Here is a 60,948-nt window from a genome sequence, read left to right as displayed (position 1 = left end):
TATATTCAAGCAATGGTTGGCTCTTGTTGAGAACCAATCAGGTTGTAAGTTGAAGTGCTTACGTACGGACAATGGGGGTGAATTTATGTCTCATGCTTTCACAACATTATGTGTTGAGAAGGGTATACGGCGCGAGCTTAGTGCTCCCTATACACCTCCTCAAAATGGTGTGGCAGAGCGCATGAACAGGACTATACAGGAAAAAGTCCGTAGTATGCTTTCTATGGCTGGTCTGTCAAATGGATTTTGGGCTGAAGCTGTTGCCACTTCTGTGCATTTGATAAATCGTTCACCTAGTGTTCCTTTGGGCTTCAAAGTGCCTGAAGAGGTATGGACAGGTTTGCCACCTTCATATGGTCACCTTCGTGTTTTTGGCTGTGAAGCTTATGTACATGTACCTAAGGCAAAACGCAGCAAATTGGATCCAAAGAGCAAGAGATGTATCTTCTTGGGTTATGGTAGCTCTGGTGAGATGGGTTATCGATTGTGGGATCCTATTGACAGGAAGATTGTGCGTAGCCATGATGTTGTTTTTCATGAGGACTCTATGTATAGAGCATCACCGCGAACGGTTGAGGTTCGGCGTGTGATATTTGAGGAGGATGGTCATCGGTATGATGGTCCCATGGCTGCTCGTGGGCAGCCCATTGACCCTCAAGTGGGAGATCAGCCCTTGTTGGGAGATCATGTAGATGTGGGACAGCCAGATGCACCTCCTGCACAGTCTTTGAGGCGTTCAGAGTGGCGTGCAAGACAGCCTCAACGTTATGTGCCTTCTATGGATTATGTATTGTTGACTGATTGCGGGGAGCCATCATGTTGTGATGAGGCCATGTCTAGTGTTGACAAGCTCAAGTGGGAGCAGGCTATGCAGTCAGAGATGGATTCGTTGATCCAAAATGAAACGTGGGAGCTTACTCCTTTGCCAAAGGGTAAGAAGGCACTACCATGCAAGTGGGTTTACAAGATAAAATTGTGTTCAATGGATGCAAAGCCTAGGTACAAAGCAAGGCTTGTGGCTAAAGGATTCAAGCAACAGAAGGGCATTGATTTTGATGAGATCTTCTCCCCAGTGGTGAAGATGTCTACTTTGCGTATGTTGTTTGCCTTGGTAGCTACAGAAGACATGGAGTTGAAGCAAATGGATGTAAAGACAGCTTTCTTACATCCGGACTTGCACGAGGATTTGTACATGGAGCAACCAAGTGGGTTTGTTATTCATGGTTCAAAGAAGATGGTATGCCGGCTTCTTAAGACCTTGTATGGGCTGAAGCAATCATCTCGTGAATGGTATCGTAAGTTTGATGCATTCATGAGTTCATTGGGTTATGTACGCAGTTATGAGGACCCATGCCTCTATACTCGCAAGGCTGCAGATGGTAGTCTTATTGTTTTGGTTTTGTATGTGGATGACATGCTGATCGCAGGGAAGTGTATTTCTGATGTGGATGCCTTGAAACATAGGCTACATGAGACCTTTTCCATGAAGGATCTTGGGGATGCTAGTCATATTTTGGGTATGCGGATCACTCGTGATCGTTCTCGCAAGATGCTCTTTCTTAGTCAGAAAGAGTACATTGACAGGGTGCTTGAGCGTTTTCATATGGAAGGGGGGAAGGCCATTAGTACCCCGTTGCCTCCATATGTAAAACTCAGCCATGATGATTGCCCTCAGACAGATTTGGAGACTACAGAGATGTCTCATATTCCCTATGCGTCAGTTGTTGGTTCCTTGATGTATGCCATGGTGGCTACGCGTCCAGATCTTGCTCATGCAGTTGGTGTGGTTAGCAGGTACATGTCTAACCCGGGCAAGCGTCATTGGGATGCAGTGAGAGGTATTCTCAGATACTTGAGAGGGACTTCAGAGTTGTCCCTATGTTATGGTGAGAAGGATATGTCTGTTTGCGGATATACAGATTCAGACTATGTAGGGTCAGTGGACTCGAGGAAGTCTACTAGCGGCTATGTGTTCACAGTTGCAGGTGGACCGGTTTCGTGGGCATCACGTTTGCAGCCATGCGTTGCTTTGAGCACTACAGAGGCTGAATATATGGCTGCCACTGAGGCTGCCAAGGAGGCCGTATGGCTCTCACGACTAGTGGGAGATCTTGGTATGGCTGGTGATGCTCCGATTCTACATTGTGATAGCCAGAGTGCCATAGCGTTGGCACGGAATCCTGTCTTCCATGCGAAGACAAAGCACATTGAGGTGAGGTATCACTTCATACGAGAGGTGCTAGAGGACAAGCGCATAGAGCTTGTCAAGGTACACACTGACGATAACCCTGCTGATCTACTCACGAAGTCGTTAGCCTCACAGCGGTTTGCACACTGCAGATCGCTGATGGGTATGGCTTGACTTCTTTTGCTGTACTTTGGCCACTTTAAAGGCACACTGCCTTTAAGTGGGAGATTGTTGGGTTAAAGGCCCGTGTGCCCGGCTGCTCGTTGTTCAGCCGCCCATGTACAGCCATTCATTTACTCATTCATAATAACTATACTCATAACTACACATTGTAGTGTGAGTACCGCCCTGCCACACACTGCATCTATCTCCTTCTTCATGCTGGCTCTCTGTGTGTGTGCTCTCCGATCCCAACACATAAATCATGTAAAGTCCTCCAGACTTTACTCCATGTGCTACTGTCATAGAACCCTTGGATATCTTCCACATGTTCTGTCCAAAAGTAGTGATGTAGCCAGCATCATCAAGTAAACCTGTGCTGATCAAGCTCTTTGTAATTGTGGGAACATGTCTCACATTCTTCAGCGTGAAAGAAGAGCCATTCTGAAACTTCAATTGAACATCTCCAACACCTAAGATCTCACATGTCTGCCCATTGCCTAGCCGAACATGATCTTTAGTGGTCACATAAGAAGTAAACCACTCCTTGTTTGGAGACACATGAAGTGATGCCCCTGAGTCTATAATCCAGTCACTCAGTGCATTTCCATCAGATGCTGTAAGAAGAGCTGAGTCCATTGTATTCTTCAAGAAGTAGATGTCTCCTGACACTAGACTGTCATCCTCTGCAACAGTGTTTGTCACATTTATTTCTTGAATCTTCACTGAGGACTTGTTCTTCTCACCATAGTCTTCAGCTTTCTCTTTGCCTTTTTCTGCTTTCCATTCTCTGCAGTCTCTTTTCATGTGACCCTTCTTGCCACAATGGTAGCATTCTATGTCACTCTTGCCTTTAGCACTGCGGGACTTGCTACGAGACTGATTCCTCTTTCCACCTTTGTACTTTTCTTTGGTCCTTCCCCTGACAATTAAGGTTGTTCCTTTGCCTTTGTCCATTGTCTTTCTATTGGTTTCTTCAGTAAGCAGACTTCCTTCTACACCTGCTATGTTCAAACCATCTGGAGGTGCAGAATTACTCAAAGCTGTGCGAAAAGTGTCTCAACTTTCCGGCAATGTGATCAACAGGAACATAGCTCTAACAGGTTCATCAAACTTGACACCTTGAGCTGACAACTAACTATAGATTGTGTTGAACTCATTCAGATGATTGGACATAGGTGTCCCTTCTTTCACCTTCAAGTCAACAAGCATCTTAAGCCAGTATACCTGTGAAGCTGCACTTTGCTTCTCATAAAGATCACTCAGCTTTAACCATGCTTGATAAGCCGACATCTCGTCTACTACATTGAAGTAAACGCTTTCTGCCAAAGTCAGCATAATGGTAGAAAGTGCCAATTCATCCATTTCGCTCCATTCATCTTCGTCCATATCTTCTGGTTTTATCCCCTTGAGCTTTATAGGTTTTATGCTTCTTTTGTACCAATACGTGCCAAATCTGCTGCTTCCACAATGGGAAATTGGTTCCATCCAGCTTCTTGATATTGTAAAGAGCAGTGTCCTGTGATCCAGCCATAGCTACGCTTCACAGTAGTTTACTTTCCTGGGAAAAATTCGGCAGAGTTTCCCCTGTAAACTGACCTGTGAACCAATATCAACCTGTCAAATGAACCAAGAAAGCTTCAGATTCTGCATAAATTTTGGCAGAGTATCCTTTGTAAAATGGCTCTGGTGTACTCAAAAAACAGACCAAAAAACAGCTTAAAAAACACTGTCTCTCTGACACTGTAAGCTGTGGGTAAACCTGTCCTGCACCTGTACTGTCTCTGACTGTCCTGTCACTATCCTGCAAGCATAGACTGCGACAATGCCTCAACGGCAGTAAAGCAAAGATGCAATCCCAACTGTCTAACTCACAGTCAATACATCCTAGCTACCTATCTAAGGGTGCTCGAGGGATCGCTCCAAGACCTGTATCACCGAAAGGATCTCAACATTTGAGAATCCCCCAGCTCAATAAAACCTCACTCGACCCTCAACAAAGGTTGCAGTAAATCTGACAATACATAGACTTCCCACAAAGTCATACATCCACAAATTTCCCACTGTATGCTGTAACCGCTGTGGCGGTTGTTTGCTGCGTGACTCACAGCCAGCAAACCCTCAACAGACATACATCATCTCTGACAATACATCCCATGAGGAAGTACCTGCAATGTCAGGATGAAATCTGGAATATCAAGCAGCAAACACAAGCTACCTGATGAACTAGTGGATGTCGCCTACAGTCTGTGTGTAGATGCGCCCGTGTCGTATGTGACACGCCTCCAAGAACTGTGAGCCGTCCTTCGATGTGTAGACAGCCACAAATCAACACCTCAGCACCTGCAGTCGTAGGCCGAAAACCCCAAATTTGTAGAGTCGGATCTGCACCCGTCGAGACCACGTAGTCGAAAATGGCCTGCGTAGACCTTTGTCGAAGCCGAACGGTGGCCGAGATGACCTCAGAATGAAATTCTGACTACACCTAGCCCTCCGGGCTACCCCACGAGATTTGGGGCCGTGTCTTCGCGTGTCGAATTTCACTCCAATCTGAGTTGGTGACTCTAGCCTCCTGCAGTGCTGCCCCGAGCCTCGATCTGAGCGCTGATACCAGTTGAAGGAGTACGAGCGGAAGTGCGACGCGAGAGAGAGTGCGAGAAGAAGAGCACGAAGATATGGTGAACTCGCTCTACTGTAATGTGTAGAGCATAGTGAGTTCTTATTAGGTTTTTACAAAAGAATATGTATACATACCTGGTGACCCGCCCACTTACCTGGGCGACCACATTGGGCTTTATTCCCCAACATAGAGCATGGTCTTCAGGTGGATTAGTATTTATGTATATGAATTCTCCAAAGGAGCTATGCAATCGAAGTGAGAGACATATGTAAGCATCTTGTTGTGAACAAATTTATTGTGTGTTAAGTATTTCGCTACCAACTTTTCGTAGTCTCTCCAACATTGTTGCATTGTTTGCGACACAGTGATCGACCTATGTCTTGATTGCTTCTATTAATGTATTGTCCATTTTCGTCATGTATGAGGTGCAATAGCTTGCTGCTTCATGTGCGTTTAGCATGAATTGTATATTTGTGTTTGCATCCCAAAGTGAAGCTATTGATTGTTGAGTTGTTTGTGAATATATCGTTTGGTTTGTGTTTGAGGAAAATAGTGGGTCCTAAGATAGTCACTTGCAATGCAAGTAAGTATTGTTCCATGGAGAGTTGTATTTGTTCTAGCCATTCTTTGAATGTAGGGGCATTTTGTAAATCAATTTGGTTGAGTTGTTTTTTGATTTGTTGCAAGTAAAGCTTACCTTGTCTAACTATGTTTGCCTCAAGTATTCCTTGCCGGATAATAGTTGTGAATGGCATGGGAAAATGTGGAAAACCAAAACCTCTCTATGCTTGTGTCTTCTACAACTTGTCTTGCAGTTAACGTTGCACCATCTAGCTTTCCCTTGCGCATTCACCCCCCCAAAAAAGGAAGCAACTTGTCGTGACATAATTTTGACGGACCTGAAAAATAAATTCTTGATGTTCAAGGCAAATCTTTTGTCGACATTCATGAGCTCCCACTTTGCAATCGTTTGGTAATCTTTGGTTGCGACTTCTCTATATCTTCTAGGGGACTCGAAGAAAAGAGTTGGGAAGCTCAACTCCATGCAATACTTGTTTGTGAAGATGCTCAACGATGAATTGCTCTCGCAAGGTGCAACATGAAGAATCTTGCCACTATAATCAACAACCTTTGTCGCACTTGTGACCCCATGAAGCATGACATCGGTCTATTCATCCACAAGTTCAACATTATGTGCAGTGTCGTTATTAAGGGTATTTGCGTGAGCCATACTTAGACTAGAAAGGTGTGCAAGGCACTTGTTGTTGACGATGACACCTTCTCGCGTGTAGAGCAGTGTGGGTAGCAGCGTAGTGGTTGCACGCATTTTGAGCAGGAGTCGCACAACGCCACTTAAGTAACATCTATCGTATTCAAGTTTCGTTTGATTCCCACAAGAATAGAAGCCTCATCCTCAATGAAGCGAGGTAGCACACCCTGAAGTTGGCAAGCACATTGACAACACTATCTCTAAGCCCATACTGAACATCATATGTCAGTTCACGTATCTTGGCGAAGGAGATGCGAATGGAGACCAAGCGTGCCTCTATGGGGTTTAGATCCGACACATATGGAAGTGCTGGATTGAACCCCATCTCTTGCAAGGTCCGTAGGCGATTGCTATCGCTTGCCAAGTGTTTCTTGCACTAGCTGTAGGAAAATGCATCCCCACATCGTCTTCGCTTCCTCGAAGTGGATTCTACAGCTGAAGGCAAAAGCTGACATGTTAGTTGGCACCAAAATAGTAAGCGACCACATTTTTCGCAAGGTGTAATGGGCGTGTCCTTGACATTTTTGATGTTTCTCTTAATCGGCTTGCTGAACCTGGCACTGGTGCGTCGTGTCTGAGCACCAGTGAGTAAACCCTGCTCTTTCTTTAGGTGTGAAAGCTTGCATTTCATGGCCTATGTTGTGTGCAATGTGTGTGTGTGCTTATCATGGAACATGTTGACTATCTCGACATCAGGCAAAGCCTCATTCAACAAGCATAGCTGATGCAAAGTGGCCACCTCATCTTCTTTCCAAGAAGCGCGTGTACGACTTGAGCACGCTGCAAAGACGAGAAGGTGTACGATGCAGTTTCTTGTTTTGGAGAGCAAAATGCCCTTTGCAAGAAATAGTTTTGATGGCATCCCCAAGATCATTGTCCTCATGCTTCCATTTCTTTTCAAATACATTTTTAACCTACAACTCACAAAGTAAGCAAAGGCCGTTAATACGTCGAGAACAAGGGCAAGTGAATTGGTGCATGTTGAATACAAAGACGAGAATTTTGTGGCCGTCATTGCGTTAGTGGCCTTGTCGTTAGGGAAGAAGAGGCATGCACCCGGGACAGCATGTCTTTCAAGCAAGAAGCTCTCAAACAAGTTGTTGAGCAAATTTGATCTAAGGTCATGCGGTGCACCTGTTGAATTTTGGAGATGGTGTAGCGCGAGGAAGATGTCTGAATTGTTCGGAAACTGCGACGCAAAAACGGTGTCAACATCGCAGTCGACTAAGTGGGTCATTGCAAAGCCAAGCAAAGATTGTAAATATTCACCCGTCTTGTGTGTTTGTGTGTGTGTGTGTGTGTGTGTGTGTGTGAGAGAGAGAGAGAGAGAGAGAGAGAGAGAGAGAGAGAGAGAGAGAGAGAGAGAGAGAGAGAGAGAGAGAGCAGGGCTTGGGAAAATATATGAGCACTTTATCCAAAGCCTGTTCAAAATGAAAAATGGCCGTCCAAATTTGGGCAAGAAGGTTCTCAAACCAGTTCAAATTATGGAATTTTTAATTATAATATGAGATTTTTAGTGTGATTATCCCTCTGAAACTTAGAGTTACTGTGCTCATATGCGTGTGAAAAGTTGCAAAGCCGGGTCCACAAAAAATGTTTCTCGAGCCCTGAGAGAGAGAGAGAGAGAGAGAGAGAGAGAGAGAGAGAGAGAGAGAGAGAGAGAGAGAGAGAGAGAGAGAGAGAGAGAGAGAGAGAGAGAGAGAGAGAGAGAGAGAGAGAGTTTGTGCTTTGGAAGGTTGAAAAGATGGAGCAGAAGGAAGAGTAGAAAGTGAGTTATGGAGAGACACTACGGCAACAAGGCTCGAAAGAAGGAAAGGATTTTCTTATGAAACTGGATATGCAATGGACAAGCCAAAATTTAATTCACCGATTGTAGAGGAGTCTAGGTAAGAAAGCATAGTTATTCACGGTGAAAGGCCAAAAGCTATGGAAATTCATGCTCTCAAAGCATCTAGGTTTTCAACGAAGGAGTGAAAGATATCATAGACCCATTTGTGCCAATTTTGAACACACCCTCGATAGCAAATGTTGATAAAATATCCCTCACCTCTGGAATGCTCTCCATGTAGATCTCCTTGAAGCTTCTTGGCAAGATTAGAAGACGATCCACCATAGACCTTAACACTTGAACCATCACAACACGCCTATCAATGCTGCTTCGGATCTGTGCCTCCAGTTTGAGAGTCGTGTTGATGATGTGCTCTTTATTGCAAAGAGAACAGTACAGCCGGCCTTCAACCTTCTTCACCTTTGGCGAGTCACAAACTGAGCACTGGGAATGCAAGAGAGCTCTATTGAAGTTCACAAAGCGCAAAGTCCCCACCACTTACAAAAGGCAAAAGTGTAAAGACCACTAAAGATGTCTTTATCTAGTTGAGTACAAATCATGCAAAGTCACCTTTCTATTGTAGCCGAGAATCTCACACTGTCTATGAAACGCTGTTGTTAATTCTCTCTTTAAGCGTGGTCCTTGCACGGGGACCAAAGTTGTGACGTCCAAAACAGACAATGTGTGCAGCTTGCCAACAAAGAGACCAAGATTCCTAGCCACAATGTTCTCCCTAGCCATCTGGTCCATGACTCGGTCGTAGTCATGCTTTCGAGAGTTGACAAAGCTCACCTACATATGACAAAAGGTTTGTCAACTTCAAAAGAAAGGAACACTGAAGCTAATGTTTCTGATATGCACAACTGCTTTCTCTTCTTGGGTCAGGCCATCAGCAACAACCAAATCTCCGAATGTAGTGCCAATTCTCTCATGGAAATTACGACTTTGCAAAACGACAAACGCTAGTGTTGTGAAAGGCAGACGTGGGCTAGTAGTCTCAAAAATTGCAGCGTCAGCAAAAAATGTGCTTATCTTGGTCTCAGGATAGAAAGCTAAAGACATAGGGAATGGATTACAAGTTCGAATGGTTGTCGTTGCATTGACATGCAAGGAAAATAAAGCTGACCAACATCATTATGGTTTTTAGCCCTCACAAGAGGACGATCAATCCTGACGAACAAGCCGATCTTGAGTTCCTCGGTGTAGGTCTCAATGAAGGGATCTGCAATGACGACTGTGATCGTGTCGGTGCAAACGGCATCGACGATGTTGAATTTGAAGTAACGTGCATTTTTCTTTTGCCCAAGGGAGATAGAACGGAATGTGCCATACGAATTCAAGATTTCCCCTCTATGGAGAAATATTTACTACCCTCATCTATATCACTAATCACGAATAGCGGTAAGGCTTACTTGACTATCAGGCTTTTCCCTTTGTCTAGTAGCTTGCCACCATCAACGACAGTGAAGATTGGCCAACTTCAGGAAATGAGACTGCAGCTTTGCTTAATTCATAAGTTTGACAAGTAAGTTGATGTTGAGACAAAGACAGTGCTTGTGCACACTCCTCTCCTAGTGGAGAATTTTCTTTGCCCAAAAAAAAATCATAGCACCATCTTAATGTAGTTCAACACTCAAGAGTGCATTGCAGCAGAGAATATCCTAGACAAGTCAAGCCTGCTCCACAAAGAGTGAATCTGCATGCTGGCCATACATGTGCTACTAGCGGGATGGTTAGTAGGGCTTCCTTGAAGCAAGGCATGCCTACAGCTCTTTCCAGTTGCACTTTCCTCGAAGTCCGGATTTGGGGGCAACTCAGCAGAGTTTGATAGCACCAGGTGTGATGAACGCTTGCTTGCAGGGCATGGAGGAGACTCAACGAATTTGTGTAGCTCTACAGGAGGACAAGAAAACAAAGCAACAAATCAAGCATAACATTGACTAGTTGGGCAGAGCAAAGAGAACGTAAACATGACCAACATGCAACACACTCGTCAAAGTCAAGAAAAACTGAGCCACAAAAACAAAGCCCTTGAAAGTATGGAGCAAGGCTTGTGTTGCCACGTCGGAATGTCAAGCGGAGTATCCCAAGGGGACTGTGGCTGATTGTCTGCTGCGAAGCACAAGGTAGTCAAAGCACAACCAGAACCTGGCAGCGAGCATGGGCAAGCCCTTATAACAGACCTTGTGCACTTCAACCCCAAGCAGAAACCAGAATAAAAAATGCAAACTAGTGCTCCCGATCTGGCTAATGAATAATATTTCCTTGAAAGGACCTGCTGGCACGTAATGTAGATGATGGTCAATTAGCTAAAACAGCTTGCGTCAACCATGTTACTTGGTGGACTTGGGATTAGAGTATTGGATGTCATGCAGGCTTGGAACAATGATATTTGACACCGAAAACAGGTTGAGCTGATCGAAAGATGCTGCTCTAAGTGCAAGCAAAGCAAGTTGGCTCTTACACCCATCACCATAATGCAGAAGACCAGCAAAAAACTTTCTCATCATGCACGATAAGCGGTGGCTACACCCATCAATCGGAGATCACAACCTACATGCTTCAGCTCAAGAACAAAACTTGCAAAACATTATTGTGCAGAAGTAGGTTTGCGAACCAGAACAAGCATTCATCGAATGCGCATTTCAACTCAAATACAGTGTCAATACATGCCAAAGTTGGTCGCCAACGGAAAAAACATGCAGCTCAGTCAATGGTGCTCCTAATGTGACATAAGCAAATGGAACGACACTCAACCACGTCATGCAGGACTACCTCACAAAAAAAAGGAACGATGTCACTACGACCGTCTCGAGTGCATCACCTGCAAACAAGAAAAAAACCAGCACCAAAAGTGAAGAAAACAACACTAGCATAGGGCAATATTCTCGAGTGTGTCACTCGCTGGAAAAAAGAAACCAAGACCAGGAATTAAAACCCAACCCCAGCGTAGGGCAAGTAAATCGATCAACACCATAGATAAGCATTACAAGAAATCGTCGATGAGCCAGTGATGATCGAATGCGCATTTCAACTCAAAAATACTATCAATCCATTCCAAAGTTGGTCGCCAAGGGGAAAAACAACCAGCTTAGTCAATGGTGCTCCTAATGTAACAGAAGAAAATGGAGTGACACTCGACCATGATAGGCAGGACCACCTCACAAGAATAGAGAATGATGTCATTGCGATCGCCTCGAGTGCATCACCTGCAGCAGAAAAAAGACCAGCACCAGGAGAGGGAAAAACAACACCATCATAGGGCAATGTTCTCAAGTGCGTCGCTCGCAGGCAAAAGAAACCAGGACCAGCAATTAAAACCCAACACCAGCATAGGGAAAGTAGATCAATTATCACCATACTTAAGCATACAAGAAACCGTCGACGAGCCAGTGCAACAAACCTCGAAGAAGTCCATACTCTCACCATCGCTGGGCGAGGCATTGCTTGCACTTCCTTCACCACCAGCAATGCTACCATCAGATGCCATGATAATAGAGGAGCTCCAAGAAATTGTTGATGCAGCTACTTCTAGGCACAACACACAAGTTCTCAAACCAATCCACACAAGACACTCAAAAAGCTTCAACTCCTCACAAGTGACAACAAAATCTTCAACAACATTTGGCAGAAGAACCCACAGGTTTGCATATGGTAACTCGACTCACTTTAAATTTGAACATTGCAGCATATCGGGACCCACAATCCTTCTCAAGAGAAATTGAATAGCAGAGAGACAATCTTCCACCACATAATGATAGCTCAAAGCTCAAAAAAGATCTCATGAGACTTGCTGGCACATCTACAAAAGCAGGACATAGCAGAATCACAACCAATTGAGACAAGGGCTTGCACAAGACAAGTTTTTAGGGAGAGGTTACACTGCATTTTTCTTGCCTTCTATATAAGCTACAATAAGCACATGGAGTGCTCTATATGAGATCTTAGGGAGAGAACATCGTGCAGGAATTGATTTTGACTGAGTAGCATTACATTTTGGGTTTCCTTTCAACACGTGTCTCTCAACCATAAAGAACGAACATGAACAACGCTCACCACCTGAGGCTACACAACGACGCCATTGAATGCAGTCGCTTGTAAAAGCATGCGATCCAACAATCTTGAAAATGATCCAGACGGCGCCCGCCTTCAGCTTTAAACAGCGCAGGACTGCAATATCACGGACAACACCTGCTTACGCCACGTCCTCTGCCAGGACCAGGGCGAAAAGATTGATACCTGCATGTGCCACCACCTCTGCTAGGAAAAGGGAAAAAAGGACGAGACCTACCAGGAGCAGGGCGAAAAGGGCTCGCAAAACGTTGGAGCGTTCCTTTAGTAAACCTAAACACATGTCAATCATCACCGAAGAAGATTGAACGGCCTCAACATTGCAACAATCTTCCACCTAAAACCCTATGGCCTTCCGCAGGCCAATAAGAAGAAAAAGAGAAGTTTTAACGTTTTTGGAACAATCCTAAGAGACCTCAAAGGTCTATTGAACAACTTGAACTCACGACTATTTATGGGTGTGTGTGTGTGCTAGAGAGAGAGAGAGAGAGAGAGAGAGAGAGAGAGAGAGAGAGAGAGAGAGAGAGAGAGAAGAAGAAGAAGAAGAAGAAGAAAATAGTTTTTTTTGGGTGAATATATGCGAGAATATATTATAAAGAGAAACTTGTTACATACATGTACGATCTCTTAGTGTCGCGACACGATATAGTAGCTACATTGGGAGCGTCTTCAATAAGGGTTGTTAGTCGAGCGATGACTGACATAACAATGCATCATGGACCAGTGTAGGTCATTATAGGATACTGCAGGATATGCATGTTGATTCTAGCAGGGATATACACTTTCGCACATTGCTAGAGCCTATACAACGACATGCATCGACTTCGAGAGAACTAGTGGGCATAAGTTGAGAGATGAGATTCCTTCCTATACCTCATGTACATACTACTAGGTCCTATAGTAGTGCCACTTATTGACACATTCACCTTTAATTGGGGGATTGTTGGGGTAAAGGTGGTGTGCCTCTTACCCCGATCGTAAGAACTTTTTCTAATCAAAAGGGGTTTTCACATGTGTACCTATACTATCTATTAAACGGGGTGGATTTTTGATAGCCCTGTGGCTGCAATTGCAACTTCGAGTTGTTGGAACCGCTTCCACCTCACGCTCCGGGTGGCTATGTTGGGCATGTCTACTTGATAGCAATAGAGGCAAGGGAACGGAGAGTGGGACCCCAACAAGTAGCCATAAACTGAAGGGAAGCCGAAGGGGTGACTGATCATAGAGGGGAAGCCCAAGACACATTTGCAAGCTCAAGCAACATTATGAAGAGGTGAGGACACCACCTATGACGTTGAGAATGAGAGAGAGAGAGAGAGAGAGAGAGAGAGAGAGAGAGAGAGAGAGAGAGAGACTTGCAAGGTATGCTATCTCTCACTAAGCACATGCACCCCAGGGTTAGAAAAAACCAATGAAAATAAGGGCAAACTTGAATTTCTCTCGATTTTTAGGTCAAAATTTGAAGCTTTTGCCGGTATGTACACTAAAACTTGTGTAAATTTCTCGGTTTTCTTCAAGGCAAGCGCAAAATCTAACTAGGATTTTACGATTTCAACCGATGAAAATACGTTGGACCCTGGTTTTTTTCTAACATTGATGCACCCCTTTAATGAAATCTCTCTTCAACCTTAATTGCTGGTCTCTCTCTCTCTCTCTTTCCCTCTCTCTCTCTCGCACGCACGTGCGCAATGCCTCCTAGAGGACAGCCCCCTCGTCTTGGCTTAACATATTTGAGGTGAAGAGAACATCTACTAACATAATATGGCGGAAGGGGGAGCCCTTTACACGTGTCACAATCTGCGACCTGAAGGCTAAAGTCCAAAACAAAATCCTACTAACATAATATGGAGGAAGGGGGAGCTCTTTACACGTGTCGCAATCTGTGACCTGAAGGCTTAAGTCCAAAACAAAAACAAGCCCCTTTGCACGCGATAAAGAAGAGTTCGACGGCCGACCGTACTAGTAAGTTTTAATATCATAAGAACAACCCAATGAAACCTCAAAGATGGATCGCGACCCGTATTGATCTCAAGACCTCCTGTTCTTATAGAGGAGGGAGAGCATATGTTAATTTTAAAATTTAGACCGACCAGAGAGAGATATTCCCACAAGGTGGCCCAGGCCTATTGCACATGTGCACTTTGTTCAATCAGCCAACAGCCAATTGGAAGGCTGGGCTGTAGCTTGGCCCCACTCTCTCCCTCAAATAAGCCTCCTCGTGTTCTCCTTCCTCCAGCGCCACACTTGCTTCCCTTGCACTGCCCACTCCCCAGTGCGCGCTCCAGCATTTCTCACTGACCTCCAGCATTTCTCTGCTATCGCCATGGCCACCGTTCATCCTCTGCGGTCGGTCTTTTGCAGCGTTGAAGATGGCTCCCTTAGCTCACGCCATGAGCTACCCAAATCAAAACCGAGACCAGGTCTGCCAACCATCTTTTGTGTGTGTGAGAGAGAGAGAGAGAGAGAGAGAGAGAGAGAGAGAGATCGGAAATGTGGTGTATCCAGTGTATGTGATCTGCCAGGCTCATCAGTCTTCTCGTGATGGGAGTCTGACACTTGACAAGAATGCGTTCCCCTTATTCAGCGTGATTGACATACAAGAGAAGAGCGACTTCCTTCGAAAGGCACACTTCTTCGTTACAACTGACAGGGCAAGACTGCCTCAGTGGGTGGAAAGGCCCACACTGCTCAAAGCGGAAGAGGACTGTTATGATGGTGTAATTGTTGATCCCACATGTCTGCCAAAATCTGCAGATGAATTCGTGTGCAATCTTAGGGCTTCTCTCTCTCATTGGAAAGGCGAGGTACTTTTGATTGCATTGCCTTTTCCATGAAGATGGATGAGTTATGCTAATTGTTTGTTCTGGTTTGATTCCTCGCTTTCAGAAGAAAAGAGGAGTTTGGTTGCTGCTGCCGTCACATCTTGCAGAATTTGTGCCTCTGGCCATCAAGGTAGATGCTTGAATGTGTGAATGCTAATTCTATTGTCAGTCCACATCTCATTGTTGAATCTGTCCGTGTAGGAAGGCTTTCAATATCACCACGCGGAACCAAGTCATGTCATGATGACATTTTGGATACCCGATACTCCTTGTACCCTCCCACCGAATGCATCCCATCAAGTTGGTATTGGAGCATTTGTGATGAATGATAGAAGAGAGGTAAAGAGGGGCTGTTATTTTACATATTTTGTTACTTCTCATCATAATCGAACCGTTAATATACCCCCGACTTCATATAATTGTGGTATAGGTTTTGGCTGTTCAAGAGAAAGATGGTCCTTTACGAGGCTCGGGTGTTTGGAAGATGCCCACGGGTTTGATCAATCAGGTAGGAATTTCACAAAGCTAGCGAGGCTAGGGAGACTTGTACAAGCAGTTTAGCTTTACAGCCAATGTTCCTAAGCACCCAGAAGTGGTTAATGCCGAAAACAAAGTGATGATATAGATATCGGTGAACGTGTTTTAATCAGGAGAAGTCCTGTTTTGTTCTTGTCTGTAGGGCGAAGACCTTTGTGCCGGAGCTGTAAGAGAAGTGAAGGAGGAGACAGGGGTACAAAAACTGTGTTTTTATTTCTCGATCATAGAAGTTTGACTTGTAGCAAGTGCCAATGCTAGATGTTTGAATGCAGGTGGATACCGCGTTCCAACAAGTAGTTGGATTCAGGTATAGAAGTGCCATTCATTCAATTTGACACAGTTGCAATGCAATTAAGAATAACCTGTATAAACCGCTTCTTACATATAGGACTTTGCTTTGTTCAAATAATTCCAATGTTCAAACATGCTTCTATATGCAGGCATGGCCATTTTGTTTCGTTCTGCAAATCAGATCTTTACTTTGTATGTACTCTGCGGCCTTTGTCGTCACATGTGGTTGAGCAAAAGGGAGAAATTGAAGCAGCAAGGGTATGTGTTTGCTAACGATGGTTTTCTATAGATATGATGCACCCGTATCAAATTTGGGACTTTCCTCTAGGGAAGCAAACTAGGTAAAACCAGGATGAGTGACGATCCTGCTCACAGTTGCATTGCAAGTATTAGGACTGCATGGATTATGTGGTCTTTCATGAAGTATGGTGTCACACTGTCAATATGTTGTGGTCGTACAAGGACCCATCTGCAAGCAACTCGATTGCTAACTGAAGGGAATGCCTCTGTTTGTAAAGTGACACACGGACCCAAAGCGGAGTAGGCGTCACCCCACAGGTCGGACAGTTTCACTCGTTTGACGTCTTCTGCCCGTCTCCTGTAAACCAATCAATGTCTTTTAGATGCTTGAGCAACATGCGTATCAATGCTGATTAGCACCACCTCAAGACGAACTCTGGCTTTAGGAGTGCTCCTGTGGTTATACCGTAGTTGATTGCTTTCACAAATGTTGTGTTATGGTTTTCAATGCATTGCCTAGGAGGATTGGACTATCATGTGAAGCACTATGCATGCGTTAGCTTTTGTTGAAGTTCCTCGTGTCTTAACATGCGTGATGTATTTCATTTTTGTCAGTGGATGCCTTTGGAGGAGTTCAGGGATCAAGCCTTCTACACTGAGCACAAGGCCAGAAGAAACATGCTTGATTTGTGTCTGGCTAGTTGGGATGGATTATACACGGGCTTCACTGCACAACAGTTGCAGAGTAGCTCGCTAGCTCGCCCCACTCAATATTTCTTCCATGAAACTGTGTCTTAAAATTGCTTCCCGTCCTTGTAAAAGTATCTAACTGTCTATACTTTCAACAAAACCTTCATGGTGCTATCCTTAACATATTCATTCGGTCCAAAACATCGCTCTAGATAGGAAATTCCCTTCAATACATCTACATGGACATTTTTGATTTGCACATTTAACTCCTGTATCAAGCATTTATATATGGCTATCAACTCATATCTGTAAGCATTTCAGCAAAAATCTTTGCTGGATCCTATGTATGTGGCTTTGTAACTCAGAATGATTGTCTCTGATTTTCTAATTTAGTGTCCTGTCTCTTTAGACACTTATGATGAAGGGTGGGCATTCCCTTACTTGGTAGGCTGATGATGACGTGTCATAAGCATTTCAGCAAAAATCTTTGCTGGATCCTATGTATGTGGCTTTGTAACTCAGAATGATTGTCATCTGATTTTCTAATTTAGTGTCCTGTCTCTTTAGACACTTATGATGAAGGGTGGGCATTCCCTTACTTGGTAGGCTGATGATGACGTGTCATTAAATGCCATGCCTCCTTGAATTGATCATGTGTAAGAAATAGTTACTTTCTTGCTGAAACATGAGAAGAGGAGGACGTGCTCTCTAAATTGTCCAGAGCACCCAAAAACAACCCAAGTAAAAAAATATGCATATGGCTAATGCACTCCAAAATGCCAGAAATACAGAGGAAAAGTTTTTCCAGGGAAATGAGTGCGACGGCAAGCAGAAATGTAATCAATAAACTGATATGCTACCACAATAAATGCAGGAGAAGATCCATGATAATGCCAATCACAAAGTCGATCTCAACGAAAAGTGGAGGAATGTGAGATTGAGATATAACTAGTCTCTGATAGTCTGCCATGCTGAAATGAAAAGTGTACTCCCATTAGTGTCATTGACAATGTCTGATATCGAAGTTGTGCCTTCCTGGCTAAGGAAATACGCTTGCTTGGTGATCGTTGGACCAAGGTCTATTAAATTACCGTACTCCAATGTATGCTTTTGAGTATGAGAGAATTGCAACTATCGACATCCTGACCATATGCTTGGTGACTTGTTTCCAATCAGTTATGGCTACCCCTGCATATCCGACGACTCCTAATCTGCATGTGCCATGAGTGCCAAGTTCCTAAAGAATATGAAAACAAGGAGATAGCCCTTGTTTGCATAGTGTGTTTTAACAGCTGATACAATGGGATTTATACGTTGGTAGTTTAATCCTAAGTCCACAATCTTTTTGATCATTGAATTACACTTAGAATTGAAGATCACCATATAATCTTTACAAGTGCACTACATAACACCGTCCCAACAATCACTAATTGTTAGTGTTACAATCAGCCAATCACACTTGGTGTAAATTCGTGGATGCATTGTATACTCGGATGGGTTAGATATGTTGAGTTTGAGCGAGGGTGTATAAGCCTTACTAGTTAGTACTAAGAATAAAGTGCTAGAGCCAAAGCTTGAAAAATACCTAGGTTTAGTGTAATCCCACCTACAATTTTTGAGATTTACCTCTGTTTTTGAAAGATGAAGATCAGAAGTGAAGCCAACAAATGATATTAATTAGTGAAGAGTATGAGCTTGCAATCCATAGACTATTTTAATCAACACATTTGATAACCTAAAGTATACAATTTGATCATACACGCTCCTATCGGTGTAAGCTTTGATTGAATAACCCAAAACCAGAAACCTTGAAGCCTCTCATTTTTCTTCCCCTCTTCATCGTTGAGAGAGTAAGAACCCTTGTGAAAAGCCTTCTCCTCCTTTTTTCCCTCTTCTCCTTCGTTTAGAGAGCATGAACCCTAGAGAAAGCCTCCCACCTTCTTCTTCTCTTCCCTTTGTTGAGATAGGGTACGTCAAAGAATCCCCCCTCCCCCCTGCCTTCCTCCTTTCCCTTCTCCCTTCAGCTCTCCCCAAAAAACAACAGAGCCCTTTAGTAGGCTACAATGTCACTTTCACAGGGGACACAATTAGTTCAGTTAGTCTAAATTCGTTCACATTGGACGGACTCTCTGGTCTGGGCAGTGGTACGTGGCAGCAGAGATACAGACTGGTCAATTAGACATTGTGGCCAGGTCATCATATAGCTGACATTTATGAGCCGTTGGTGGCTCTTTATGGTGGTACATGTGAGTAGTAGCTGTTGGGTCAGGATCATCATCTTCTTTTATATCTGGTCCAATGTCGTCGTCTAGGATATAGAGTCTAGACACACAGCATGTCTTCACCATCCCTGCACATTTGAGCCTTGACACCCCATTGTACCTGAGAGTCCTGGGCTGGAGCTGAGTGTGCTGCAACACCAGAATCTGTATGAGTTCTTTGAGATAGTCGAGTCATTTGTTGTGGTGTCACTGTGAGCTCAGTTGTTGACTATTGTTTCTTGTTTCAGTCAGTTTTGAGTGAGATTGTCACGCACATTGCACAGAGGAACACCCACTGTTGAGAGCACGACACACTATCTGCGCTATAGGTGCTCTCATTTGGCGATCATGGTGGGACCTCAATTGAAGTTTCACTCTCTGTGAGGTACAAATCTTGAAGCTAGTTGGGTTTATCTAGCTTCGTTTACTTTGCGTGGCACTGTGTAGCCTGTTGGTCTGGTCCTCTCTCGCCCTTGTCCATTTGGTCTGGTTCTCTCTCGCCTTGGTCCAATTGGTATGGTCCTCTCTCACCCTGGTCCAATTGGTCTCGTCTCTCTAGCCTGGTTCAATCAGTCCTTGTCCCTGGTTTAGTCCCTCCTCGTCCCTGGTCCAGCTTGGGTCTAGTAGAGTCTAGAACCGTCTTCAACCAGTTTACAGGTTTTCTTGCCCAAAGCTTGGTTGGATTGGTGGTCACTGCATGACTCTTACAAGGCGGTCAGTCGAGCGTCAAAGCGCACTACTGAGCCCTCTGAAGTACTACAATAGAAGATGACCCTTGGCACCTAGTAGAAGTCTATCAACCTCATCACCCATACCTCCACATACGACATCACCCATTCCTCCATCCGGTTCCACATCTTCCAGATCACCTTCTCCAGTAAAGATCTCTCCTATTCTGCTACAGCAGGCTACTGAGCAACAGGCTAAGCAAGGGGCCATGGAGTCGTTGGTTAGCGTTTTGGCCAAGGTAAACATCAAGTTTCCTACATTCAAAGGACTCTCTTCATAAGATGCTGACGACCATGCAAGGAGGTTTGTATCTCTGTGTAGGGGTCGTGGTCTTAACAGGGAAGATGCTTATTTGGTACTCTTTCCATCCACCTTGGATGGCTTAGGAGACATGGTACAACCAGTTTGCAGAGAACCATTTTGGAACTAGGGCAGCCTTAAGACAACAATTCTGTGCAACTTTCAAGCCAGGTGACTACCAGGAGAAGGTGTTGGATGAGTTGGCTGGCCAACATGGTGCTCCAGCCAGAGGAGACTTTTGCAGAACTTATGACTAAAACCAAGTCTCTGGTTGCCAAGCTTCCCGAGCAACCCGATGAATTTATGGTTAAGAAGTGGGTAGAGAAGGCGCTTCCCAAAACTTCTCAGCAAAAACTCCGAGAGAGTCTCCGACCCGATGCCACTCTGGAGGAGTTCATTGCAACTGCTACTAGGATAGAGGGAGCTAGGAAGCTGTTCAACAACTCCCCTCACATAGAGACCCCCTCTGTGTTTTTGGAAAGTCCTGCTGCTCCATTAACTTCTTTATGCAAGGAACTGGAAGCCCTAAAGTTACAGCGAGCTCTTAAAGAGGAGAGGTCCTTCTCTCTTAGACATGAGAAGCCTCCACATCTGTAAGTATGGACCAGATCATTTTTCTCTCACTATGGTTAGGGACGATAAAGATGTGCTGGATCCAAACTGAGAATATCTCTTTGTAGTGGAGCCTCATTCTGTTTTGCTAATTGGGATTCTTCGACTATGCAATCATACTGGGTTCCTGCCTATTCAAAGGCTTAAGGCGTTTGCAAGCAGTGCAGTGTTTTTAACTCCACTTTTTGAGGCATGTAAGGTCCTGGTTGGGCCTAGCACCTACTTCACAAAAGATATATGGATGCAGTACCTAGTGGTTTTTTTTCACAGTTTTTTCAGTATTCCTCTCACCAGGACGGTGAGCGGTCTTGTGGCCGGAAACCTGTAGTAGCAGGCTACAGTGTCACTTTCATAGGACACACAATTAGTACAATTGGTCTAGGCTGGTTCACATTGGACGGACTGTTTCGGCTGGGCAGTGACATGTGGCAACAAAGATACAGACTGGTCAATTGGACATCGTGGCTAGGTCACCACATGGGTGACATTTATGAGCCGTTGGTGGCTCTTGATGGTGGTACATGTGAGTAGTAGCTGTTGGGTCAGAATCATCATCTTCATTTACATCTGGTCCAACGTCGTCGTCTAGGATATAGAGTCTAGACACAGAGCACGTCTTCACCATCCCTGCACATTTGAGCCTCGACACCCCATTGTACTTGAGAGTCTTGGGCTAGAGCTAAGTGTGCTGCCACGCCAGAGTCTGTATCAGTTCTTTGAGATAGTCGAATCATTTGTTGTGGTCTGCTGCTGTGGTGTTACTGTGAGCTCAGTTGTTGTCTATTGTTTCCTGTTTCAGTCTGTTTTGATTGAGATTGTCACGCACATTGCACAGAGGAGCACCCACTGTAGAGAGCAAGACACACTATCTGCGCTACAAGCCCAAAAACTTGAATATCTCTCAACTAGTACGAAATAAACCTATGTGCGTGAGATGCAAAACTGTTCGAAACGGTTGTTTTCTTCTCCAACGCAACCCTTTTTGTTTTTCTCCAAAAAACGACTTTCGTAATTTTTTTTCAGAATAGCACCTTTCTATCTCCCTCATGCACTACAATCAGTCTCTCCCTCACTTTCCTTTCCATCACTGACCATATGGCCTCCAACTATTCAACTTGCCTTGCATGTTTTAAGAGGCTTTTCTCATACATTCTTTTTCTTTTTGTAAGCATCATTTCTCTACACTTGGGCTTGCACACTTGCTCTGACATTTTGCCATAATCATCAAAAACCCATAATACACTCAAATACCGGTCTTTCACCTCGTGCCCACAAAATGGCATGACAACGCCTTGCTTCCTTCCGCTCGCCAATCTCTATCCCCATCTCCTAATTGCTCCGCATGACCTAACTGCTATACCCTCATCCTTGTCTCCACCTGAGAGAGAGAGAGAGAGAGAGAGAGAGAGAGAGAGAGAGAGAGAGAGAGAGAGAGAGAGAGAGAGAGATTCTATTATCATCCTCAAAGGTCAAATATGACATATGGGACCAAAGTTATAAGCAATGTGGTATGTACTTGGCTCATAAATGATTCTTGATGCTCCAAAATTATGGTGATGAGAGTTCACTGTGGCTAAGAGAGAAAAGTGTGTAGGTCTAAGTCTTGGCAAAAAATGTGAGGGAAGCAAGTTCAAATGTGAGCAAAAGTCAAGCACTAGTAGTGTGTGGTACTTAGACTCTCGAACTTGTAGTGAGCATAATGTGCACAATTGATTTGACTCTTCTCCATTGCCCCAATATCCTGTCTCGCATCAAAGAGAGTGGGAGCTAAGCCAATTGGTTGCGATAGTACGTATCGATTACAAGGGGATAGACTCAAGCATATAAGGGTGAGTACAATTTTCTCTTTCAAGGAAGAACATGGTTTTGTAATTGTTTGGGGGCAATATGGATGGTGTAATGTATGAAGCGTGACCCATCGGATCCTTCCCAAATCGTAATACATTGGCATTGTAGAAAAGCTTCATTCACTTGGGAGTCTATTGAGACATCATGTAGCAAGTGTAATGCATCCCATCTCTCAAACTTCATCTTTATGTTTTGCATCCATCTCGTGCTCAAGATCTTACTTTTTTATGCGTCTTTTGAACTTTTTTGCGTGCTTCCCATTCAGTTGTAGGAAGTCAATGTGAGGGGTTTTGCCACATCTTTATCATGTACTCCACAACCCTTTCCATGTCGCCCATAACCACAAATGGAAGAGATCCCTACTCAAAAAGTAGGAGCATATATATGGTGTTTGTGCCTTAACCTAGAGAAAGTATGAAAACGCTTTTCGACAGTCTCAAACTCTTTCCAAGTAGACGTTGAGATGCTCCCGTCCCACACTTAAGCTCCATACAGTAGCATCAGTGTCACCAATGTGTCAAAAAGGTACTTCTTGAGAACCCAACATTTGACATTTCTCGCATTACGTATGTTGTCAAATGCATGGTACGCTCTCTTCCTAGCTTCCAAATGATGCATAGCACATGTGATTGATCGGAACCTTAGGTATAAGGTACTTAAAAGATCTCAACAACTTCAAATGTCTCATTTTTGTACACAATGCATGGCTTCTCCTTATGGTTAGTTTTCACAACATAACCTTTATTTTGGATTCATTCACATCATGCAAGCAAAATTTCTCAAGGACATCCATAAGCTTTTATGCATAGCAATGCCTTCTTCTTGCATAAAGTTAAGTACCATTTGTTCCAATTGATTGATGTATAGACCAAAGAGAGTTGGTGACAATAACATCCTTGTTTAACCCCCACAGTGCTTGCAGATTTTTTAAAAATTCCTCTTTACATGCACAATTGACTTATCACCTCTCATAGATTTGAGAAACCACAAGCATAAACTCACATAGTGCTTGGAGTTCTTCCATCCTTCTCCACAAATTATTATGTGGAATCGTATCAAAGGCTTTCTTAAAGTCCACAAAGCAACCATACAATCGCTTGCCTTTCAATCGACCTTCCTCCATGAAAACAAGAAGAGTGACAAGATGGTCAATGGTGTTATGGCGTTGATGGAAGCCCGCTTGTCCTTTTGCACGCTTGCCATTCTTTTTAGCCCAATCACTTAATTTTCAACCCAATTGTTCAATTTTATCTCCATTATACACCCAAACAACTTTTCCATAGGAGACCGAATCAACATAGTATGGGTAGTTATTTACTTTACATCCCCTCCTTTATGCAACGGCTTGACCCAATTAGTGCTCCAATCACAAGGCATACCATGTTGTAGTGCGAAGTTGAACATATCACACATCCAATCATGTGAAGCATAAAATAACATCTTTAGCATTTGGTTACTCATATAGTTGCCTACAATGTGTGTACATATTCATAACTCAAGTTACCAAAACTCTCAACCCCTTTGCTCTTCAAGTTTCTCCAACACATGTGTATGCCCTTTTTTGAACTTGAAAAAAATTGAAAAAATTGATGCTTGACTTTTCCATATTCTTTTCTTCTTTTGAATCAATGCCTTGCACATGTGTATGCCCTTTTTTGAACTTGAAAAAATTGATGCTTGACTTTTCCATATTCTTTTCTTCTTTTGAATCAATGCCTTGCATGTATGCAAATGACTTTGATAGATGCCTTTGTCTATAGTTGCATCCATCTTTATTAAGGACATTTGAGCATCTTGATATTCTTTATCAAACCACCTTTTGCGTGATCTACCTTTACTTGATCCACCTTTTATCAAACCACCTTTTGCGTGATCCATCTTTATTAAGGACATTTGAGCATCTTGATATTCTTTATCAAACCACCTTTTGCGTTGATACCATGGAAATGCTATGTGGCAAATTATTTTTCAGCACAAGAACAAACAACTTTCTTAAAAGCTTCCCACTTACTTTCCAAATTCATCAATTCCACTCCATAAAGCTACACCACTGGCAATGTGCATACCCATGGTATTGCATATGTGTAAAGCAACTGCACATTGTTTACCCCTGTTCAACTGCACGTTGCTTAGCCCTGTTTTTTTTTGGAAAGTGACTCTTGCAACACAAATGTGCGTAATGCATCAAATTTGACAACTTCAGGATTTCCTTGGGTCATAAGTCTCGAAGTACTAGCAAAAGTTTGGTAAGAATCTGGCAAAGCATCAAGAATAGTCTGCACAAAGGAACTCTTAGAAATGACTTTGCTTGTAGAAATAAGTTGCTCATTTATGTCCTTGACACCAGCAAGGAAAGTGTCCATTTCATCTTCCTCATGCATAATCTTTGACTTTAGCTCTTTATGCAACAATGGCAATTTTTGCCTCATTGCGACTTGCATAAAAACAAGCAAGAATATCCAAAGCCTATTTTGCGGATTTTGCTGAACAAATGTGAGGAGTAATAGTGCACTTCACAGACAACGTGATCAATGCATGAGCTTGCGCATCTCTTATATCCCAACGAGCTTGCTCAGTCATATGCAAAACAATTCTAACAACAGCAAAACCTGCAGCATCCTCAACATCTCTTGTATCCACAAAACTAGAACGTACATCAATGCCTTACACAATGTTCCAAACGTCCTTCGACACAAGGACAAATCTATCCTTAGTAGCAAACATCTTGAACAAATCTGTGTTGTTGTCAGCTTTGGTGAATGCCTGCACTTGATGTGAAAACCTTCCGAAAAGGGGAGAAATTAAGCGGGAACAACACCTGCTATATAACACAAACCGTAAAAGACTGTTAAGGACCTGTTATGCAAAAAATAGCACTGACAAAATTATGCACAAAATAACAAATTAGCTTGTGTAGTTAGTAGTTACTGCCTGTAGTGAAAGCGGAGGCCAAAATAAGCCCAAATGAAAATTTTGAGCAGACCTAGCTTTATGCGCTTCCTCGAAGTATTTGTTGACCTACCGATGCTCGCTAAAGCTCACAGAAATTGAAGAAAGTGAGCAAGCGTGTGTTGGAGCTGTTGACGACTAATCTTGGGAGGACGCAACCTACTTTGATACCAACTGTTGGAATTAGGATTGCAAGAAAACACACACAACTTGGAGAAGACAAAGAAAGCTCAAGGAACACAAAAGAAAGTGTTTTACTTAGTGTGCAATGGAAAGATAAGATAGCCTCACACAAGGACATGTTGCCTCATGTAAGCCCACATAGGGTAATTGTCTCCATCCAATCTGTTCTCAATAGCAAACATGTTGAACACATCTGTGTTGTTGTCAACCATGGTGAATGCCTACACTTGATGTGAAAACTTCCCAAAAAGAGGAGAAATGAAGCAGGAACAACATGTGCTATATAACACAAACCATGGAAGATTGTAAGGGACCTGTTATGCAAAAAATGGCACTAACAAAATTTTGCACAAAATAACAAATTAGTCTGTGTAGTAAGCCCACATAGGGTAATTGTCCCCATCCAATCTGTTCTCAATAGCAAACATGTTGAACACATCTGTGTTGTTGTCAACCATGGTGAATGCCTACACTTGATGTGAAAACTTCCCGAAAAGAGGCGAAATGAAGCAGGAACAACACGTGCTATATAACACAAACCATGGAAGATTGTAAGGGACCTGTTATGCAAAAAACGGCACTAACAAAATTTTGCACGAAATAACAAATTAGTCTGTGTAGTTAGTAGTTACTGCCTGTAGTGGAAACGGAGGCCAAAATAAGCCCAAATGAAAATTTTGAGTAGACCCAGCTTTACGAGCTTCCTTGAAGTATTTCTTGACCTAGCAATGCTCGCCAAAGCTCACAAAAATCGAAGAAAGTGAGCAAGCGTGTGCTGGAGCTAGACGACTAATCCTGGGAGGACACAACCTACTCTGATACCAATCGTTGGAATTAGGGTTGCAAGAAAACACACACAACTTGGAGAAGACGAAGGAAGCTCAAGAAACACAAAAGAGAGTGTTTTACTTAGTGCACGATGGAAAGATAAGATAGCCCTAGAGTGATGGGCGTATATACAATGCATGGGGGAAATTTCCTCCTAGTGAGGAAAAAAATGCCTCGGCGGTCCTAAGTGTGTTCACACACATCACTACCACATGTATATGGTAACAACTAGAATCACATATTAGCTCAAGTTTGGAAATGAAACTTTCGGAGCCTAGTATAACATCCTATAACAATTTATCCAAGAACAGTGAAGAGGACACGAATGATGACAAATCTAGTCAATTTGCATTAGAAGCAACCCAACATAAAAAACTAGACAAGAAAAGTAAGAGATATAAAAGTTGACGATATCAAGAAAATGTATGTGCTAGGATAAAAATAAAGAGATCCAACACAGAATGGCTCAGTTATGTGGGAGCATGTGATGCTGATCAAAAGTTTATACCAATTGGGGTGAATACATTCAGAGTGTTGTGTGGTGTAGTCCGTGATTCTTTGACATTACAAAACTATAGATTGTAGAGAAGCCAAAGTCGTATCGTATTGTAAGGAGACACCAAAATAGAGAGTTAGCTCAACAACAAAAGGAAGCAAAATATTAAAGCAAAGACCCCAACACAACAAGAGCCCATAGACTTACATCTTGCACCTCGATATTTTAAATCTTATACCATGGGAGAGTGAAAATTTTTGTACACCAAAGCCCAAAAGACGCCTTCTATTGATGGAAGTAGTAGAGTCTACGATGGTCCAATGATGGTAGTTAATGAGTCAGAATTGGCAGACTGAGGCAAGGAGTCTAAACCAATTTTATTGCTCAAGGCATTACTAAGATTAAAGAGGTTGTGTACTTAAGAAATTTCTCGAATAATTTAAGGACATACTTGCTTGGAGATATCATGATTTGAAGGGCGTTCCACCTTTCATGGTAAAACATACAGTTCCCATGAGTAGCATTGCTAAACCAATCCAACAACAATCCTACCCAATGAATCCTAAGTATGCAAAGATTGTTCAAGAAGAACTTGATTTTGACTTTCAATAAGTTTGTCGATCAATTTGTTGATTAATTTCCGATTAAGCTTTGGTTTGCAAATTCGATGCTACATATTTGAAAATTCCTCCTTAGAAATTGAAAATCAAGTTGTTGATTACCTTCACTCTGATATCATTGTTGGGAGACCAAGAGAATCGATGCTTAATCCATTCAATTTTTTTTTGCATGTACACCCATCAATCTCTCACCATCTCTCCCAAATCCAAGTATACATAATCTGACAAAGACACACACACACACACACACACACACACACACACACACACACACACACACACATAGAATAGACTTGATAGTAGTGAAAGTCTGTAAGATCTCTTGCACAAGAATGGCCTAAAATTGTAGTCCCAAAACTCCAGGGCACCACTTGTGGAGTTGAGATTTAATTTTATTATGAAACCTATTTTAGGTTACAAGTATTGTTTGACATGACCTCTTTTAGGTCCCTCTTTACACTTCAATCCATGAGTGGTGGCTATCACTTATTACATGACCTTTTATAGGTTGAGTTCTCACTAAATATATACAATAAAATCATATTGTCTTATCGACAAAAAAAAATAAATACCATGAAAATATAAATAGCCGAGAGAGATTATTTTTCGTTTTCTCTTCAGTTCCCATATTTTCAATCTACACAGCATCAATGAGAGAGAGAGAGAGAGAGAGAGAGAGAGAGAGAGAGAGAGAGAGAGAGAGAAGCATGCCTGCTTCCAAGGAGCATCCTAGAAATTCCTTCTAATTTCCAATTTTTTAGAATGGAGGCAGTCACACTATCTACACTTTGAACACAAATCTTTAAGAGATATGAGAGCCAAGTCTCAATAAATGCTTGCTAGCACACTTTCATAAGATGGGCTCCTTGAAAGGTTACTGTCCTCTATGAAAGGGAAGGGCTTTCCATCAACCCTTCAAAGTGCAACTATGAAAGCAAAGCAGCTCTTACTGTTATTTATGGAATCCATATTTGGTATTATGTCGGTAGAGACAACATGTCACTTGGCCGATTGTGCAAGGCTTCAAGTAACATGCACAAGTGCATTTCTATTCCAACTTTAGAGTTGCATGTAGAAACTACTCACAAACTTGAAGTTTGGCCCCAGAGTATTCCTAACTACAATAGAAAAGTGAGCTTTATGCAAAACAAAACAACCCATTTTCCACACAAAATCTCCATTGTTGTTGAAAGCGAACTACTACAAATTTTGAAATTTAACTCTTAAGTTTTAAAGCTTAAGATGAGAAAGTTTTCAAAGTTTAGGGACACTTACAATAAAAATCTTCAAATATATTAAAAAGTTCTCTCTAACATTTTCCAAGTTTTAGAACACTGTGAAGGATGATGTTGGCATTCTAAAACAAATTTTTTTTGAAGAGGAAGTCATATGAGGCTCTTAAATGAAGGGACCCATTTGCAAACTAAAAATCAAAGAAGATATCAATTTAATGCTTTACATGCAAAGGTAAGACCCATAAGTATAAAAAATAATGATATTTTCAAAAGCACATCTATCTCCTTTCTTTATGGTTTTAGAAAGCCAAAGAAGTTTTCCCAATACTTGTGCTAAAAGAAGCATAATCACGATCAAATTGGTTATTTGCTTTAGGAAGTGATAGTTCCAGTGCTCAAAAGGGCTCTCTCATTGGTATCAGTTCTGCAGAGGACTTTTTTGAAGGAAAACAACACCCAGAAGCATATAAGGGAAAAAGTACAAAATGAAAGGATGATGATCATAGCTAGAGGTCCCAGCAAGAGTTGGCATCTTCAATAAAATGCTACATACAGAGCAAATATGCATAAGCATGCTTGAAAAAATGCCTGCTGAGATTTCAAGAATTAGCAGAGACCAGAAAAATACGGATTGATGTCGAAAGCTCGGTCTTATCGTATTTTGATGCATTATCTGCAGGTCTTTGTTCGGGTTATATTGTATTTGGAATGGGAAAATTTTTCCTACCAAAGGAAGGTGGTCATTGAGATGGTGGGCCTTGTCACTAAATTTGCAATGGAGCTTTCACTTACAAAGTTAAAATGGTGTAACCACAGCCTAATTCTTGTTGATGTCCACGACCCATTTGCAGCATAATTCCTTTGCGTTAGTTTCTGCATCAGATGACTATGTTATGTTCATGAGGCATTGAACATCTCCATCACCACTTTGTATAAACAGAGGCTTTGCATGTGTAGCTCAGACTCTTTAGAGCCCTACCCAAATCAGTGGTTTTCTTACATTCCTCTCTAGCACTTCTTTCATGCTTCTTCCATTCAGGGGTTGCTTATGGGAAGACCTCAAGTCAAGCACGATCTCTTCAATCAAATCATTAATGAGCATATGCCCCACCTTCTCTGCTATTCCTGAAAATTCGTCAGAGAAATCATCCCATTTTCCAGCACCTGTATTCATTGCTTTCTCGACCAGGTCGTCGACATTCATACCACATCTTATGCCTCGCCAGTGGTCTAAATGCTTCATTACTCTCTCGCAGCGTATCCGTGATTGCAAACACTCCAAATCTGGTGTGGTACTCAAGTATGTTGGATGCTGGCTGAAGCCTACATCAAGGTTCAGGGCTTCTTGAACACAATCAAACACCAGCTTTCTGTGACATCTCATTAAATTGCTGTACCATTCCTCACTTAAAGCAGACCAGTTTTCTATCTCAATCTCTGGCATCTCCTGCAATGCCCAATCGTGCGTTGCTGTCGTTTCCAGCTCCTCAAATAATGCAGGATCAACAAGGGATTTCTTTCTTGATGACCTCCATTCATGTTGAGGAGTTAAATTTGAGTTCTGTACAATGCACTTCACATAATCTTCCTCGCTCTGAAACACGTGCTCGGCGAATTCAGGCATGACCTTTTGAACGAGTTCTCCTTTTCTTCTGTTTGGCTCACTGTCTGAGCTCTGGACTTGTCTCTCTGAACAAGAAAATGCAAAAAATTAGCTTAGCATACAACACTTTGACCAATGGAATAAGTGTATCCCGAGCGGAAACAATTGAGTACCTTGTGCACAGTTTAAAGTGTCCAATCTGGTACACTGCTGACTGACTTTGCAGATGCTAAGTGACAAGTCCTCTCTGTTGGAGATAGACCCAGAACCCTGCAGATATAATCTCTCGCGTTCAGGATGGAGCTAGTCAGCTTGATGCACTTCATGATTGTACTTCCCTGAGTATATAGATGTGCACCATAGCGGCTAGAGTCTATATAGAGCCCCCCCCCCCCCCCCCCCCAAACACACACACACACACACACAAATCATATACTTGTATCTATCTTGTATCCTAGCCTCCCATGGAAACACACACATGTTTATTTGATTTGTCTCATAGGGGGTCTTTGGCCTCTAATAGACATAAAAAGATCTCTCTCTCTCTCTCTCTCTCTCTCTCTCTCTCTCTCTCTCTGGGAGAGACATCGTTTTTTACTCAGAGGCACACCAGGCACCGGCACAGCTTATGCCGCATGTGATTGGATATAGGTGGGAGACAGCCTCCCGAGCAAAGACGAGATCAGAGCACAGGGGCATAGCATCCTATTCAGAGAGGAGCTACAGCCGCTTGTGCACATCGTTCAGAGAGATGCTCAGGCCAATACATGTGGGTGAGATTGAGGGCTGACACAAGCAGATTCTTGTACATTGCTATATGTTACTTCTCCCCCGGCCCAGACCCACACCCACACCCACACCCACGGTACTCTCATTGACCGAGCATTGAAGCTAGGGAGATCGAGACGCCCCCGACTGAGGAGAGGAGCTTCACAGCATCGATGGAGACTACATCAGAGGATCAAGCCATACTGTCTCGACATCCAGAGTGCGAATGAGGATGGATTCAGTGATCAATCGTACCCCACACAGTTCCAGCTACTAGTACTTCTAGTCTCATTTTATTTTTTTGTACCCAGACATGGTATCAGATTCACTAGTTGTAACGGTTTGGTCATTGTTTGTACCCAGACATGGTATCAAATTCACCAGTTTGTAACGGTTTGGTCTCATAGGTCATTTTGGCCTCTTGAAAACGTTAGTATACCATTTCATTTCTCTCTCTCTCTCTCTCTCTCTCTCTCTCTCTCTCTCTCTCTCTCTCTCTCTGTGGCTTTCTACACAGAGCATCTTCTCCAGCTTATGGAGGACGGTTTTGTGACGAGGCTCAGATACATGGACACCCACTTGTCTCATGGGATACTGTGTGCTATTCGCCAGATACACACATCTTCACACTAGCTGTGGATCGAGACTCGGAGATACAGCGGAGTACCAGCAGAGACCAGGACATGCTCCTCGTGTGACATGGAGCCTGAGATAGGGTTGCACTACTCATGCCACTGCCCCATCTACTACGAGATACGAGGCCGCTTCCACTGCTTGTTTAGAGAGGGCTTTGGACCACTCTCCAAAGTCATGAGGTACGAGGGTCACAGATGCCTCGGTTTTGTTTCTACTCGAGCTGCGTAGACACAGAGAGAGCCTGATGAGAGGAGAGGCCAGCCAGTCTCAGAGACACATCACAGACTTCTTTAGAGCGGACACTGAACACCCGGAGGAGCTACTACCACAGCAGAGCTTGTCGCCTCACACGAGAGGCACAATGATTGACCAAGCGACTGAGCTGGGGAGATCTAGACGCCCACAACGGCGGAGGACTAGACAGCATCGACGGAGGCTACATTAGAGGATTCGGATCACTTTGGCCCGACATGCACGACGCCTGGTTAGACTGCTGGAGATGGATGAGATCTGCCAGCGACCGATGCTGAATCTCTTGTGACTTATGATTTAGCTATCCCAGCTAGCTGCTTAGTTCACACATACCGGTTTAGGATTCCATAGTATTTTTATTTTGTCATTTTGTCATTTTGTTACTCTTGACTTTGTATCAGATCCACCATATTGTAACGCTTAATATAACATTTCATTTCATTTCATCTCTCTCTCTCTCTCTCTCTCTCTCTCTCTCTCTCTCTCTCTCTCTCTCTCTCTCTCTCTCTCTCTCTCTCTCTCTCTCTCGCATGCAGTGTAACTCCATTGATGTGAGACAAGGCGTTGGGGCAATGGAGAAGAGTCAAAACGAGTCTGCACATAATGCTCACTCGTGCTCAGCTTTTGCTCACATCCGGACTTGCTTCTGTTACATTTTCAGCCATGACTTAGACCTATATACACACTTTCCTCTCCCAAACACAGTGTGGGCTCTCCATTGCGATTCTCATCACCACAACCCTGGAGCATCGAGAATCACTTATCAGCCCGTACATAGTACATCACATGTATCTTTGGTCCCATGGGTCATATTTGACCTTTAAGGACAATAATCAGTAATCCATCCATCTATCTATCTATCTCACTAACAATGGACAATAGATTCAAAGCCCTTCACACACTGTCAGAAGAGATACTTATGTGCACACATTGTCAATACTTCTGGTCTTCAAAAACTGGATGGATAATCCATTTCTGGAGTGGGTTACTAGGGAAAGGATGTCACCATGATCCGTCATTTCAACACCACAAGAATCTTTTGGGCGTGCTACATAATGCTCTTCCCGGATACCCTCTTCAATTTTTGTAAATTCTAGCATTGCTCAGGCATAAGTGAATTGATACTTGTTGTTTTAAAGGATGATACAATGATATATGCAATCTATGGGTTTTATATTGTGGTGTCTTGATCCTACAGATGCAAACAACCAGGAATGCATGCACACAGTTTTTATCGACAACTTTATCCAAGTTCGATGAGCAAAGAGTTTATTAGAGCTTACTCACCTCCTCTTCGTCAATGTAGCTGTTAAAACAATCCTCTTCATTACGCTCCTCCATCTTTCTGCATTCTCCTGTTTGAATGGTCCTGCTTGTTATACCAGAAAGCTCAGAATTGTCATCGTTCTCCACCATTAATGGTCTTGCAGATCGATTCAATGCTGAAAGCAATTCCTGAAGAATGGTTGCGGTTGATTTGCCAGAATATGACACTGTTTGTTTCCTTTTATGCGAGTAATCGATGCCACATGAAGTTGCAGTGTCCGTCATTTCCTCCACTGAGGTTACACAGCTGCCTCCACAGCCACTTTCCTGAACCCTGCTATGGTTTGAAAACTTAGTAAATCTAAGATCATCATTTGTAATTTCCACAGAAGATGAGAATAAGCCATCGTTCTGATGCAAAATGCTCACATCATCTACAACACTAGAGCTCTTTATGTTGCAGGATAAGGATTCAGCAGGATGGTCATCTTCACACATATGATTGAATTCATCTGTACACACACTTTCCTTTCCAGAATATGATCTCTGTGAGATTGAACTATTGCCCGAGCTTGTACTGGCTGTCATCACACCCCTGCTCTTTAATAGGTGTCCTTGTGAGCTCAGCACACCTGCCCCTCTTGTAGATGCTGAATTCCTTCTAGATAACGGCTCTGTTTTGGGCATGTCTTGGTTAGTAAACATCATGTTTTTTTTGTCAATGTTAGCTCTCTGAGAACTGGAAATTCCCCTGTTCTTTATCATGGCACTACTATTAATGTTGGTTGAACTCGGTGTGCACATTGAGCTTGTGGATGAAGCAGCTCCCTGGGATTCATCTCGATGTTCAGGCAATGTTCCTCTGATTTTGGAAGAACTTTGACTGCTACATTCTCTCTTGCCAATAGCAGGTGGTGCATTTTGCACCTTTGCACTTGTGCCCTCATCCAGCTCCCTACAAGTTTGCTCTTGCCTTCTGGGACCAAGCTTTCCTTTATCTTTCTTGCCATATCTGGTACCTGACTGGTTTTGATAGCATTTAGCAGAATCCACATCCTCATGTGTGCCACCACCCCTATTAAACCGCCGTGTAGTTGCAGCCTCTTCATTATTTTCAGCCACTGCTGAACAAGACCGTGTCCTTTGTTTACTTCTTGCCACATTTGAGGTTGATGCAGAACCATAACTACCTCCATTTGCAAGTGAAGGGATGGTTTTTCTCCGGTGGAGACACGATGAGGCAGTTGCACTAGTTGCTTGTTTGAACTTGAGCTCTTTCCTAGCAGTGTTCTCGTTGTCGTTTTCATTATTCCCATCTGCTGATTCACTAAAAGCAACTCTAAGCTGCCTGTTTGGCTCGAGTATTCTGTTTGCAGCTTCAAACAAGCATGCCCTAGCTTTGGATGCCAATGGGCTTTTGACAGGCAAGGTGAGCTTGTTCTGGGACTGGGAAGGTGACAAAATGCATCCAATTTTACAATCCTGGAAAGGAGAAGCAGATGGTGGTAAAGCCGACGCTGACTCCTTGCCTAACACTTCATCACAATACACATTATTGTGTAAAACGTCATCATGGTACCGCAAGGAAGAGGGATCCTGTGATAAGCATGGTGACACAGAAGCCCACCTTGATGAGGATTTATCCACAGTACCACTTCCCATTTGCAAAAGGCTTCTTCTAGAAGATGGGATCCTTGAACGCGATAAGAGAGACCTCTCTTCATAATTTTGAAGCTGCAGTGGACTCTGGTGATGTTGAGAAGAGGCATCCCATTTTTCTCGCCGGAAATCTGGGGATGGCATGGTCTCAAGTCCCATCAGTTTGGCAACCACATTGGGACTCCTCTTTTTCTTTTTCTTTTCAGGCGGGGTGTGCTCTCTTTGCAAAGGATCATGATGATGTTTATGCGGATTACGCGGAGGACTCCTCAGATCATTGATCTGCAATTTTTCAACAGAAACTTGAACAAGTTTTCAAATAATTTTGAGAACAAAGGCTTTCTCGACTCACATTCAGGTTTTGATCTGCAGGCGCCTTTGTGCATTCTCGATTTTGTTCTCTCAAAAGTGGGCTAGCTGGCCGTTCTGCAATAAAAGTTCGATCCAACTGAGTTTAGGCCCAGATCACAAATAGGTGATTGCTAACAATAATATACAAGAGGAATGAGTTCCATCATCTACATAGTTTTCGCTTGCAACCCCATGGTAATTGTGTGATCACTACTGATAGAGTAAGGCTAACTAAAACGTGCGTCACGGATGCATGCATTGTAGTCTTTCAAGCATATAATTGACTCGATTTAAAAGACGATGGCGTACCAGCTGGAAGTGATTTGCGCCGCAATCTTTGCTTCTTGTGGAGCCTGCCATTCCAATCAAAGAGCTGGAAGAAGAGACCTGTACATGAGCCTTTGCCAAGGTTATGATGATCTGAAGAGCAAGTTGAGGATGTTGACGAGAAGGTGGGCAGAAGCGTGCTTCTTGTGGAATGGGAATGGCGCAACATTGCAGCGCCTAGCCCGCTCCAAATCAAGAATGTCTCTCAAAAAAAATTCCTGCACAGTGATTGATATGAAATCCAAGCAAGTTCAACAACCAGAAAAACTCACTCATTCAAGAGTTTCTTCTGCACTCCTTTTAACATGAGTTGGGTCATCAAGCAATGATTCAGAAGGCCTCTTATTTCTTGCTTTAGGTTGCGGTGAGTCTTTCAATGATGTGCGAATTGACAGTGCATTTATCATAAGCGATGACAGCTCTGAGTGCTATCATGTTGTGTCATGATCATCCTGAATCTCTTTTAATGTGAGTTGATGTCAGAGCAATGATTCAGAATGCGGCCTTTCAATGGCACGGTAAGTTGGCACTGGGTTTGTCATGACTCAGGACATCTCTGAGTAGCCATCATGTTTGTCATGATCATCCAGAATTGCTCCAATAGCCCCTTTGAATTCGAGCGAAAATGTAGCATTTGTACATCCATACTAGGTTTGAGCTAGCAACTAATGCAATCTTATCAGCAGGACTACCATCTCTAATTAGCTTCAGGACCTCAAATTGCTGAACGGTTTTCTGCAAGGTCATGTCGTTCACTGATGCAGAAAGGTCTAGCTGCAATGGTGAAAATAACGGGCAGATTGAAAAGAGCAGGCGCATTGCTGTGATGAAAAGCAAGTCGAGCTGAAGGCAATTGTTTAGGCTGGACAGCGGAGGCTTCTGGATGGCTGCTTTTGCTGAAAAGCAGAGATGGAGTTGAGAAGAAGAATTTGAGAAGCTATGGCGACATGGGAGGTACGAGGCAGAAGGGGCCGCTCAGGTCTTTGTTGCGTCTCATGTTCTGATGTGTATGCGAAAGCGTGTGTGAGAGAGAAAGTGTGTGGGGAGTGAGAGCAGGCGTGTGCGCGCGCAGCCAAGTATAGCGACAGTCCAGACGGGAGGAAGAAGGTAGTTCCAGGACAAGGGCACTCGCCACGTGGAAAGTTCTGCCCCGACATTCGCCAGGTCAGCTGCCACGTGATCATATTTGCATCGAGAAGTGAAGGCGGTCATGAGTGGATGTTCAAATTTGAAAGCCACCCTCACTGACTCAGATTTACTTACCGTTGGGCACAGATTAAAACTGCACATGAAGGTCTTCTCGGGACCTGAAGTCATGTAGTGCTCGAGCACACACATTTTTGTATCAAGGACCGCACTCTCTATTTTGCTTTCCACGTGCCTCCGACCGGCCACCTCCAAACGACCAAAAGTCGACGAATCTAGAGTCTGGTCTACATTGTTTATGCGGCACACCAGATCCATGTTTCACTAAATTTAAGTGAGATTTGTGATATTAAGTAAATATATTCTTGAACAAGTGAGACTCCAACCTCCTCTTGCGTTGGTGCGGCATACCTGCAACAAAAAGAAAAAGAATGATGAAGAAGAAGCGCGGAGAAAGAGAGAAGAAGGAGAAGATCTCTCTCTCTCTCTCTCTCCTCCTACACTTGTGCTTGCACACAAACACACTCTCATTAGCTCGTGTACAACATCGTAAAAGGAACCCTTTAACTTCAACTTGCCCTCTACTTAGGTTGGGTTACGACCAAGCGGTGGAAAATCTGCACATAGGGGTGTTACTTTTGCATGGCTAGAGCTGGTTGATTGCAACGCGAGCAACTCTTCCTCCGGGTCTGCCGAAGTTGTTCCGACCTCCCCCAGAAGATCTATTGCCTCTCTCAACTCCTCTCACTGTATCACTCTTCCACTTGCAACGTTGTTCAGACGAGGCGGAGGCAAGTTCAAACCATCCTTTTCTTCCTTCAGGCCCATCTGAACCCAACCTTAGAAGCAATTTTAGTGCCTCTATGGGCAAGCTCAGTATGAGCCACACACTAGCTCTACACTTGTCCACGAATTGTGATTGCTAATTTTGTGGTTGACAATGGTCAGTGACAAAGCCAATAGCACTTAAGTATGAATGAGGCATGTGTCATACACATCTACCTAGACTGTGAGCAATTTAGGTGGCAAAAGATGAGTAGTTCTCTTTGATGTCTTCTTGACTTCGATCGTACTCGACGTAGATCTCCGACCCATCCTTGCACAAAATTGTCAAGAAGTGTCATCGATTGTTGTGAAGTTGGTGTAGCTAGAAGAGTAAAGGAGGAGAAGAGTCACACGGTGGTTGAAAGATGCCTATGTGAGGTGTGTAGAATGACAACATGGAGACACCCTTAGAGATTCACCAAGCCCTAAATGCCGATGACAAAGAGACATTGAAGACAACTGTACCCTACATCGGCAAGCTTAAATTTGAGCTTCAAGGTTTCAAAGATCTTGATGGCACATATGTCATATTTGGCATGCCTTAGAACCATAGAGTGGATTCAACTATCTACTCTCCAAACAAGACCGTCGAGCTCACCCATAAAGACAAAAAGTATGAGATTAAAGCAAGTGTAAGCAAGGACACCATATGGCCGATATCTATGATTCAATGAGCTAGTAGCAACAAGTTGGAGGTGTGCTAAAACTCTAGGAGAGTGGAGGTGTGATATGCAGCACTGCATGAAGCCAGTAGGGCAGTGCTTAAGAAATGTAGCCCTTCTTGCAAATGCATGAATTTCTAAATTAAAGACACCTACTCCCCCTATGTGAGTTGGTAGTGCTACATGTTCCCAGACTATCATCACTGAACTGCCCCTAGTTTTGCCCCAAAAAAAATTTCATATGTGTACATGTATATGTATGTATGTATATCATGCTTGTCATTTGTAAATTCAATAGGAATATAGGATAGTTCTTCGCTTTTTGTCCCATATTTTTGTAATGCTCACTTATTGGGAGCTATTGACATTATATAAAACAGAAAGAAATACTTACATACAACCCATGCACCCACAATGCCATGGGTCCCCAACATCACAACCTCAAATCGTCATAACAATGTCCTAGAGGATTTTAGAGAGAGTTCCCAAACACCCAGGCACAAATAGAACCAAGACTATACATAAACATACTTAAATAATGTAAAAACAAACTTTGAAGAGAGAACCGGAGCTTGGTTGCCACCACATAAGTGGGCTTGCCACTGTTGTGCAATGTTACCATATATGATGTGTGTGAACACTCTTAGGATCGCCGGGGCACTTTTTCCCTCACTAGGAGGTTTTTTCCCATTGCATTGTCTATATGCTTATCACTCTAGGGCTAACTTATCTTTCTAGTTGCACACTGAGAAATACACAATTTATTGTGTGCCTTGAGCTTCTTCATTCAAGTTGTGTGTGCATCCTTGCAATCCTAATTCCAACAATTAGTATCAGAGCAAGTTGCATCCTCCCGGGCATAGTCGCCAACATTACCAACACCCCCTATTATTTGCCAACACATTCTGAATGAAATGATACCTTACTTGTATGTGTTTTGTTTTGAAATGAGACACCGGATTCTTGGCCAAAGCAATGGAACTCTGACCCTTGTCCAAATCTCCCATTAAACATGCCAACCATAAAGCTATTATTTGCCAACACATTCTGAATGAAATGAAACCTTACCTGTATGTGTTTTGTTTTGAAATGAGATAGCGGGTTCTTGGCCAAAGAAATGGAACTCTGAACCTTGTCCAAATCTCCCATTAAACATGCCAACCATAAAGTTTCCTTGCTAGCCTCTAATGCTGCAACATATTAGCCTTTGTAATGGAAGAAGAGGTGCAATCTTGAAGACATTATCACAAAGAGATAGCTCAAGACTCCAAAGAATATGAAAACATAGACGTACACATCTTGATGTCTACATTCATTGCATAATCCACATCTACGTATTGAATGATGGATGCATCATTGTTTCCAAAGCATATGCACCTTTTTGTTGTACCTTTCAAGTACCCGAGGATATGCGTCAATGCATTCCAATGTCCTTGTGAAGGTCAGCCACTTAACTACTCACCACTTCCATTGCAAATGCAATGTTTTGCCTTGTGGATGCCATAGCATACTTGAGACTACCCATTGTCGAGGAATATGAAATCTTAGCAATCTTGAACTTCTCAGCATCTGATTTAAGAGAATCATCCTTGCTAAGTTTCATATGTTGAGGAATTGGGGTATTAGATGCCTCCCCCCTCTCTGTATACTGAAACAATACAAGATCTCATGTGTGTACGATTCCTATGACAATTCAAGAATCCCCTTGAATCTGTCATGCTTGATACGCATATCAAGAAAGTGACTAGCTTCTCCCAAATACTTGATAGCAAAATTCGGAGCCAACATTTGCTTTAAATTGGCAACCTTGTGAGAGTTCTTTCCACTAATAAGCATGTAATCGACAAATAACACAAGATGAAGGAGTGATCCATCACTAAGATTCTTCATGTACAAACAATGATCCACTTGACTCCTTTTATATCCATGAGACTGCATAAATGTATGATGTTTTGATACCATTTCTTGGATCCTTGTCTTAAGCCATATAATTCTTTTCTAAGTTTACACATGAACTCTTCACTACGTGGCTTAGCGAACCCTTCAGGTTGCTAATTCTATAATCCTCTCGAAGATCACTGTGAAGGAAAGCCATGTTCACATCCAATTGTACTAACCCCAAGTCCTCAATAGCTATTAATCCAAGCACCACACACAAAGCAGTCATCTACACACATGCAAGAAGATTTGGTCAAAATCTACACCTTTTTTTTTACTTTAACCCTTAGCAACTAATCTCACCTTACACTCCCCTTATACCTAGGCTTTGGATCTCCCAATGTAAGCTTCTTCTTGCAAACTTGTTTGCAAGGTAAAAATTTCTTTCCCTCATACAATTTGATCAATTCCCATGTCTCATTTTTGAAAATTGAATCATATTTTGATTGCATAGCTTTCCCCAACTGCAGCTTATCATCCATCTACATGACTTCTTGGAAGTAAGACAGTCCTTTGTGGTTAATTAACATGACATAATCTACACCTAGTTGAAAATGCTCAGGCAACTATGAGGCTCTACTAAAGCGTCTTCCTCTTCTCATCTCCAATTGACTTATCTTGATCAAAACATGTTGAATTTTCTCATTTTAGATACTGAAGTTTGTGTTTTCGAACTTTCGGATGTTATAAATGTCCTTCTCAAAACTAGAAGCCATAATTGCGAACTTTCGGATGTTATAAAGGTCCTTCTCAAAATTGGAAGCTATAATTATGAAGCGTCAAAATTATTGCAAAATCTTAGAAAAATTTGGCAGAGTTTCCACTATAACTAGAGAAAAATCTCAAAATTAAATGTGCATAAAAGCAATAAAAAATGTTGATAGTACGCATAAACAGTGTTTCTAACTCACCAACCAAAATTAACTACTAGCATGGCATCAATAGCACCTAGTCCTCTCTATACATGTCCTATGGTGAGGCCTTGTATAAGGGTACTCCAGCAACTTGTAACATTGAAAGGATCTCAACAGTCAAGAAACCCTAGCCCAATAGAACCTCAACATGACCCTGCAAAAGCTCAACAAAGGACTCAAGATTATGGTAAAGCTCAACAATGATCATCTACTGATCAAGTCTTAAAAATGATCGGGAACTACCAGAGATGCCAATGAGACTCCACAAACAACATACAATGGTAGTATCCACAACTCAATGTACATGAACGGATTAGGTCACTAATATGTGAAGCAATATCTACTCATAAAGAAGCTGTAGTGAAGATGCAAGCATAAACAATCACTGAAATCCTTGTGGGGATAAATTGCGCTCGAAAGAGCTCAATGTAATTAAAACTGCTCAACGCATTGGTATGCATAAACCATACACCAAAACAATGCTCGTATGCATTTTCACAGAAGTGAACATAATGTTTCTACTTTACATCTGCAAATACACTGAATTGATAGCTTGTGAAACATCTTTAACCTTGTAGAATCAAGAAGCCAATTCGGCTATGCATACAAGCTGTAGAGATCAACCTCTAGCCTATATGTGGCATACATAAACCATAACACATATGGCTATGAAGCACTCTCCGAGTGCGCAAAAAACTACACTCCTATGTGAGTGGCTATATGTGTCTTCTTGTGTATATGTGTTGAGTCCAATCCACATGTGCCAGGTTCGATCCTTTGCCAAAAAGCATGCCATTGTTGATGCCGAACCGGAAAACAATGGTCATTGCAAATGTAGTGAAACTAGACCAACCTGCAATCAAATTGTCATATCTCCCAAACCATGAGGAATTTGTAAAAAATTATTCTACAAAGTTATAGAGCTCAAAAAAATGTTGAAGTATTGTGGGAGCCATCTCCAACATGGAAAATAAAATCAGGCCACAAAATTCAACGAATGTTAACATATGACTCACAAGGCCATGTTTTTTGGCATGCATTTCATGGCAAGTGCTTTTTTGGAATCTGGCGAGTAGATTTTGATGATTCCTTTTGTCCAAGTTGGATACTATCCACTATGCAACACATCAACATTTTTATAGTAAACAAAACTTCTTGTTGAAAATAACTTAAACGACCTTCAATATATGACAAAATGCATGAACAACGTTACCTAAACATTGAGATGGGTGAAACATACCCATATAGTGGTATTGAAAGGTTGTAATTTTTAGAAGAGAAACCCTATATAAATATTGAGTGAAACAAAACAATACATTAATTCCAAATGGCTATAGGGTTCTTATTGTTCTAACACTATCTTACAATAGCAAAATCTAGTTGTCATTGTTGTCGCTAGTGTCTTGTTAATGTCCTCATTGTTTCCATTGTTGGCTCCACTAGATTGTCCCTATGAAGCAAAGTATGGCATCCACACTTGTACCCAGGACTTCACATGCCTCTCGAAGGTTGCACACTCACGTGGGGTGCGATATCCAAGGTTTCCCAGTTTATAACTACATTGTGGGCAATAACGACAACTTGCTCAACATCCTCTTTAGTTGCATTTGCATTACCATCTAGCTCATACATGGCATTGAAAAGGGACTTGGTGGTTTCATTGGTTGCATGAAAAGCCTCTTTGTTGTTGTGTTCACTTTGTGCTTCACATAAGTTACCCATTCGATACACGGTATCCAGAATATTATTAGCATGCACACAGTGAGAAGCATGCCCACGTTGAGCAGCTTGCCTACGCTTAACACATTTTCCGTAATTACCCATCGGGATGTGAATGTGTGGAGGCAAGAAGACTGAAAGAGAAGCTTGTAAATAAGTGTAGAGAAAGCAAATGAATGAAACATGTAAATTTTTGGTGTTTTATAGAAAACCCAAAGTCATTTCACTTTATAAGGCCAATCACACCGTCACTTTTGACTGCTTTCACAACATACAAAATGAGTTCATATGAAGTAAACAATACAAATTTTGTTTCATGGTTCTAGTGATGGTTGTGCTATCTAGCCAGCTGTTGGTGGATGCCCCATTGATAGCAAAGAAAAGAGTGGAGTAGTTGGTCGTGGTATGGCCAACCCCGCACTATAGATGGGTGTCTACGAAGGGTGGAATAGATGGCACCATGGGCTCATGGGGATGTGATGGGTGCAATGTGGATGCCTATGTCTCCATGGATTTTGAAACACCACCAAGATGTAAAGTTGAATCTAGCTCACTCAGAAGTTGTTGCTATGGCAACACATGTGCCATAAACACACTATGATCTCGCTGATGCTAATGCAATGTGATTGTAGACAATCACACTTTGTTGCCAAGCCACCACATCCAGCAAGAAAGCCCAAGACTGCATCATCAACCCTCATGACTGTACCCAAAAGCCACCTAAAGAATATTACGTTCATCATTTGACATCGCAATGAAAACTTGTTAACCCTCAAGGACACCCTATCACCACCTACGACGGACACCGTATTATTTATTTGGTAGAGTCATGGACTGGGCTTGTCGGTCCAATAGGTGTGTAGGGGACCGTCGATGAGAGGCGCACCACTTGTCTTATTTTTACAGCAATTGTGCAATGATCGGCCACTGTGGGTGCCCATGTGTGAACGGGCCAAACTCTTATAAAAGGTCCATTTGACCTAAAAATCCTCATTCTCTGAGGTGTAAGCTTAGAAGTGCTCTTGCTCGATCTCTATCTCCTTCTCCTTCGTGTATGTGTTTGTGTATGCTCGAGAGAGAGAGAGAGAGAGAGAGAGAGAGAGAGAGAGAGAGAGAGAGAGAGAGAGAGAGAGAGAGAGAGAGAGAGAGAGAGAGAGAGAGAGAGAGAGAGAGAGAGCGCATTGCGGCAACATCGGCAGCGGCGAGGCGGTGGAGCGCAGCATCGATGACAACTCCTTCTTCTTCGCAGCACAAGATCCTTCACGACAGAAGCATTGAGAGGTGAGTGACACACCATTGTTCTTTGAGCTTGCTAGGACTCTCTAGCCGTGTGTTTGCAGCCTTTCGAGGCTCGCACACAGTGCACAGGCAAGTTCGTAGCCTTCGACACGTACGACAAAGCATACATTTTTGGCACCACTGTCGGGGAAAACTTTGCATTAAGCTTGAGGAGCACTCAGAGCTACCTCTGGAAGCTTTTCTTCCATTTGTTTTTTGTTTTTTGCTGAGTTCTGTGAGAACTATTTAGTGACTGTAAAGGGCAGATTAGCAGGTTTTTGGTAGATTCTGTTAGTAACTATAAGCTCTGTTAGTGTTGTATTGTACTGGTTTTTGCAAGATCTGTATTGTGCAGGTGTTAGTAGAGCTGTTAGTGAGTGTAGATAGTGAGAACTTGAGAAGTAGAGTAGACAATGAGCAGCAGAGTTGACTGTGTGAGAGTGTGCAATACTGTGTGAGACAGTTAATTAGCTGCAAGGAGGTTAGAAAGAGCTCCTGAGAGGTGCCGTGTGTGCATGAGAGCTCGCCGTCCACGCGGCCACATTATCCTCAGAAAAAGAAGTTTTTTTCTTAATAAAAAACGCTTGGGATACTTGGGACTAAAAAAATTTTCAAAAATTAAAATTAAAAAATATTATTCTAAAAGGAAGGGATAGGGATCTTTCCCCAAGCCCAAGCCCAAGCCCAAGCTCAAGCCTAGGCTCAGGTCTCAGTCCTTAGTCTTATGATACACTACTCACACTACCTTATATATAAAGACTAAGATCTCAAGTGGAGGAAGGGCATGTGAGACAAGTTCCTCAAGTACTCCACCATCACACTCACCCTTTGGACTTACTAATTCTAGCCCTCTTTCCACCTAGGAAAAGACTAGTTTTAGGATTCCGAGGGTTGTACGTAATCGAATCGGGGGCTATAAAGCACGGCCCGTCCCTCTAGCCAAGATGCTCATTTTGAGCTATTATACGCAATATTTCGTGGCTCGGTTAAAAAAAGGGACCAAAATAAAAAATGAAAAATTGGGTTGTCAACACCTAAAAAACTAGGTGAGCGGCCTTCACGGGCACCCACCAACACTTTTAGAGTGTTGAGGTCACATGCACCTACGCTCTGGTCGTGTGCTAGAGGACGAGCACACCGAGAGTGTCTCCGTTTACATGGGCACTCATTATTCCTCTACCTTAGGCTCTAGGCCCTCAGCAGGAACCCAAGGTAGTACCACTCAAGACTCGCAAATTACGTCTAGTGACTCTTCCTCTGACTACGAAGTCATGGAGGGTTACCCAATGCCTAATCCCGATAGCTCAAGCCAAGACATGCATGCCATGGGCCCACGGTCCGGGATGAGCGTGCTTAGTCTCTTGAAGGAAACCTTTAGTAGAGCCACTCGCTCCGAACATGGAGCTAACGATGTGAATGAGGAGGGTGGGGAAGTAAATTCGCCATTCGTGACCAACGTAGACCCCATGCTCCTGGAGAGTGTGCAACGTGAATACTCCATTCGCTGCACCCCTTGACTCTTCCTAGCTATTCTCCTCCGAGGTTATATTACTTGATGGTAGGAGCCTTGCTGAAGTGTAAGAGGTTGAGCGGTATATCATTGCGGCTAGGGAAAAGGAAATTGAAAGCTTACGCAAGGCGGAGCAATGAAGAGAGTTAAAAGCAAAAGCCCCTATGTCAATATCCTTGCTAGGAGAGCAATCGAGTGCTCTTGAATTAGCTACCACTAAGGGTCAACCCATAGAGAGCCACATGGCATCTAGTTCAAACAACACCCCTAGCACCTCAATCCTAGATGGAGCGTTCCTAAATGAGAACTGTGAGTACGAACTACAAATAGAAACTCTAACCGACCTATACACAGGTCACACCTATCACATGGGTTGGTTAGATGTCCTATAATGCACAACGGGTGCTACTAGTGTAGAGGATCAACAACAAAGAGTTTGTGAGATCATCCATAGGGTTATTAAGCTAGAGAGACAGAACAAGGGGATTCACATGCCTTCAACGGCTCTCATGAGATTCTTGGATACAAGGAAGGCTAAACAACCAACCTTATCGCAAAAGGAGACTCCCTCGGTAAGTCCGATGGATCCTCCATATGTTGTTTCACCAGGGGTCTCATTGCAATCTGAGCCCACAAGTGATAGCTTTACTTTTCCAAGTCTAGCTTATCTTTCCCTTGATGACACCACGGCTACCATGCCTACCCCAATGATGGGTATGCCAAGAAACACGCTATGGACCTCATTTGTTAGTAAATCACCGCTACATGGTAGTTGAATGCCTGTAACATTATCTACAAGTGTGTACCAATCGTATACACCTATGGGTCCTCGTACTCATGTAGCTCTTACCCCTCCCATTATTTCAACAACCTATGCTCCACAACCACAACACCCAAGCTCTTATTTCAATGGGACCATACCGGCTAGCATTAGCATGTCACATCCAATGTCTACTATGCCTAGGACCACACATATGAACTTTGCCCCACATAGGGAGGAGCATGGGATTCATACATAACTTTCTCATGAAGGCAATGGGTAACACATAGCCTATTTCCATGGAGAAGATAACCATCCTGCAAGGTGAATGATTCCTCTTTCTTCCCCAAAGCAAGGGCTGACATTATGTCTCTAAAGTCAGGGTCAGTAGCATACTCATCTATCATAGAGGATATATCATTGTGAGTAGCTATAGACACCACATTAATTTTTGGTCATTGTGAAAGTGCATCGGCCATTTGATTGTGCTTACCAGCAATGTGAGCAATATGGAAATTAAATTGCGAAAGAAAATTTGCCCACCTCATTTGTTTGTCGGAAAGCTTGGTTTACGTCATGAAATACTTGAGACTTTGGTGGTCGGTTCGTAGGATAAATGGAGTCCCCACCAATAGGTAGTGCTTCCATGTGTCTAGGGCATGTAGAACAACTAAAAGCTCGTTCTCATAAATGCCCAAGACTTGTTCATCCGTATTAAGCCTTCAGCTCTCATATGCTATGGCATGCCCTTATTGATGCAAAACTGCTCCAAGGCAATCACCACAAGCATCACATTGGATCTCAAATGGCTTTGAGAGATCCGAAAGCATGAGGACAGGTTGGGAGGTAAGCGTCTCCTTGAGCTTATCAAAAGCATTTTGCTCCTTTAGCAGTCCATACATACTTAACGTTCTTCTTAGTTAAGTCATGTAGTGGTCCTGCTATTTGAGAGAATTTTGCTATGAAGCGTCTATAGTATGCGCACATAACAATAAAGCTTCTTAGCTCATGTAGATTCCTTGGATTAGGCCATGCTTTTATTACCTCTAACTTCGATGGATCCATACGGATGCCATCTTGAGAGATAACATGACCTAAGTATTAAATCTCTTGAAGGAAAAATTCACTTTTGTTTTGGTTGAGAAAAAACTTATTCTCCCTCAATGCTTGAAAAATCACTTGGAGACGTTGCTTATGTTCCTCCAAAGACTTGGAGTATATGATGATATCATCAAAGAACACTCCAGTGAATTTATGATAAGGTCTAAAAATTTTCTCCATTAGATGATTGAACGTAGCTGGTGCATTAGTCAAACTGAAAGGCATGACTAGATATTCATAAAGACCAAATGTTGTGCGAAACGCGGTCTTTAGGACATCTTCATCCACTATCCTTATTTGATGAGATAGCCACTTTTAAGGTCAATCCTACTGAAGTAGGTAGAGCCTTGTAGCTTATCAAATAGATCTTCTGCACGAGGCACGAGCAATCTATTTTTGATAGTGATATGGTTGAGTGCTTGATAGTCCACACACATTCAATATGTACCATCTTTCTTTTGCAATAAAAGGACTGGAGAACAAATGGGAGAGGAACTAGGCCTCACCATCCCTTTGTCTACCAATTCATGTACTTGTCTCATGATCTCCTCTTGTTGAGCTTGAGAGAGAGTTGAGAGATTAGGGAAGTTCTCTTTTTCCACTACTGTCCCTCCTGGAGGTATTCCTTTTGTTTCCTAGTGTGTACAGGAGCGTGTTGCTATTGATAGGATTTGGACCTTCATGGAATCTTTATCTCGACTCACTCTTCAAATCAAGCGCGACCATCGACACAAACAGGTGTTTCTTGTCCATTAGCATTGCCCTTATCTTTTTGCATCCATGTTTGTCTGCTTTGATTGTGATTGGTAGCATAATATTCAGCGCATTGGCTTAGTATTAAACATTTAATTCAATGTAATGTTTTGTCATAATCACTTGTCTAGGTTTAAAAATCAAGCAGTCCGACTAAGCTAGTTTGACCAAGTTAGGTGTTAGAGATCTTCTCTTAATACCATGGGGAATGCCTTCCTTATAAGCAATGGTTACTTAGGTTCTTAATCCGATTTAGGCAGCATTGTGTGAAATGTACTAGGGCTTTCTAGTGGGCTTGACCCTATTGACCTTTAGCTTAAGTATTATAAAGGGAGCTTACTAATGTGATGAGCCGGGGGAGGGTAACAGTGTTATATGACCCCCCAAAGTTACAAAATTAAAATGCTGAAAATGAACAAACAAAAAATCAAAGTGCCACAATGTAAAATCTTAGGCTGGAAGAGAAATCTCAGCTTGATTTGGTACTTCACTCACATGTATTGCCTATGGTACTTGAGCCCTAGAGGTTCCCAGTGTGGGCGCTTTTCCTTGAAAAGCAAAAAACCCAAGGCATACAAAATAAGCACACACATCATAACTGAATCAATGTGAAAAGACTTTGGGGGGTCAAAGAAAAAGTAATCAGTCAGGCGATGATTTCATGAGAAATTCCTTTTATAATAGCTTAACTACAAGGTCTTCTAGATATAGCCTCTAGTCAGCCGTCGAACATGAATACTTGGCTCTCGCGATTAAACAACTTAATTGACCACAGATAATTAGGAAGCTTACCCATGGTATTAATATTCGATCTCTAGTGCCTTTCGACCGTCAAATTAGCGACCCCAGACTTGTTTAATTTTCTACCTTTACATCTGTTTATGCATTTGATTACATTGCAATTTAATGTTCATTGCTAAAAAATTGTTTGAAATTCTTTTACCAATCAATTTGTCTGTCTAAAATTGCATGTGAGAATGCAATTACTGTGCCAATGTTGTTTGATTGTATATGAGAATGCAATTACTGTGCCAATGTTGTTTGATTTTGCAGTGACTGAAGAAGGTTAAAGACATTCATCTCAAATGCTCTTCCACCTCGACGAACCAACTTCAACTCAATAGCCTCCGAGGACGGAATCTACATGAGGAAGGGGGGCATATTAACCCTCACGGCACACGGACACCCTATGATCTATAAACGTTGTATTATTTAGAGTCAGGTACCGGGCTTGTCGGACCAATAGGAACAGGGTAAGGGTGATCGCCGATGAGAGGCGCACTCTAACTGGGACATTCAAGGGATTAGTTGGCTAAGCATGGGCGCCCAAGTGTGAATGGGTTGAGCTCATATAAAAGCCAACTAAACCTAAAATTCACTCATTCTCTCATTTGTGCAATAGAAGAGTGCTCTTGCTCCATCTCCATCTCCATCTTCTTCTTCTTCACCTCCTCGTGTGTGTGTGTGTGTGTGTGTGTGTGTGTGTGTGTGAGAGAGAGAGAGAGAGAGAGAGAGAGAGAGAGAGAGAGAGAGAGAGAGAGAGAGAGAGAGAGAGAGAGAGAGGGAGAGTGTGTGTGCGATCGAGCATTACAAAGGCACGACGGCGACGAGGCGGTTGAGCGTGGCGTAGCGGCATCTCCTTCTTCTTCGCGGCGAGGAATCCACCACGAAGGCGAGCGTAGAGCGGTGAGTGACACACCCTTTGCTCTCTTGAGCTTGCTAGTTTAGGCTTGTTGTGTGCTTGGAGCCATTTGTGGCTCGCACACGGTGTATTGGCAAGTCCCTTGCTTCGACAGTGCGGCAAGGAGCGCACAAGACACCGCATTAACTTTTGGTCGTCATGAAAGTGCATCGGCCACTTGATTGTGCTTACCAGCAATGTGAGCAATATGGAAATTAAATTGCAAAAGAAAATTTTCCCACCTCATTTGTTTGTCAGAAAGCTTGGTTTGAGTCATGAAATACTTGAGACTTTGGTGGTTGGTTCGTAGGATAAATGGAGTCCCCAATAGGTAGTGCTTCCATGTGTCTAGGGCATGTAGAACAACTAAAAGCTCTTTCTCATAAATGCCCAAGACTTGTTCATCCGTATTGAGCCTTCAGCTCTCATATGCTATGGCATGCCCTTCTTGATGCAAAACTACTCCAAGGCAATCACCACAAGCATCACATTGGACCTCAAATGGTTTTGAGAGATCAAGAAGCATGAGGATTGGTTGGGAGGTAAGCTTCTTCTTGAGCTTATCAAAAGCATTTTGCTCCTTAGTAGTCCATATATACTTAACATTCTTCTTAGTTAAGTCATGTAGTGGTCCTGCTATTTGAGAGAATTTTGCTATGAAGCGTCTATAGTATGCGCACATACCAATAAAGCTTCTTAGCTCATGTAGATTCCTTGGACTAGGCCATGATTTTATTACCTCTAACTTTGATGGATCCATACGGATGCCATCTTGAGAAATAATATGACCTAAGTATTGAATCTCTTGAAGGAAAAATTCACTTTTCTTTTGGTTGAGAAAAAGCTTATTCTCCCTCAATGCTTGAAAAATCACTTGGAGATGTTGCTTATGTTCCTCCAAAGACTTGGAGTATATGATGTGATCATCAAAGAACACTCTAGTGAATTTATGATAAGGTCTAAAAAATTTCTCCATTAGACGATTGCACATAGCTGGTGCATTAGTCAAACCAAAAGGCATGACTAGATATTCATAAAGACCAAGCGTTGTGCGAAACGCGGTCTTTAGGATATCTTCATCCACTATCCTTGTTTGATGATAGCCACTTTTAAGGTCAATTGTACTGAAGTAGGTAGATCCTTGTAGCTTATCAAATAGATCTTCTACCCGAGACACGAGAAATCTATTTTTGATAGTGATATGGTTGAGTGCTTGATAGTCCACACACATACGGTATGTATCATCTTTCTTTTGCATTAAAAGGATTGGAGGGACAAAAAGAAGAGGAACTAGGCCTCACCATCCCTTTGCCTACCAATTCCTGTACTTGTCTCATGATCTCCTCTTGTTGAGCTTGAGAGACTCGATAAGGAGGCTTGTTAGGCGGTGAGCTTCTTGGAAGGAGCTCAATACGATGGTCATCATCCCATCATTTTGGAGGTAAGTCCATAGGGATATCATCGATGAACACATCTTGGAATCCTTTTAGAAAATTAGACAAGTCTAACTCTTCTTGATTCCTACCATTTACATTTGATGAAACCTTAGGATCTTTTAGAGACTCTTTGACAAAAATCATGTACGCAAAAATTGAGCTCTTCATTGACTTATCAAAAGCAGAAGGATTTACAAGTGGAATAGTGCGACCACACTCACTAGCATCTATATACATGTTCTTTCCTCTGTAGGTGAAGTAGGTTCTCCTTTCAGGGAACTTCATATTGGTAGCCATGCAATCAAACCATGGCGCCCCTAGGATAACATCCTCATGTTAAAGAGGAGAGATGAAGAAGTTTTCTTTGTTGACATAGCTTTGGACATGAAGCCTCAACTTCCCAATCAAGGGAGTTACGGAGGCTTGCTGTCCTTTGAAAGCTGTGTTAGCCATACCATATCTCCCATCTCGAAAGCTTGAAGGCCCAACTTTGTGGCCAATTGATATGAAGTTGTGAGTAGAGCCAGGGTCAAAAAAGATGAAGGCATCATGCTCTCTTACCTTTCCGAAAGCATAGGAAAGTGACGATCCTTTGCAATGAACATCCTCTTTTGGAGCTTCGATGGTGGTAGCCCTAGGAGTCTCATTGCAAGCATTCTTTTTGGGGCAAGAACGATAGCCATGTCCTTGCTCCCCACACTTGAAACACATATAGTCCTTGTAAAAAGCTTCAAGATCTTATGGAGAGAGTTTGTTTTTGCCCTTGTAAACTCCCTTCTCTTTGGACCAATTGTTGTTGTTGTTGGAATTGCCTTGGGAAGAATTTTGAGCATTGGTTTCCCCCTTTGCATCATTTTTGTCATTTTCTATGGGCTTGAAATTAAGTCTAGACCCTTGATCGAAATTGATGCGTGAAGCAACCATGGTGTGATGGATTACTTCGCTAATAGAACCATACCGTTGAGAGTTGATGTATTCGGTCATCTCTTCAGGTAATCCCGCCTTTGCTCAGCAAAGTCTATCTTTTGAAAGATAGTAGCCTTGAGATGTAAATCCCAAAACTTGTCTACATACTTGTGGATAGACTCATGAGAGAGGAGCTTCAAGCTGCGCCATTCAGTAAGCACTTTGTCCTTTGCATCACTTGCAAGGAATTTCTTCATGATGGAAACTCGTAGAGTTTTCCATGTCTTTGGGGCTTCGCCGTTGCCACGAAGGCTAGCCTACCATTGACGAGCTGATTTTTGGAAGTGCATAGCTACATGGTGTATCTTGGAGGACTGCGTGAAGCCCTCATCTCCAAAGGCCGCATCAAATTGCTAGATGAAGGCTAACATTTTGTCGGTAGCACCAAAGGTGCCATCATAGGTGAGAAGAAAGATACTGTTTCCTCCCTCCTTGAACTACTTTAGCTTTTGTGACCTTCGCCATGTAGGGTATGATTTGCAATGTCCTCCCCTCCTCTATTCTCTAGGAGAATAGCCATAGCCTTCGTCGGAAGAGGAGGAAGGTGAAGAAGAAGGAGAAAAGGGTGACCTCTTTCTAGACCTTTTCTTGCTTTGTTTCCTATCTTCCCTTTCAAAATGACAAGGAGAAGGACTTTGTATTGATCTTTTCCTCTTGGGATGAGTGGGTGATCATCTAGACTACCGTCTTCGTGGAGCCACATCTGCAAAGGAACTTAATGTTTCATTGCTTTCTTGCTCTTTGGATTCCTCCTCTCGAATGGGAGAGAGTCTTCTTTTGGGGGTCTCTTCAAGAGGCCTCCTAAGCTATCTCTCCTCTTGGAGAGGAAGGGAAATCCCATAAGCATGAAGTTGTTGAGTAACTTCGGCTTGCAAAGCAGGGTTGCCCATAACTTGCTACAACCTAGTGACGAGATAATTCACAAACATGGGGAAATTATCATTAACACCTTTATGTGCAAAATCAAAGCTATCAATGTTCATTCTACTCTGTTGATTATTGTTAGCCATGCTAAAAAACTTTGTGTACCTACTTAGTGTATGCTTTGGCAATTCAAAACCTTAGTTGCCACTCCTCTTAGCCTTTGAAAATTTGGCCCTTAAGTATCTACACCCACGACTTAAAGTGGTTAATTATAGAGAGTAGTGGAGTAGGTCTAACATAGCAGAGTTGCCTAGGGCAAGCTCCTTTTGGACTTCTTATGGATCAATAATGGTAAAGCCGTAGGCAAGTCTAAAAAGACTCCATTATTAAGTCCAGATCTCCCAAGGTGTGCACCATATCCCACATAGTGGGCTCAACAAAACCGATAATAGATCCCTGTTCCACTTACCCTAATATAATTAACAACATCAACCATTTATAGGATACTTAAGGACCTCTCTTCTTATGCAAGAAAAGAGAAACCAAATGCTCTGATACCAATGTAATGAAAGTGGTCTATTAATTGAGAGTAGTGGAAATTAATGAGAGTACTTTTGAGAAATTACTTTGTGAGCATAGTGGGTAAACATAATTGAAGATAGCAACATAAACATAGCAATTAGTTAACTTGGCATGAACAATATTTTTGCAAGAGAGAGAATTTAGAGAACATGACAACAATTGAGGACCGGATTTATGTGGAGCCGGTCCCCCCTCCAATAGGCATTTGTATTACGATTTCTCCCATTAAGAGAGAGACTTGTTACAATACAATCTTTGTGTTCCTTGTGACCTAGGTGATGCAATGAAGATGGAAAGCTTCATGCATCACAAGCATAACATAAATTTTTGAAGAAATATTTAACTATCCCAAGCCTCATTCCCAAGACCTCAAACACCTTCGAAGGTGGACAGAGCTAGCTGGGAATGAGGGTAGGGAAGAGGAAGAAGAAACATTTCATAGGAGAAAGAATTAGTTCCTCACTTATCATAACTCTTCTTGCTAGCATACATAATAGCATAGTAATAAAGATGGAGAAGATGGCAAGCTTAAGCATTGAAGCATGGCTCTTGGCTGGATTTTCACTCCATAGCCAAGAGTGTTGGTGTAGGCTCTCAACCTCTACTTGCTTGGAGAAGGAGAGGGAGCTCTTGCACTTTGCACATTGCATAATGAGTGTATGTGTGTGAGTGTGTGTGGGAGAGTATACCCCCTAAGAAACCCCCTAGCTTGCTTTGGTCGACCCCCCCTTGTAGCTCATGCTTGAAGCTCATTGGACCCCTCTAGGCCTAGCCAATCGCAAGCAAGAGGCATTACAAGGAGCAAGGGTAGCCTTGGAACAAGTGTCCCCCTTTCCCCTTTGAGAGAGAGGACTTGATAAATCAAAGATAATTAATTAAATCTCCTAAATTATGATTGGACCCCTTGGGTGGCCAACCAATAGGCTTCAAGCACACCATGAGGGCAACATGAGGAGAAACTTGACAAGTGTCCCCTTTGCTTTCTTTGTACTAGGCATGCCTTGTGTCAGTGTGTGTGTGTTCTTTATCATCCCCCCTCATGTAGGGATCACCCCCTCCTTGTAGGGATTAGATATTTGAATTTTGACACCTCAAGCCCCTCAAGCCTACGCCCAGTTCCCACCACAATCTTGGCCCTTAAGCACTTCAAGCTTGGGCTGGGTTCTCACCTCAAGTACAACCCTAGCATCTCAAGCATGTCAAACACCTCAAGCATCTCAAGCACCTCAGTCATCAAGCACCTCAAGCACCTTAAGCTTGGGCTGGGTTCCCACCTCAAGCACCTCAAGCTTGGGCCGGCGGGTTTCCACGTCAAGCTCAACCCTAGCTTACCTAAGGTCAAAGGACTTTTACACTAACTATTGGAGATATTCAATGAAGCTAACCCTAAGGTCTTATGCTCCATTGGTTAGCCTTGCTCTTTGATAGACCATCTCTCATTTGGGCCCCTTTACCATTGGCGATAGATCTATAAGCACATGTCTATATCTTAGCCCTTGTTCCCGTTTACTCTCTCACAGAAAGTCATTTGGGTTGGTTAGAAATTAGATTTTATGACATAGGAGTCTGTTCTTGAAAGAATACATACGAGAGGGAGTGCTTTGGGGTGTAGCATCTCAGCTCCAGAAAGCCCAATGAGAGGAAGGAGAGTCCATGAGAGACTTTATTAGTCGCCTGAAGCATTTGAATTCTCGTTGTAATCCAAATGAGTGCTTCAATAATAACCAATTACTTGATAGATTCATCAAGGGATTACAACATAAGGATATCTACAATGGCCTAGTCATTAGAGGTATCACTACTTGGGAAGCAGTCACCATCAATGCGATCCAATTAGAGGATAATTTAATGATTCAAGGAGAAAGAGTGTCTGTTGAGCTTAAATCTACTAGCTCGCAAGCATCGGGGAATCAGCCAATGACCCTAAAGCCTATTGCTAAGGAGCCAAAGATATCTGAGATGACTTTAGTAGATCTCACCAGGCCATTCAAGAGAGTCTTAGAGACAATCGTGCTTTGCAAAATAATCATATGTATCCAAGAAGGGAGCAACAATGGTGCTCAGTATGCTATGGTCCGCATAGTACCAATGAATGCCCTACTTTTAGAGTAAAATTCAATGGGAATTGCAATGCTTATGGGAGGTATGGTCATCAAGCTAAGGATTTCATAGTATTTAAGCACGTGATGGCCAATAGACCAACCTTAGTATGGACAGACACACCTCGAGTGACTGCATTAATGCCGGTTCCACTTCTTGAACAACCGTCACAACACATGTTCCCTACCTAGGGCCCAAAATGTTGTTCAAACAACACCCTTACCACCTCCAGTGTTAGGACCGCAACCACCACATCTGAGAATCACTTCTGTGAATCAAGTGGGATGTGAGTCATCTATTGCTTGTTTGGAAGGCTGTGAGGAAGATATAGACTCTAATATTGCCTATGGGATTGATGCGCTTGAAGAAAGTCCACAATACTACATGGAGGACTATTGGGGACAAGTAAAACCTGTCTATCAAGTAGCTGCTCTTGCTACAAGAGGCCAAAATATCAATTATACTGCCAAGAGACCACCTCTTCAATGCTCTTAGTGTGGAGGTCTACATCGTGTAGCCTAGTGTCCTATTAGGCTACAAAAGAATGCTACACTAATGTAAACCAATCAAGCAAGCACATCTACAATGCTGATACTTATGTATAATCGATGTGGCATAGATCATTTGATTGCCCAATGTCCGAATAATCCAAATGCACCAAAGATCATGCCATTAAACTTGATTGAGGTTACTGAGGAGCCATCACAAAGTACACATGTGGTACCAGTAAATGTACTCACACGATCGATGCTCCAAGAACAAAATCATATTCTTGAGGAAAGAGACACGGCATCAACTGCCCAATCTTAGAAAAACAAAACACGAAGGAAGAGATCGCAAAAAGCAGTGAAGTCATACCCTAGTTCAAAGACCAACATAGGGATTGGTGACGACCCCGTATATATGAACGACACTGAAGAGGATTCTGATTCAGGTGAAACAATGGAGACCAAACTGACCACTAGGAAAGAAACCAACAAGGAAGATCGTCATGAGCCACGATGGCCAAGACCCAAGAAGAAGATAGAAACTTACCCAAATCCTACATAAGAGATCAAGTGAGTCAAACAATTAAGGAGTTTGGTAGAAGATACCCAAAGAGATCTAGAACTAGCACCTAGGCAGATCCAGATTACAGATACATTGTTCCCTATGCAACAATAACCTCACAAAGTCCATTGACCCCTAGCCATACCTAGTGTCATCCAAGAAGAAACTGACTTAAAGTCATGGGAAAGTGGGCATACTGACTTATTGTTGGAAAGAATGTTTACAGAGGGACTACCTGACCCTATCGAAGAAATGGTAGTCCCATCTTCCCCACGTTAAGGGACTGAAGCCCAAAAGGTGCCGTTAAATATTGCCAAATTGATGGATTTCATGGCTTCAGAAGTTAGAACCACCATCATGTCCAAACTATATGGAGACCCCGAGCTATTCTTAGCTCTTCAAGCTTTCCTCAATGGAGAACTGAAGGTCGGGCTACCACAATTTTCACAGATGGATGGAGCTAGGGAGATGCCAATAGAGGAGGAACACTTAGATCCACAACCCAACCTAGATGAGAACCTTGTTGTAGAAATACCTGTTAACAAGTTGGGACAATACTTTGAGGGGTGATGAATCCAATGCAACCATACCAATCACTACCAAGGGATTAACTTGTGAAGGGAATCCTTGATGGTGGCACTGGGGTTAGCATTGTGACTAAAAATTTCTGGGAACCTATGGGAAGACCTCTTGGGACCACAATCATAGTAGTAAAGATGGCCAATGGGTCTATTATTAAACCTATTGGGATGCTAGAAGATCTCAAGATCAAGGTCTTTGGACACAAAATAAGAAATACCTTCATTGTTATGGATTTGTCCAAGCACACTATGACATCTGAGATGATATTAGTACGTCCTTTCATGAGGGAAGCAAAAATGGTGCATGACTGGTCTAAAAACCATGCTACTTGTAGTTCCAAGATTCTGTCATTCGAGTGGATCTTGTAACTAGTCGAGCACATCCTCTAGGAAACAGATTTATAATTGATTATATATCTGACACCACAGTTCACTTGGCCCTATTGCAGTATTGTTACACGTGTAAAATGGACACAAGAGAGATTCTCCTTATATGGATGTTCTACCTCGGATGATTGAGTCTGACAATGTGGATTGGGTCCACCTAGAAACAACCATAGACACTTGGGGAAATAGGGGGACGACCTAGTTAACACTTGAGGGGGATGAAATGCCACCACTCGTACCTTTAAATATGATAAAAGCAATAGCTTTTGTTGACCTACAAGCTGAAGGCTTGACTGAAATTGGAACTAGTAGCGTCTCACAAGACTATAGCCCTATAGCCCACACGATTCGGAGTCAAAATCATCAATTGGAATTGACTCTGAGGACAAAGTATCTGAGTTACATCTTAGTGCAAATGTGGGGACAAACCATTCTTCAGGGCCCAGTGGTACCCTAGATGACAATCTATCCAAGGAAGCAGAAGACACAAGTAGCGATTCATCTAGTGACTCTTTACTAGAGATTGGCCATAATAAAAAATTAGACAAGAAGAGTAAGAGATATAAGAGGCGATGATATCGAGCAAATGTGCGTGCTAGAATAAATGAAAAGAAATCTACCGCAGAATGGCTTAATTATATAGGGGCATGTGATGCTCATCGAAAGCTGGTAGATAACTGGGATGAATACCTTCAAAGTATTATGTGGTGTAGTCCACAACCCATTGACATCGCACAACTAGAGGCTACAAAGAAGCCAAAGTTGAGCCGTACCATAAGGAGACGACAAAATCAAGAGTTAGCTCAACAACAAAAGGAAGAAGAAGTGAAATCATAGTCCACAGAACAATAAGACCCCACAGACTTACACCTTGCACTCGATCATTTCAAATCCTACACCACAGAGGAGCGTAAGGTTGTGTATACAAAGGCATTAGGAAAAATATGAACCCCAAAAGGGCCTTGTAAGGATCCCTAATTTTAAGGAATTAAGGCTAAAAATGTGTGTGGTTTAGGAGATAGGCCATTGAATGAGGGTATTCTCATAGGATTTTTTTTAAAGGCTGTCATAGGATTTTTGTAGGTTGAAATAGAGTCTAAGGAGGGAGGATAGGTACATTATCTCTCTACTCAAAAGAGTGGTGGTCCTTATGACAATAACTACCCTCCCCCCCTTTCTTTTGTCAGATCATCAAGGACGTCCATAGCCTCAACCCAAAAAAACACTTTTTTTTCAAAAAAATTCAAAAAAACCTCACTTTTACTCAAAACTTCTTCCCAACCTATATATATACTAAAAAATCAATTTTCCTTCTCAAAATCTCACAGCTAGACCTGCAAAATATGAAACTTCCCACTTTTTTTAATTTCCCTCCAAAATCACTCCTCTCTCTCTCACTCCTCTTTGTCTCTTCTCTCTCCTACTTTTCAGCACACACTCTACCTCCTTCCCTCTCTCACTCCTCTCCTGCTTTATTCTCCTTGCCATGGAGCTAGGCAACATTACAAACCTCCCATCCACAACAAGATTGTCAAGTTCAAAAACGATTTCTCTACATGTTTGCTTGCCAAAGGACTTCGCACCCTCAAAGCATCATTACTTGCAAACTGCACAACAACGCTGTGCTGCAGGTCACACCAATGTGGACCTTTGGGTGCATGGTTGCCTCTACCCTAATGATCCAGCCATCAATGTGTACCCAACATTCAATAGCCTTGCTTCATTCTTACAATATGTAGGTAGAGGGGAGCAAGGTCTTCTTGGATACTGCAAGCGATTGTCGACAATTGGAGTTGATAGTGCACAATGGTCTTTGCATCAATGTCAACTTCTTTCCCATACCACTAGTGGATTGCACGAAAGGATCTTTCACGTGGAGGAGGAAGTGGAAACTCTTAAGCTACAGGTGGAAGAGAAGGATGCTAAGATTGTGAAGCTTGAAGATAAGATCCTGCATCTTAAAAAGACGCCCTTAGGTGCAAGGGAACGTAAGAGGAGCTTTAGTGCCATAGAGACTTTAGCCCCCGAAGGTGGTGCTAGAAAAAGAAGGGTTACAACTACAAGGTACATTTTGCTATGCTCCAATCCGCGTTTCTGTGGTAATGTTTTTGTCCATTCTAGTAGGAATTTTGTAATAATGTTTTTGTTCATACTTGTAGGAATTTTATCCAAGAGTTGTGTGGTGGCCATAGCTAGGAGGATTGCATCCATTTGTTAAGTTTGTGCCTCAAGAAATTGGATGTCATAGCCTTTTTACGAGCACCAAATGCAGAACATTTAAACAATGCTGTCACAAAGGAGGTGTTGCAAAAGTTTTCAAATCTTGTGAGCGATGTTGATGTACATAATGATTGTGATAAAGTTGGAATTAGTACTAAGGGATACATTGCCTTATATGGGTATGCTTTAAGGGAAAGAGGAATCATTGAGAATGTTTTTGCTATACCACATAAGGTCAATCTTGCTAAGAAGGCCTCGAACGAAGACGTGTACTTTTAAATAGGAGTCTATTTGCACATAGAGGAGATAATGCCTTTATCTGTCTTTACCAAGCAGTGTAAAGGAGTAAAGAAACATACCAATGCAAGCGTAGGTGCCGACAGAATGGACAAGGGATTTCCTTACTTAATGTCAAATAATATTTTTGCTGATTTGAGAAGGCTTCAAATGGCAATGATACATTTTTATGGTGTACCACCTAATGGTGAGGCTACAGTAATGCAGTGTTTTTTTTTCAATTATGGTTTTCCTTATGTTATTTTGGACATTTTCAGTGCTAGTCTCAAAGTTGGTGTGTGCTCAAGCTAGACGAGTGTCAGATTGTGAAGAAACGAAGATTAGAAAGGATAAGTATTACTCTCATGAACAAGGCATTATTTCATGCAAAACGTACAACTATGAACGAGGATTGTGCACCATCTAGAGAAAGAAATTTGGTGGCTTGGTGCTATTGAGGTTATTAAGGAGACCCATGGAGTGCTTCCTCGGATTTTTGAAGGCATTCCGTGGATAACAGATGTCATTAAGGCACAACTAGCTGGGGAAAAACTCCAAGT

At 42.6% G+C, this 60,948-nt stretch overlaps 3 protein-coding genes across 5 annotated transcripts; 2 read left to right on the top strand and 1 right to left on the bottom strand.

Moving 5' to 3' along the window:
• The first annotated feature begins 11,331 nt into the window (after positions 1-11,331).
• Positions 11,332-11,790, top strand: LOC147438266 (uncharacterized). The gene has a single exon (XM_086486140.1). It carries the CDS (start codon positions 11,332-11,334, stop codon positions 11,788-11,790), a length of 459 nt encoding a protein of 152 aa, XP_086342266.1.
• Positions 11,791-14,349: 2,559 nt separating this feature from the next.
• On the top strand, positions 14,350-17,139 carry LOC147438265 (nudix hydrolase 2-like). 3 transcript variants are annotated; one of them, XM_086487563.1, is made up of 9 exons: positions 14,359-14,556; positions 14,642-14,940; positions 15,023-15,088; positions 15,160-15,297; positions 15,389-15,466; positions 15,638-15,688; positions 15,768-15,802; positions 15,936-16,044; positions 16,642-17,139. In XM_086487563.1, the coding sequence occupies exons 1-9, from the start codon at positions 14,460-14,462 to the stop codon at positions 16,822-16,824; spliced, it is 1,056 nt and encodes a 351-aa protein (XP_086343689.1). In that variant the 5' UTR covers positions 14,359-14,459; the 3' UTR covers positions 16,825-17,139. The 3 variants fall into 3 exon arrangements, with proteins under 3 accessions (XP_086343692.1, XP_086343689.1, XP_086343691.1); XM_086487565.1 differs by having other exon boundaries at positions 14,401-14,556; positions 14,659-14,940; XM_086487566.1 differs by lacking the exon at positions 15,936-16,044 and having other exon boundaries at positions 14,350-14,556.
• Positions 17,140-29,124: 11,985 nt separating this feature from the next.
• Positions 29,125-36,694, bottom strand: LOC147438264 (uncharacterized). Its single transcript, XM_086487562.1, has 5 exons — positions 35,622-36,694; positions 35,314-35,387; positions 33,324-35,243; positions 30,554-30,650; positions 29,125-30,466 (listed from the first exon to the last, which is right to left on the bottom strand). The coding sequence occupies exons 1-5, from the start codon at positions 35,806-35,808 to the stop codon at positions 29,745-29,747; spliced, it is 3,000 nt and encodes a 999-aa protein (XP_086343688.1). The 5' UTR covers positions 35,809-36,694; the 3' UTR covers positions 29,125-29,744.
• Between the last annotated feature and the right edge of the window lie 24,254 nt (positions 36,695-60,948).

This window comes from Adiantum capillus-veneris, chromosome 17 (assembly GCF_014529385.1).
Source record: "Adiantum capillus-veneris isolate H3 chromosome 17, ASM1452938v2, whole genome shotgun sequence".
Classification (NCBI taxonomy): Eukaryota; Viridiplantae; Streptophyta; class Polypodiopsida; order Polypodiales; family Pteridaceae; genus Adiantum; species Adiantum capillus-veneris.
This window is presented reverse-complemented; position numbering and strand designations above follow the sequence as displayed.

Coding starts and splice junctions, on each gene's coding strand:
- LOC147438266 (XM_086486140.1), top strand. CDS start 11,332: ATGTTCTCAAGTGCGTCGCTCGCAGGCAAAAGAAACCAGGACCAGCAA.
- LOC147438265 (XM_086487563.1), top strand. CDS start 14,460: ATGGCCACCGTTCATCCTCTGCGGTCGGTCTTTTGCAGCGTTGAAGAT. Junction 14,557..14,641: donor CAAATCAAAACCGAGACCAG/GTCTGCCAACCA, acceptor TGGTGTATCCAG/TGTATGTGATCTGCCAGGCT. Junction 14,941..15,022: donor TCTCTCATTGGAAAGGCGAG/GTACTTTTGATT, acceptor CCTCGCTTTCAG/AAGAAAAGAGGAGTTTGGTT.
- LOC147438264 (XM_086487562.1), bottom strand. CDS start 35,808: ATGTTGCGCCATTCCCATTCCACAAGAAGCACGCTTCTGCCCACCTTC. Junction 35,388..35,621: donor GCGCAAATCACTTCCAGCTG/GTACGCCATCGT, acceptor CTTTTATTGCAG/AACGGCCAGCTAGCCCACTT. Junction 30,651..33,323: donor GCTACATTGACGAAGAGGAG/GTGAGTAAGCTC, acceptor TTATATCTGCAG/GGTTCTGGGTCTATCTCCAA.